Source organism: Anomaloglossus baeobatrachus, chromosome 4, assembly GCF_048569485.1.
Source record: "Anomaloglossus baeobatrachus isolate aAnoBae1 chromosome 4, aAnoBae1.hap1, whole genome shotgun sequence".
In the NCBI taxonomy this organism is placed as follows: Eukaryota; Metazoa; Chordata; class Amphibia; order Anura; family Aromobatidae; genus Anomaloglossus; species Anomaloglossus baeobatrachus.
This window is the reverse complement of record NC_134356.1, coordinates 321,206,757-321,278,845: the sequence shown is the minus strand read 5'-3', so window position 1 is coordinate 321,278,845 and position 72,089 is coordinate 321,206,757. Positions and strand designations below refer to the sequence as shown.

Below are 72,089 nucleotides of genomic sequence, written 5' to 3'. Positions count from 1 at the left end.
AGAGATTTGACGGGCTCTGAAAAGTCCAAAATAGGGAGATGTCTTGCAGAGGGATGCAGCAGTCTTGAAATTGCCAAACTTTTGAAGTGTGATCACCGAACAATCAAGCGTTTCATGGCAAATAGCCAACAGGGTCACAAGAAGCGTGTTGGGCAAAAAAGACGCAAATTAACTGCCCATGAACTGAGGAAAATCAATTGTGAAGCTGCCAAGATGCCATTTGCCACCAGTTTGGCCATATTTCAGAGCTGCAACGTTATTGGAGTATCAAAAAGCACAAGGTCTGCCATACTCAGGGACATGGCCAAGGTAAGGAAGGCTGAAAAACGACCACCTTTGAACAAGAAACATAAGATAAAACGTCAAGACTTGGCCAAGAAATATCTTAAGACTGTTTTTTCAAAGGTTTTATGGACTGATGAAAAGAGAGTGACTCTTGATGGGTCAGATGGATGGGTCAGAGGCTGATCAGTAAAGTGCAGAGAGCTCCACTCCGACTCAGACGTCAGCAAGGTGGAGGTGGGGTACTGGTATGGGCTGGTATCATCAAAGATGAAATTGTGGGACCTTTTCAGGTTGAGGATGGAGTGAAGCTCAACTCCCAGACCTAATGCCAGTTTCTGGAAGACAACTTCTTCAAACAGTGGTACAGGAAGAAGTCGGTATCGTTCAAGAAAAACATGATTTTCATGCAGGACAATGCTCCATCACATGCATCCAATTACTCCACAGCGTGGCTGGCCAGTAAAGGTCTAAAAGATGAAAAAATAATGACATGGCCCCCTTGTTCACCTGATCTGAACCCCATAGAGAACCTGTGGTTCCTCATAAAATGTAAGATCTACAGGGAGGGAAAACAGTATACCTCTCAGAACAGTGTCTGGGAGGCTGTGGTGGCTGCTGCACGCAATGTTGATCGTAAACAGATCAAGCAACTGACAGAATCTATGGATGGTAGGCTGATGAGTGTCATCATAAAGAAAGGTGGCTATATTGGTCACTAATTTTTTGGAGTTTTGTTTTTGCATGTTAGAAATGTTTATTTCTAAATTTTATGCAGTTATATTGCTTTACCTGGTGAAAATAAACAAGTGAGATGGAAATATATTTGTTTTTTATTAAGTTGCCTAATAATTCTGCACAGTAAGGAGTCATGCGCACGTTGCCGAATTTCATGCATTTACGCTGTGTATTGCACCGCAGCGTAAATGCATGCGTCCCCTGCACAATCTATTTAGATTGTGCATGAGACGTACGCATGTTGCTTTTATGAACGCAGTGATTTGCATGCTAAAATTTTGACCCAAATCCGTGCGTTCATAAAAGCAGCATGTCGTTAATTTGTGCATTCTGGATGCAGCTCCCACTCTGTCTATGGTGGAGGCTGCATCCATAGCGCATAAAATCGGCTTTTTTTCTGCAGAAACACTGCATCCATTATGCAGTGTTTCTGCAGCGATTTGACGCGCACATGTGCTGTCAAATCCCTGCAAAAATTTCTGCAGGGACACGACGCAACATGCGCACACAGCCAAATAGTTATCTGCATAAACAGATATCCTCCTAAGGTAGCCAAATCTAAAAAAAACCCACTCCAACTTCCAAAAATATTAAGCTTTGATATTTGAGTCTTTTGGGTTGATTGAGAACATAGTTGTCGATCAATAATAAAAAAATAAATCCTCTAAAATACAAGGAGGGTGCAGCTGTGATGGGGGAGAAAATGGTCAGACGGATAGAGGAGCTTTTAAACTAGGATCTGGGGGGGAGGGAGGGTAGTGGAGCAAAAACGGGGATAGATAGAGCAGATAGAGACAGTGAGACGGTAGGGACAATGAAGGATTAGGGGGGATGGGACATGCAAGGAACATAGGGAGGCTAGGAGTAATAAAGGTGTTAATAGTATTAAATGTCCACTGGCAAATGCAAGAAGTTTTGCAAACAAAATGAATGAATATGAGACTCTTATGTCAACCATGGATTATGATGTGGTGGGCATTACGGAAACCTGGCTGGATGAAAGCCATGACTGGGTGACAAACATACAGGGTTATACTACATTTAGGAAGGACAGGAAAGACAAAAAAGATGGTGGGGTGTGTATATTTATCAAATCTAACCTAACACCTGTGTTGAATGCTGACATTGGGGGGAACTGCAACAATGTAGAGCCAGTATGGGTAAATGTACATGGGGAAGGGAATAATGGAAAAATGCTAATTGGAGTTTGCTATAAGCCTCCTAACATACCTGAACAAATAGAGGGCGAAATGCTGGAACAAATTGAAAAGGCAGCTAATAATAATAATAATAATAATCAGTTTCTTATTATGGGGAATTTAAACTATCCAGACATTCAGTGGGACATAGAATCTTCTGGTTGTGCTAAAAGCTGTAAGTTCTTACCTACTATTCAAGACAATTTCCAATCTCAGATGGTAGATGAACTGACCAGGGGAGATAATTTGCTAGATCTGATCCTGTCAAATAGACCAGATACAATTTCAGATCTATAGGTCCGGGAGCACTTGGGCACCAGCGATCATAGTATGGTAAGCTTCAACGTAATATTCAATAGAACATTTCAAAGGGGAAATGCTAAAACCTGGAATTTTAGGAAAGCTGGTTTCAACAAATTAAGGGAAGAGCTTAAATGTGTAGATTGGGACAAAGTCATGGTAACTGGGGATACTGAACATAAATGGCGAAAGTTTAAGGATATACTGCTAGAGTCCTGTAAAAAACTTATACCCTCTGGTAATAAAATGTCCAGGAATAAAAAGAAATCACTATAGATAAAAAAGACTACAAAGTATAATAAAACAAAAACAAAGGGTGTTTAAAATCTTAAAGGCTGAGAATACAGAAATAGCATTTCAGAAGTATGAAGATATCAATAGGAAATGTAAAAATGAAATCAAGCAAGCAAAATTAGCTACTGAAACAAGAATCGCCAATGACATTAAAATAAATCCCATAATCTTTTATAAATACATTAATGCCAAAAAGGATAGTATCGGCCCCTTAAAAAATAATAACAAGTTAGTTATAGAGGATGAACAAAAGACTGAGATATTAAACAGGCATTTCTCATATGTGTTCACCAAGGAACTGACTGTACCAGGGATCATTCAAGAAATTAAAAATAAAAGTTCACCACACGATATAATTAATTTAACAAAAGATGAAGTACACCTGTGTCTGAGTAAATTAAACATTGACCCATCCCTGGGCCATATGGCATTCATCCACGAATATTGAGGGAATTGAGCTCCGTAATCAACAGACCGCTGTATCTCATCTTTATAGACTCGCTTGTAACAGGGTTGGTGCCTAAGGATTGGAGGATTGCTGATGTGGTACCGATATTTAAGAAAGGTAAGAGGGTAAATACAGGAAACTACCGTCCAGTAAGCCTGACATCAGTAGTATGCAAAGTTTTTGAGGGCATTTTAAGGGATGACATGCAAAAATATAACATAATCAGTTATAAAAATATAACTGACAAACAGCATGGATTCATGAAAGATAAGTCGTGTCTAACCAACCTGTTGGGGTTCTATGAGGGGGTAAGTGCAAACCTGGATATTGGTAATGCAGCTGATGTAATTTATTTGGACTTTGCAAAGGCATTTGATACTGTACCACATAATAGCTTTATACTAAAGCTTCAGAAGCAAGGACTAGGGGAAACTATATGCAACTGGGTAAGGAATTGGCTAAAAGTTAGGAAACAAAAGGGGGCTTTACATGCTACGATATCGTTAATGTTTTATCGTCGGGGTCACGTCGTTCGTGACGCAAATCCGGCATCATTAACGGTATCGCAGCGTGTAACACTTACCAGCGACCTTAAACGTCCTCCAAAGTGGTGAAAATCGTTCACCATGGAGAGGTCGTCCTAAAACCAAAAATTGTTAATGGTTGTTTAAAGATGTTGTTCCTCGTTCCTGCGGCAGCACACATCGCTGTGTGTGACACCGCAGTAGTGAGGAACCTCACCTTACCTGCGTCCCGCCCGCAATGAGGAATAAAGGAGGTGGACGGGATGTTCATCCAGCTCATCTCCGCCCCTCCGCTTTGATTGGCCGGCCGCTTAGTGATGTCGCAGTGATGCCGAACGCACCTCCCCCTTGAGGGAGGGATTGTTCGGCAGTCACAGCAACGACGACGACCAGGTAAGTGTGTGTGACGCTGCCGTAGCGATAATGTTCGATGCGGCAGCGATCACACGATATCGCATGCACGACGGGGGCGGGTGCTTTTGCGTACGATATCGCTAGCAATTGCTAGAAATATCGTAGCGTGTAAAGCGAGTGAAAAGGGGGTGGTTTGTTTTGGGAGATAGTTTGTAACGCCACCCACGGGTTGTGGTGATAAAGGGCACCACTGCTGCTGGTGACGGGGATCCCGGGAGCGATGGTAGGGAGCAGCTAGGATGTTGTCCCCTCCTTGGGTAGGGGTTGGTGATCCCAGGGCCCGGTGGTGGTACGGGGAGGCTGGATGGCTGGGGTGCAGGGTTGCAGGGGCAGCGCGGCGCAGTGCCAGATGGCACTGTGGTACTCACTCAGGCACAAATTCAGAGTCTCTGGTAAACCAAACGGCTGGATGGACGGGTCCCGCAGCCGGCTGCAGTGTCTTTGCTCTCCCCGGACAGGTTGGTGGTGGCTGTCTTTCCCTACACCTGTGTAGAATGTGTTGACTCCGATGGTTTCCCAACGGTAGTTCGCTCCCCGGCGTATATGTACCGAAGGAGCCAGTTTTGCCCGCAGGCGCTGGCCCTTGGATCTCTAGCCTATGGCGGTGGCTTTTTATCCTCACTGTGTGCACTGTTGACTTCTGTCGGGTCTTGGGTGTTAGGAAACCCCTGGGGTTCCGGTCACTCTCGGATTTGACCGTTGTCGGCGGCTCCCAGCCTAGTCGGGGTCCGATGGCCCTGCCTTTGTGCTTAGCTTCATTCCGCTCCCCGGTTTGGTACCGGCAGGCCACTGCCCGTCCCCGGTCCTACGGTTCCGCAGAGGTCCACTAACTCCTGCAGACGGCCACCACCGTCTGCCGACCTTGCTGACAGTGCCTAGGCTCCTACCCAGACACTAGCAGTTTCTCCACTCCAAACTGAACTCCTCACTCCAGTTCGACTCAACTCCAAACTCAACCAGAACTAACTGCTTTTTTTCCCGCCTCCAGGCCTGTGAACTCCGGTGGGTGGGGCCAACCGCCTGGCTCCGCCCCACCTGGTGTGGACATCAGACCCTGGAGGGAGGCAACAAGGATTTTGTTTGACTGGTGTAGACTATCCAGGGGAGGGGGTGTGTGTGATGTTATGTCTGTGACTACCTGGCTAGTCCAGGGCGTCACACACACATTTCCTGGGTGATATCTATACAGTGCACATTCCCGGGTTGTATATATGCAGTATACATTCCCCGGGGGGTTATATTTATACAGTATACATTTCACGGGTTATATCTATACAGTATACATTTCCCAGGGTAACATTTATATATACAGTACACATTTCTTGGGTGATATCTATACAGTACACATTCCCGGGTGGTTGTATATATACAGTATACATTCCCCGGGGGTTATATCTATACAGTCGGGGCGGACTGGCCCACCAGGAGGTCGGGAGAACCCCCGGTGGGCCCCTGCTATTGATGGCCACGCCCCCTAGGCCCCGCCCCCCTACCACCCTGGGCCCCTATGGATATGTGTGAGAGGGCCCCCCCGGCCGGTAATTTCACTAATCATATCGGCACATTGCCGATATGATTAGTGACAATCCCATTCCCTCTGCAGCGGCAAGCAGGGAGAGCGATCTCCCTGCTCTGCCTGCTGTCACTGTCAGTGCCGCGCGGCTCTAACTCATCTGCGCAGCGACACTGCAGGAGGAGGCAGTCTCAGAGTGATGACTGCTTCCTTCCTGTGCAGGTGCTGGCAGCATCGCGCTGCGGAGGACGGACCCGGCGTCGCCCCAGGCAAGGCTACAGGAGCAGCAGCGCGTGAGTATAGAAGGCTGGGGCCCGGGGGAAGGGGGACCCCTGGGGAGCGAGCAGGGGCCCCGGGGGTATGTGCGGGGGGGGGGCTCTTCTTACCAGTCCCTGCCTGTATCTGCAGCCACCGGCGCGTTCCTCATCAGTGTGTGCATGCCGGGCACACTAGCAGGAGCAGGAGGCAGCGCGCTGTGCTGTGCCGGCCCTGCTGTGTGCTGTGTGCCCGACATGCACACAGTGCAGAGGAGTGCGCCGGTGCCGGTGACCGCAGCTTCTTCCTATTCAAATGTATTTGCGTCTTTCAGACGTAAATACATTTGAACAGCGTGCCGGGATTGGGCCCCGCCCCCGACGTGCAACAACATGATGAGATCAGCACATTGCTGACGTCATCACAGTGCTGCAGGTGCCTTACTGGATTCATCAGGCAGCGGTAAGCGCTCCATGGAGGAGCCGAAGAGACAGGTGTAATTAATGGAGATGTGTGGGGAGGGGCTGAGGACACATAACGGGGAACATTTGTGAAGGAGACACAGCTTTGTGACAGGCAGAGGGGGGAGTGCTGTATTCCGAGGGAGGGGGGAGGCAGGAGTGTGTAGTGATGGGGTAGTGTAATTTGTGTCTGCAGGGGGTGATGTGGGGTGCAATGTATTATGTCTGGGGAGGGGGTAATGGAGGGTGCATTGTATTGTATGTGGGGGAGGGGTAATGGAGGGTGCACTGTATTGTGTGTGTGTGTGTGTGTGTGGGGGGGAGTGATGGGGGGTACATTGTAGTGTGCGTGTGTGTGTGTGTGTGTGTGTAGGGGGTGATGGAGGGGTGCATTGTGTGTGTGTGTGTGTGTGTAGGGGGTGATGGGGTGCATTGTGTGTGTGTGTGTGTAGGGGGTGATGGGGTGCATTGTGTGTGTGTGTGAGTAGGGGGTGATGGGGGGGTGCATTGTATTTGTGTGTGTGTGTGTGTGTAGTGGGTGATGGGGGGATGTATTGTGTGTGTGTAGGGGGTGATGCATTGTAGTGTGTGTGTGTAGTGGGTGATGGGGGATGTATTGTGTGTGTGTGTGTGTGTGTGTGTGTGTAGGGGGTGCTGCATTGTATTGTGTGTGTATGTAGGGGGTGATGGGTGGGTGCATTGTGTGTGTGTGTGTGTGTGTGTAGGGTGTGATGGGGGATGCATTGTATTGTGTGTGTGTGTGTGTGTGTGTGTGTGTGGGGGGGGTGATGGAGGGGTGCATTGTGTGTGTAGGGGGTGATGGGGGGTGCATTGTGTGTGTGTGTGTGTGTGTGTAGGGGGTGATGCGGGGTGCATTGTGTGTGTGTAGGGGCTGATGGACGGTGCATTGTGTGTGTGTTTGTAGGGAGTAATGGGGGTGCATTTGTGTGTGTGTCTGTGTAGGGAGTAGTGGGGGTGCATTGTATTGTGGGTGTGTGTGTAGGGGTGATGGGGGGTGCATTGTATTTGTGTGTGTAGCGGGTGATGGGGGGGGATGTACTGTGTGTGTGGGGGTAATGGAGTGTGTATGTGTGTGTGTGTGTGTGTGTGTGTGAGGGTAATGGGGGTGCATTGTAGTGTGTGTGTGTACTAGGTGATGGGGGGTGCATTGTATTGTGTGTGTGTGTAGGGGGTGATGGGGGGTGCATTGTATTGTGTGTGTGTGTGTATGTGTGTGTAGGGGGTGATGGGGGGTGCACTGTATTTGTGTGTGTGTGTGTAGGGGGTGATGGGGGGGTGCATTGTATGTGTGTGTGTATGTGTGTGTGTGTGTAGGGGGTGATGGGGGGTGCATTGTGTGTGTGTGTGTGTGTGTGTGTGTGTGTGTGTGTGTAGGGTGTGATGGGGATGCATTGTATTATGTGTGTGTGGGGGGGGGGGTGATGGGGGGTGCATTGTGTGTGTGTGTGTAGGGGGTGATGCGGGGTGCATTCTGTATGTGTAGGGGCTGATGTACAGTGCATTGTGTGTGTGTTTGTAGGGAGTAATGGGGGTGCATTTGTGTGTGTGTGTGTAGGGAGTAGTGGGGGTGCATTGTATTGTGGGTGTGTGTGTAGCAGTGATGAGGGGTACATTGTATTTGTGTGTGTGTGTAGCGGGTGATGGGGGGATGTACTGTGTGTGGGGGGGTAATGGAGAGTGTATTGTGTGTGTGTGTGTGTGTGGGGGTAATGGGGGTGCATTGTAGTGTGTCTGTGTAGGAGGTGATGGGGGGTGCATTGTATTGTGTGTGTAGGGGGTGATGGGGGGTGCATTGTGTGTGTGTGTGTGTGTGTGTGTGTGTAGGGTGTGATGGGGATGCATTGTATTATGTGTGTGTGTGTGTGTGTGGGGGGGGGTGATGGAGGGGTGCATTGTATGTGTGTGTGTGTGTGTGTGTGTAGGGGGTGATGGGTGGGTGCATTGTGTGTGTGTGTGTGTGTGTGTGTAGGGTGTGATGGGGGATGCATTGTATTGTGTGTGTGTGTGTGGGGGGGGGGTGATGGAGGGGTGCATTGTGTGTATGTGTGTAGGGGGTGCATTGTGTGTTTGTGAGTAGGGGGTGATGGGGTGTGCATTGTATTGTGTGTGTGTGTAGGGGGTGATGGGGGATGCATTGTATTTGTGTGTGTGTGTGTGTGTGTATGTAGTGGGTGATGGGGGATGTATTGTATTGTGTGTGTGTGTGTGTGTGTGTGTGTGTGTGTAGGGGGTGATGCATTGTAGTGTGTGTGTGTGTGTGTAGCGGGTGATGGGGGGGATGTACTGTGTGTGGGGGGGGGTAATGGAGCGTGTATTGTGTGTGTGTGTGTGTGTGTGTGTAGGGGGTGATGGAGGGGTGCATTGTGTGTGTGTGTGTAGGGGATGATGGGGGGTGCATTGTGTGTGTGTGTGTGTGTGTGTGTGTGTAGGGTGTGATGGGGGATGCATCGTATTGTGTGTGTGTGTAAGGGGTGATGGGGGGGTGCATTGTGTGTATGTGTGTGTGTGTGTGTGTAGGGGGTGATGCGGGGTGCATTGTGTGTGTGTAGGGGCTGATGGACGGTGCATTGTGTGTGTGTGTGTGTGCAGGGAGTAGTGGGGGTGCATTGTATTGTGGGTGTGTGTGTGGGGGTGATGGGGGGTGCATTGAATTTGTGTGTGTGTGTGTGTGTGTGTGTAGCGGGTGATGGGGGGATGTACTGTGTGTGGGGGGGGTAATGGAGCGTGTAGTGTGTGTGTGGAGAGGGGCGCGGAGTCATTAATCGAGCTATCATTACATTTACTTTTTAAATTTAAATTTTAGTATCATTCACCTTTTCCGTTTTAATATTTTACAACCTGAACGACCATGGCTTGCCCCCCCCTAGTTTTGATCCTGGGTACGCCCATGCACAGGCCTGAGTGGGCCCCGGCACCCAGCCTTTCAATCGTAAACTTCAGTGATCGTACAAGTTCTGAACTTCTGAACGATCACTGAAGTTTTCGCAGTTGCAGGACCTTTAGTGACATCACGTGTCATGTGACTCACCAAAGGTCCTAGCGGTGCACTGCAGGAGTCCCCAGGCCTGCACCGACCACGCAGGTATTCAGATGTATGCGCGTCTTTCAGGCGCGCAATACATTTGTACAGTGCGGCCGGTGACAGGAGAGAGAGCAGCTCTGCTCAGCCCCGCAACATACCGTCATTGCCAGGGCTGCAGAGGAGCGCGCCTCAGTCCTACACCGACATCATCATCACCGGGGCCGCAGCTGCAGGGATGAAGAGGAGGACGCGCAGGCACAGGTAAGCGCTCTAGAGGAGCCGAAGATGAACTTTTATATGAGGGGCTGCGGGAGGGGGAGGGGCTGCGGGAGGGGGAGGAGCAGTGTTATTTTACAAGTGGCATTAAGACGCGGTGGGGGACTTTATGGAGCATATTATGGGTCAGTGGGGGACATAATAGGGCAGTGGGGGACATAATAGGGCAGTGGGGGACATTATAGGGCAGTGGGGGACATTATAGGGCAGTGGGGGACATAATAGGGCAGTGGGGGACATTATAGGGCAGTGGGGGACATTATAGGGTAATGGGGGCCATTATGAAGCAAATTGGGGCATTATAGGGCAGTGGGGGACGTTATGAGGCATCAAAGATTTTGGAAGGCAGCATAGTATAATGAGGAGGGGGGGAATTTATACAGGGATGTAGTTGGGGGAGATATTATACAAAGGGCAAATTTTGGGGGGACATTTTGGAAAGGGGCACTTTGTGGGGCTATTTTGGAGAGCAGGATTGTGGGGTGATATTTTGTGCAGGAAGCAATTAACAACCCCTTCTCATTCCACTAGTTTCCCCAGACATTATTAAATAAAAGGGGCCAGGATGAGGGACATAATTACTATATGGAGCCAGAATGAGGGACATACATTATTAGTTTATGGTGGCACTTGGGGCATAATTACTGTAGGGGCATTATGGGGGATTATTACTGATTAGGATGGGGGATTATTACTGATGGGGGATTATTACTGATTACATACAAATTATGGGACATTATTACTGATGAAATATAAGTTAATTTTGAGGATACTGTCTCCAATGGGGGAACAAGAGTCTGACGTGGTGTAGAAATTGGGGAAATAGTGAGGAATGTGCCCTGGGAGTGATCGGCTATAGGTGACTGTTATTTTCTGCAGAGTCGCGTCATGCAGGAAGAAGTGATGATGGTCAGCGCCGGATGAAGAGAAAAAGCGAAGATGAATAAAATCAGCTAGAGACGTCACTGGTAAGTCAGTCACGGTATTTCTCCCTTGTATGTGGTTGTATTCGGTCACTATGTGGTCTGATTATGGTGTGGCGGTATTACTTTCTTGTATGTAGTTATAGTCGGTAATTATGTGGTGTAGTTATAGTGTTGCGGTATTTCTCCATTGTATGTGGTAATATTCGGTTACTGTGTGGTCTAATTATGATGTGGTGGTATTACTCTCTGGTATGTGGTTGCTTTTTATCACTATGTGTTGGTAGTATGTTATCTGGTCATAGTGTCATGGTAGTTCTCCCTTGTATGTGGTATTATTCGGTCACTTTGTGGTCTGGTCACGGTGTGGTGGTATTTCTCCCTTGTATGTGGCTGTATTTGGTCACTGGTGGTAATGTTGTCTGATCACTGTGTGGTGGCGGTATTTATCCCTTGTATGTGGTTGTATTTGGTCACTATGTGGTGGTAATATGTTGTCTGGTCACGGTGTGGCGGTATTTCCCCCTTGTATATGGTATTATTGATGTTGGTACAGTGGATTGTGTTGTGTATGGAGGTCACTTTTTCTCTCTATAAAGGGGGAGATTATTTCCTGTAGAAATTAAATACTTAAACATTTAACCCCTCCCCTCCCTGTCCTGTGACTATTAAACTGCAGTAAATATACACTTACAGATATTCTCCAGTGAAAACAAGTAATCACCTTTACTAAGGCCACGTGCACACACTGAGTATTCAGTGCGTTTTTTACCTCAGTATTTGAAGCCAAAACCAGGAGCAGTAAAATCAGAGAAAAAGTGTGTGAACGTGGCCTAAAGATAAGTGATAACTTATTAATCTGTGTGGACCGATTGCTGGGACCTGCACCGATCGTGCAACTTTTATCCCCCATTACACTGGAGCCCATGTCCGACTCGACCCCTGATTCATTAATTCCCTCAGTGGCTGCGAGCGCTGCGCTTGTTATCTAGCTGCTCCAGAGAGGATGAATGGAGCTGCGGTCACACATCCCACCCCACAGAGGATGAATGGAGCTGCGGTCACACATCCCATCCCACAGAGGATGAATGGAGCTGCGGTCACACATCCCACCCCACAGAGGATGAATGGAGCTGCGGTCACACATTCCACCCCACAGAGGATGAATGGAGCTGCGGTCACACATCCCACCCCACAGAGGATGAATGGAGCTGCAGTCACACATCTCACCCCACAGAGGATGAATGGAGCTGCGGTCACACATCCCACCCCACAGAGGATGAATGGAGCTGCGGTCACACATCTCACCCCACAGAGGATGAATGGAGCTGCGGTCACACATCTCACCCCACAGAGGATGAATGGAGCTGCAGTCACACATCTCACCCCACAGAGGATGAATGGAGCTGCGGTCACACATCCCACCCCACAGAGGATGAATGGAGCTACGGTCACACATCCCACCCCACAGAGGATGAATGGAGCTGCGGTCACACATCTCACCCCACAGAGGATGAATGGAGCTGCGGTCACACATCTCACCCCACAGAGGATGAATGGAGCTGCGGTCACACATCTCACCCCACAGAGGATGAATGGAGCTGCGGTCACACATCTCACCCCACAGAGGATGAATGGAGCTGTGGTCACACATCCCACCCCACAGAGGATGAATGGAGCTGCGGTCACACATCTCACCCCACAGAGGATGAATGGAGCTGCGGTCACACATCTCACCCCACAGAGGATGAATGGAGCTGCGGTCACACATCTCACCCCACAGAGGATGAATGGAGCTGCGGTCACACATCTCACCCCACAGAGGATGAATGGAGCTGCGGTCACACATCCCACCCCACAGAGGATGAATGGAGCTGCGCTCACACATCCCACCACACAGAGGATGAATGGATGTGGTCACACACCCCACCCCACAGAGGATGAATGGATGTGGTCACACACCCCACCTGCTGCAAAAAGTTCCCCAATCTTCCGATCGGTGCGGTTTCCACCGATCAATAAGTTATCACCAACCTACCCTGTGGATCGGTGATAACTTGTTTTCACCAAAGACCCCATTACTGCAAACGAAATAATGGGGCTAACGCTAATGGGTGTTTATATTTAGCTGTAGGGTGGGCCCCTGGAGTCAATTCTCCTGGTGGGCCCCAGACAGCCCAGTCCGCCCCTGTATACAGTATACATTTCTCAGGTTCTATCTATACAGTATAAATTTCCCAGGGTTACATTTATATATACAGTACACATTTCCTGGGTGATATCTATACAGTGCACATTCCCGGGTGGTTGTATATATACAGTATACATTCCCCGGGGGTTATATCTATACAGTATACATTTCTCAGGTTCTATCTATACAGTATAAATTTCCCAGGGTTACATTTAGGCTGCTTTCACACCTCCGGTTTTTGCTATGCGGCACAATCCGGCACTTTGCAGGAAAATCGCAACCGTTTTTTTTTGCTGCCGGTTGCGATTTTCCTGCATAGACTTTAATTAGTGCCGCATTGTGCCGCATGGCCTTGCGTTCCGTCCGGTTTTTGCCGCATGCGGCAGATTTAGCCGATGCGGCGGCCTGATGGAACATTGCCTGGCACGTTTTTTCGTGCGGCAAAAAAAAAACGCATCGCGCCGCATTCGGCCGATGCGGCGCATTTTTCAATGCATGCCTATGGCGGCCGGATGCGGCGCGATGCGGCAATAACCGCATCCGGCCGCCGCATGCGGTTTTTGCCACTGCGCATGCTCAGTAGCGTGCAGCAAGCGGCAAAAACCGGACGGGCCGCAAGGGAAAAACTAAGGCTACTTTCACACATCAGTTTTCTGTATTCAGGCACAGTCCTTTTTTTTCCTGATCCAACGGATCCTGAAAAAAAAGTGAAAACCGTATCCACCGGATCCGTTTTTTTAACGGATCCGTTATGCCGGATCCGTTAAAAAACGGATCCGGTGGATACGGTTTGCATCCGTTTTTGCATCCTTTTCGTCCGGTTTTTGGCTGGATCCGTTTTGTTAATTACATTGGTGCATGCGCAGTTAACAAAAACGGATCCGGCGGTCGCATCCGTTTTTTACCGCATTACGCCGGATCCGGCGTCCATAGGCTTCTATTGTAAAACACGCCGTATCGCGCCGGATCCGGCGCGATGCGTTTTTTTTGCCGGACAAAAAAACGTTGCAAGCTACGTTGCCTCCGGCCGCCGCATTTATTTATTTTGCCGCATCCGGAAAAAAACGGATGCACCGCAAAGCCATCCGGTACAATCCGGTAACAATGCAAGTCTATGGGGAAAAAACGGATGCGGTACTGGATCCGTTTTACCCGTTTTTTTCCGGATTGAACCTGATGGCAAAAAACTGATGTGTGAAAGTAGCCTTATGCAAAGGATGCGGTGTTTTCAGCGCATCCGTTGCATAGCTTGCACAGCCGGATTGAGCCGCAGAGCTCAAGCCGGATGTGTGAAAGCAGCCTTATATATACAGTACACATTTCCTGGGTGATATCTATACAGTGCACATTCCCGGGTGGTTGTATATATACAGTATACATTCCCCGGGGTTACACCGAGGTTTCTGTAGCACAGTACCTGCGGCATTCCTGACATTCACCAGTAGAGGTCGCGAAGCTCAGCAGCGCTGAAGGATGTTTGTCCCTTCCTGCTTCCCCCCGTTAGTGACACGGCTTCAACATGGCGGCGCCTGCGGAAACAAGGAAACTTTAATGGATTTACCGAGCGCGCAGTAACTGCAGCCGAGCTCCGTGTGGCAGCGGCAGGGCGCCGGTGAGTCAGTCTGCACCCGGTACATGGCTGCCGGTAACATAGTGTGCGGCTTGTGAGCTGTCATGTCACTGACGGCCGGCGCTGCTGGGACCTGTAGTGACTTCCCACAATGCCCCATATATAGCATGTGTGATCCGTCAGCCCTGCAGGGCAGCAGAGCAGGGGCACAGGCTGACACCACAGCCCATACACAGCCAGCACTGTACATAGGGCCATTACAGCCCTGACCTTGGAGGGGTCTACTGCGCTGAGATAAACGGTGACTGCAGCCCAGTGACTGCGATACTGTGCACACTGTCAGGATTCCACTCCCCATGGAGGGCAGTCACATGACCATATGTATGTGATTCTCGTACTGGTTTAATCATGTGCCGACACGACAAATCCAGCACGTATTCAGGTCACACACATGAGGTGACGTGATTGTGCCCCCCACATGGAGAAACACAGGGATCATGACAGTGTGCGTATTCCACACTCTCACCGTTCATTGGGCTGTCACTTAGACGTCATTTCAGCCCAGAAAACCCCTTTAAAGGGAGTCTGTAGGATCACCCCTCCCAAGCCATTGTGGAAGGTTGAATAAAATGATACTTTGGTCAGAGGTGAATTCGGGCTTTCCGGCACCACCCCCACCGCTCTTAACTGGTTAGAGTAAGGTCATGTGACTGCTTACTCACATGCGATTTGCACACTTAGTCACGTCCTGCTCTTCCTAAAACGGAGGAGAAAGAAAAGCTAGATGTCACATGACCATGAGTGTAAAAATCGCATATGAGTGGAGTGGTCATGTGATGACTGCAGGTATCAGCAAGCAGAGCTTTATCCTGACAGTGAATGTATTACACGCTGTTAGGATTGGGCTACAGGGCTTAATGTTATTTCTATAGGGCTCGTTCAGGTTTATGATGAAAGTGTACATTTTAGTGGACTGCCTCTGAATTCTCATTGTATACCTTTTAAGCTATGTGTTCACACTGAATATTTGCAGAAGTTCCTACACCAATTCTTTTGCAGGCGTTTTCTATGCATTCGGGGGTGGAAAAATGCTGGAAAAGTGCTGAAAGAATTGACATGCTGCTGTTTTATGTCGGCACCAAATCTGCAAGGAAAAAAACATATACATAACTTCTCATTGACGTTGCTGACATAAGGGCCTGCATGCAGTTTTGTAACAAAACTGCTCTAAAAAAAATGCATCAAAAAACATGATAAAAACGCATGTTTCTTGCCGGCAGTAAGAGTGGATGGTCATGTGAGTGTAAGTATGCAGTTTGTATACTGCGAGCTATATCCTGGCTAGACGTGTCCAGCCTCGTTCAGTTCTCTTACATTGAGCAGGGTCACGCATGTCTACTCAGTACATGACCTGATGTATGTGAATCTCTTGCGGTTTCATGACTTCCCGTCCTCTCCGCCAGCATCAGAGAATCCTTACAAGTTGTAGTGCGTGCGGTGTGAGAATTCAGAAGTCAGCAGTCACATAGATTGACTGTATCTTCATCACAAACTTGAACAATCCCATTAATTCTCCTAACATAAAACATAGTAAACCTTAACGTGTCAGATGGCACCACACTTTATTTACCTACCAACTTATCATGTAATCTTACAAGTTATGGATATTTACATGTGTACAGGATCAGAACCAATAACAGCTGAGGAATACATTACTAGAACCTTCAACAGTACAGGAATACATCAATAGAATCATCATCAATTCAAGATTACATAACCAAAACTATCATCAGTACATAAATACATCAGCAGAAGTACAGAAATGCATCAGTAGAGCCCTTATCACTACAGAAACACAGCATCACAACCCTCATCAGTACAGCAATACATCAGCACAACCAACACAGGTACAGGAATGTATCACCAGGACCATCATTCATCCATAAATTCACCACCAGAGCCACCATTAGTACATGGTATATCAATTGTAAGGTCAGGTCAGATCCATATACATGTGTATCGCATGAATCTACAACTTCCAGTATGTCCTTAACAATGTTAATACTAGGAGTTGTTGTTACCAGCCACCATCGGACTGATGACAAGTAGTATCACAAACATTTACATCCAGGTACCTTACAGATTACATCTTCTCTGATTGAAGGTATAGTTTTTCTTTTCATTATCTTGTCCAGACACCATGATGACTTAACATTCACAGCTTGTATCTGCAGACTTCCATCTTCTCCGGTCTTCTGACGCACATCCCCATACAGGGCCCTACAAATAACATGGTCCTTATAATGCTTATGAATAAAAATATCTGCCTTATGCTGTGCTACTAATAATAATAATTTTATTTCTTTAGCACCACCATATTCCGTAGCAGTTTGCAATTAAAGGGAACCTGTCAGGTGCAATATGCATAGAACCACGAGCAGTTCTGGGTGCATATTGCAAATCCCTGCCTAACCGTCCCTGTATACACTAGCATAGATAAAGAGATCTTTAGAAAAAGTATTTCTAAAGATTCTTTAGAATATGCTAATGAGGCCAGGGACTAGTCGTGAAGGCGTTACTTTCCCGGACTAGCCGACCTCTTAGCATGTTAGGACGCCCACAGGGGTGTACTAACATGCTATTCAATGCAGCGTCCCTAGCGGTGATGCACGTACCTGTGTCCGCGGTGAACGCTGAGATGAATGCCCCGTACCTCTGGTCATGCATACTACACCTATCTGAAGCTGGGACGCGTACACCCGGCTTCATACTGCGCATGACCAGAAGTGCCCGGTGTGAGACTGTGACCGGGGTTATCTATGACGGCTGGTATGTCTCGCCCCGGTTGTGCTCACTCCATGATAGAAAGTAACTCCACTCCAGGGTTAATGCTGTTTCCCTACAGGCTTAAGGAAGGGTTAAAAGGAAACAGGAACGAGGGCAGGTGTGCCGGGTGTGAGGGAGTGAACAGAACTCCCTGAGTTCTCTGCTGGAGAGGCACATGTATATTGTTGTGGACTTTTGTTTGGACATTAAACCGTGTGCTGTGAACCTTAATGCCTGGATCCCGTGTCTTCTGCTGCGCAGCCGACCACGCTACCTCACATATGGTGGAGAATGCGGGCATGCCAGCCCGGTGAGGTGTAGCATCCATCCCTGATGACCCGGTAGCACATGTCCTGGATTCGAGCGGCTATACTACAGCCAAAACCCGGTGACGCCATGGAGGACATACTAAAGCAGCTGGCTCAGGCTAATGCACAGCAACAACAGGCTAATGCACAGCAACAACAGGCTAATGCACAGCTACAAGAGGCTAATGCACAGCAGCAACAGACCAATGCACACCTGCTCCGGGCGTTGGAACATCAGCAGCAATCCTTGCAAATGCAGGAAAAAAGGCACAAAGAACAGATGGTTCTTCTGGCCAAGTCGATCCGTGCCGGACCGGCAGCAACAACCCCGGGACCGGGTGACGACGGCAGCGTCCGGAAAGCGGTGAGACAAGCGTTGCAAAAGATGACCCCGGGGGATGATGTGGAAGCGTTCCTGGCGGTGTTTGAGCGGGTGGCCGAGCGGGAAAAGCTGCCGACCCCCCCAGTGGGCTGAGGTATTGTCGCCCTATCTGACGGGGGAACCCCAAAAAGCGTACCTGGACCTCTGTACCGAGGACGCCATTGACTATGTGACCCTGAAAGCCGAAATACTGGCTCGGTTGGGGGTGAATACCTATGTACGGGCTCAGCGGGTAAATCAGTGGTTCTATGAGGAAGCCAAACCCGTACGCTCCCAGGCCTATGACTTGTTGCATCTTGTAAAAAAGTGGTTGCAGCCTGACACTCTAAGCCCGGCGCAAATGGTGGAAAGGGTAGTAGTGGATCGTTTTGTGCGCACTTTACCCGTCACCATTCAACAGTGGGTAGGACAGGGTGACCCGAGTACCCTGGACCAATTAGTGTCCCTGGTAGAGCGGCATGTGGCTACGCAGGACTTGATACGGGACACTGAGACTTTGCGTACCGCCCGTCGGTCCGGCCCCTCCAAGCCTAGGGCCAAGGACCCACCGCTGACAACGGTGCAGGAGTCCCCTACCGTCCCGTCTGAGGCCGCGGCCGCCATTCCTGAGGTCCGGAAGGTTCTGTACCCTAAACGACAACCCGTCAAGGGGGTTTCCGTCCCCATTAGATGTTGGCGGTGCCAGCGGGTGGGACATATGGAAGCCCAGTGTCCACTCACCACGGAGACCATGGATTGTGGGGTTACCCGGCGGGGTTCAATGTATGCTCAGGTGGTGTGTACCGCTGACCTGGTCTCCCCAGAGACGGAGCCCCACTTGTGCCAAATACAGGTGAATGGATGTCCGGTTACAGGATTGTTGGATTCCGGAAGCTTAGTGACCCTTGTGCGATCCACCTTGAGGGCTAAAGTAAAGGCCACAGGATGTACCGTGGGGGTGGTTTGCATACATGGGGACCGCCGAGACTATCCCACGGGGATTGTCACCATCACAGCACCTTGCGGTCAGGTGCAACATGAGGTGGGACTTCTTAACACTCTTCCTTATGACGTGATCCTAGGAAGGGATCTGCCCTATTTTTGGACTTTATGGAGGGGACCCCCTAAGTCCCCTCAGATATTGGACAGTCCAGGACCTGAGCCCTACAATCCTGAATCCGGGACGCCTGCCGTAGGGGTCACCATGATAGGGACAGAGTGTGAACCCGATAGGTCACCCCTAGAGGTATTGGCAGGAGAGGCTGAGATGGTCGAGCCCATCCCGGAGTTGGAGGCGTCCCCGGATACGTTTGGGACAGCCCAACTCCAGGACCCTACGTTAATACATGCCCGGAGTCGGGTGACAGTAGTTGACGGGGTGGCACAGCTGCCCGGTGTCCAGGTAAGGTACCCCCATTTCGCTCTTAAGCAAGATTTACTCTACCGGGTAGATGAAATACGGGGCGTGGGGGTAGAACAGTTGGTGGTGCCCCAGCCGTATCGCCGCCGGGTCCTCGACTTGGCTCATAAACACCTGATGAGTGGCCACCTAGGGGTCAAGAAAACGCAGGAGCGAATATTGCAAAGGTTCTATTGGCCCTGGGTCTTTGGGGAGGTAAAACGGTTCTGCGAAACCTGCCCGGAGTGTCAGCTTACCGCACCCCTGACCCATTTTCGCAGTCCGTTGGTACCGTTACCCATTATAGAAGTCCCTTTTGAACAGATAGGGATGGATCTGGTGGGGCCCCTCGTAAAGTCCGCTCGAGGGCACCAACACATCCTAGTGATCGTTGACTATGCCACCCGGTATCCCGAGGCGATACCTCTCAGACATACTGCAGCAAAGCTTATAGCTCGGGAGTTGTTTGCTGTGTTCTGCCGGGTGGGGTTGCCCAAGGAAATCCTTACGGATCAGGGGACCCCATTCATGTCTAAAGTGACCAAAGAGCTATGCCGGCTACTCCAGATCAAGCAGTTGCGTACGTCTGTGTATCACCCTCAAACGGATGGTTTAGTCGAGCGTTTCAATAAAACCCTGAAAACCATGCTAAAAAGGGTGATTTCAAAAGACGGGAAAGACTGGGATATGATGCTTCCCTATTTGATGTTTGCCATCCGTGAGGTGCCACAGGCATCCACGGGGTTTTCGCCTTTTGAGTTGTTATACGGGCGACATCCCCGGGGATTGTTGGACCTGGCAAAGGAAACATGGGAGCAAGAGCCCACCCCCCATAAAAGTGTGATTGAACACATTTTGGGTATGCAGAACCGCATAAGCGCGGTCATGCCAATTGTGAAGGAGCATTTACAGGAGGCTCAGGCCGAGCAAAGCGGCCGCTACAATAGACAAGCCACCGTGCGGACCTTTAAACCCGGGGATCGGGTGTTGGTATTAATCCCCACAGCGGAGAGTAAATTCCTGGCTCAGTGGCAAGGCCCCTACGAGATAAAGGAAAGAGTCGGGGTGGTCAACTATAAAGTATTGCAGCCCGGTAGGCGGAAACCTGAACAAATATACCATGTCAACCTATTAAAACCTTGGCAGGAACGGGAAAGCCTGATGGCTGTTTTTTCCCCATCTCCCTCCTCTTCGGGTCGTTCACATCCGGCTCCAGCGACCTCCGGAGAGGACGAACCGGAAGTAAGGATTGGAGAAGCCCTCACCAAGACTCGGAGGCGAGAGGCCAGACGGTTGGTTCAGCAGAACCCCGATGTCCTCTCCGAGCTGCCCGGTAGGACCAGTCTGATACGACATGATATTGTCACCGAGCCCCACCTGAAGGTACGCCTGAAGTCATACCGGGTACCGGAGGCTCGACGACAAGCCATATCGGAGGAAGTAAAGACAATGTTACGCCTGGGGGGCATCGAAAAATCCCGGAGTGAATGGGCTAGTCCGATTGTCCTAATACCAAAACCCGATGGCTCCTTAAGGTTCTGCAATGACTTTAGGAGATTGAACGAAATATCCAAGTTCGATCTCTACCCCATGCCCCGGGTGGATGAGCTGATTGATAGGCTGGGACAGGCGCGATATTTTACCACGCTCGACCTGACCAAGGGGTACTGGCAGGTGCCACTGACTGAGTCCGCCAAGGAGTAAACCGCTTTTGTTACGCCGGAGGGTCTCTTCCACTATGTTGTCTTGCCTTTCGGGTTACATGGCGCTCCGGCCACGTTCCAGAGGTTGATGGACTTAGTGCTGGAACCCCACCAGGCGTATGCATCAGCGTACCTTGATGACATCATTATTTACAGCTCCGATTGGCAGACCCACTTGGAACAGGTACAAGCGGTGGTGGACGCACTTCGAACAGCCGGATTGACAGCCAATCCCAAGAAATGTGCGTTGGGACTCACGGAAGCCCGCTACTTGGGCTACGTGATAGGCCAAGGAGTGATTAAGCCCCAAATTAACAAGGTTGAGGCGATCCAGAAGTGGCCTAGACCCCTGACCACGAAGCAGGTTAGGGCATTCCTGGGTATCGTGGGGTACTACAGGAGGTTTGTAAAGGATTTTGCGGGACTATCAGCCCCCTTGACGGACCTTCTCAAAGGCAAGAAGTCCGTCATGGTGCGCTGGACTCCGCAGGCCGAGGACTCCTTCCGGGCCCTGAAGGGGGTCCTGTGCGGACAGCCCGTTCTTGTACACCCTGATTTCCGGAAGGAGTTCATAGTACAGACTGACGCCTCTGAGGTCGGCCTGGGGGCAGTGCTGTCTCAGGTGGTTCAGGGGGAGGAACACCCCGTCACCTTCTTAAGTAGGAAGCTCACCCCTCCCGAGCGGAATTATAGCGTAGTGGAGAAGGAGTGCCTGGCGATCAAGTGGGCCTTGGAGTCCCTACGATATTACCTGCTGGGACGGCAGTTTCGCTTGGTGACGGATCACTCTCCGCTGGTCTGGATGAGGTCCGCCAAGGAACGGAATGCCCGGGTTACCCGGTGGTTCCTTTCTCTGCAGAACTTCCGGTTCACGGTTGAACACCGGGCCGGTGGGTTGCAGGGCAACGCCGATGCCTTGTCCCACGGCCCGTGTTTGATGGCAGGAGTTCAACCCCGCTCGCTTGAACTGAGGGGGGGGGGGGGTATGTGAGACTGTGACCGGGGTTATCTATGACGGCCGGTATGTCTCGCCCCGGTTGTGCTCACTCCATGATAGAAAGTAACTCCACTCCAGGGTTAATGCTGTTTCCCTACAGGCTTAAGGAAGGGTTAAAAGGAAACAGGAACGAGGGCAGGTGTGCCAGGTGTGAGGGAGTGAACAGAACTCCCTGAGTTCTCTGCTGGAGAGGCACATGTATATTGTTGTGGACTTTTGTTTGGACATTAAACCGTGTGCTGTGAACCTTAATGCCTGGATCCCGTGTCTTCTGCTGCGCAGCCGACCACGCTACCTCACACCGGCATTCAGCTTCAGTGTTCACCACAGACACAGGTACACGCACCACTGCTGGGGACGGGACTCTGCATTGAATAGCATGTTAGCACACCTCTGTGGCCGTACTAATATGTAAGAGGGCGGCTAGTCGGGGGGGAAATTACACCCTTGTGACCAGTTGCTAGCCTCATTAGCATATTATAAAGAATCTTTAGAAATACGTTTTCTATAGATCTCTTTATCTATGCTAGTGAATACAGGGACGGTTAGGCAGGGATTAGCAATATGTACCCAGAACTGCTCGTGGTTCTATGCATATTGCACCTGACAAGTTCCCTTTAAGCAGGTACATGTACAAACAATAACAACACAGCAAATTAACAAATAGTTCAACAGTTACAGGAGGAGTCAGGGTCCTGCTCCCAAGCTTACATCTATGGGGTATAAGGGTGACACAATAAGTATACGGTGCTTGTTATATATGGTACAGCCATCATGATATAAGGGCTTTCATATAAAGCTGTATGATCCGGGCAGCAACCAGTTTCTGTCTAAGTGGGCAGCACGGTGGCTCAGTGGTTAGCACTGCAGCCTTGCAGCGCTGGGTTCCTGGGTTCAAATCCCACCAAGAACACCATCTGCAAGGAGTTTGTATGTTCTCCCTGTGTTTGTGTGGGTTTCCTCCCGGGTTCTCCGGTTTCCTCCCACACTCCAAAGACATACTGATAGGGAACCTAGATTGTGAGGCCCAATGGGGACAGTGTTGCCAATGTATGTAATGTATGTAAAGCGCTGTGGAATTAACAGCGCTATATAAATTAATATTATTATGAGTGCAGATATTTTATGCTCCTGAATAAATAATTGCCCCTAACTATATTCCCTGCACAACATATGATCCACATACTGTCCCTCTTATTGTACATACCCTCCACACTGTCCTCTCCTTTGTACTGGGCATCTTCTTAACATTGTCCTCTCACAATGTGTTCACCCCCTATACTGCCCAGTCTTTATACTGCTCCCCCTCATCACCCCTCCTACCCAGTTTTTATTCTGTGCCCCCTCACCTCGCTCCTCATATTTTTTCCTATGTCCCCTTCCTGGCTCCTCATACGGTGTCCACACCCTCTCGCTTGCTCTCCATATTGTGTCCTCAAATTTCTACCCCTGTTGCTCTTCACACTTTATCCTCATCCATTCCTTACCATTGCTCCCCATACTATGTTGTCAAATTGATCACTCCCCATACTGTCCTTAAATTTCTCTCCCTCCTCGCTCCCTTTACTGTGTCTTCAAATTACCAATCCTCTCCCGCTTATCATTCTCTTTCTTCATATACCTCCTCCCCCTCGCTCCCCATACTGTGTCCGCACCCATCTCCCTCGCTCCCTATACTCTGGTCGCACCCACCCACCACTCGTTTACCATGCTTTGTCCTCAAATTTCTCCCCCTCCAAATTACTATAAATCTGCTGTGTCTTCAGCTTCACTTGAGCACTTACCACACTAAACTTCTTTCCGCCTATGTGGTGCCAGAGAGTCACACAGCAGCCTGATCAGATGTCCTGATCATACTGCCCAAGTCACCTTTACCAGGGAATGCCAGTTGTCAGGGCTTCAATTATACTCGTGCTTCAAATACATTAGGACAATTGATTGCTGCAAGCCGGCACACTGCATTATCTCTTGACTGCCAGCTCAGAGAACAGCCGAATCCCACTACCAAGGCGGCAAATGCAGCCGCCGGGGAGATACCTTGGACCACCACATCAGGTAGCTTGATGGCGCCCCCTCCCTAGATACACCCATGCCTTGAACCATTGGGTAATTTCAGAGAAATCCATGTTTTTTTAATATGTTAATCTATGTGCTGGACAACGATCTCCACGAGAATCTGACTCTAAAGTTTATTTTAATTAAAAATAGCTGTTGCTAGTGTGAGATGCAGATCAGGAGAGCAGACTGTTAGTCATTATATGTCTCACACTGGTAATGCTCCATTTCATTTATAATAGGCTCTAGAGGCAGACTCTCAGGGAGATCAGAGTCCAGCTGATAGATTTTAACACCTCATTTACATATTTAAAACATACGTGGATTTGTCTGGGGCAAGACATTGGATCTCAGATATAAAGGTATCTTTTTATTTAGCTTCCTATGACCTTCATGCCCATGTAAGAAGGCTTAGGAAGGTTGGTCCTACTGTAAGATTCCCTTTAAGGAAAACCTATCAACTGTAAAAAGGCTATTTAGCTACAGATATGAGGTTTCTGTAGGTAAATAGCATGAAAATGCTGCTTGGCCTTCATACTGGAAGCACAGCTACAGGGAGAATATGAACTGACATCCTCCCTGGAGCTGCCAGTTTTCAGCCATAGCAGCATGCATGGAATGGTTACAGTAATTATACTGTGAGCGGTAGCTGTAAGGCTAGGTTCACATTTCCGTTGTTTTGCATCAGTCACGTGCGTTGCTTGATGCTTGTGACTGATGTGTTGTACAACGGATGACAAGAATTAAAATTCATTCTCCGGCTCTGTTGTAAAACGTGAAAGAGAGAACGATCAGTTGATCGTTCACAATAGCCATCAGCCGGCTTTTGAGAGTGAACAGATGATCTCCCGGCGGCCGGCTAATTAGAACGATCAGCTGATCACCCGGCCGTCGGCTTTTGAGAGCGAACAGATGATCTCCCGGTGGCCGGCTAATTAGAACGATCAGCTGATCACCCGGCCGTCGGCTTTTGAGAGCGAACAGATGATCTCCCGGTGGCCGGCTAATTAGAACGATCAGCTGATCACCCGGCCGCCGGCTTTTGAGAGTGAATAGATGATCTCCCGGCGGCCGGCTAATGAGAGTGATCAGCTGATCGCTCTCATTAGCCGGCCACCGGGTGATCAGCTGATCGCTCAAAGAAGGCGGCTGCCGGGCGATCAGCTGATCGTTCGGCCGCGGAGAGAGAGCATGCGCAGCAAAATCCTAAGGACTCCGCTGCTCAAATAACGTTACACTCTGCGTCCCTGCCGTTTGACGGTCAGTCGTTCCACGACTGATCAGTCGGGCGGAGGATGCAATGCAAGGGCATCAGTCACAATGCGCCGCTCATACAAGTCTATGGGAACAACGGAATCCGCTAAACGGATTGCGTTGTTTATCAGAGCGTCGGACTGATGCAAAACAACAGAAATGTGAACCTAGCCTAAGCAAGAACCACACTTTGACAGTGCACTCTGCTCACACGCTGCAGAGCAGGCAGCAGGCTATTAATCAAAGTTATCGGGCAGTGATTACAGCTGCTGTTCACAGAATAGTGAGTGGTGACTGGAACCGCTCCTTGCACGCCCCTATGACTGAAAGGCTCCCTGGAGGAAGTAAGCTCAGATCAGTCAGCGTGTTTATACAGATCTGTGTTTATAGTGGTCTGTGTATAGCATCCCTTGTTTATAGTGGTCTGTGTATAGCATCCCTTGTTTATAGTGGTCTGTGTATAGCATCCCTTGTTTATAGTGGTCTGTGTATAGCATCCCTTGTTTATAGTGGTCCTTGTTTATGGAAATCCGTTTTTATAGCGGTACGTGTTTATACAGATCTATGTTTATTGTGGTACATGCTTATAGCGGTCTGTGTTTATGCTTATTGTTATCCGGGTTTATAGTGGTCTGTGTATAGTGGTTTGTGTTTATAGTGGTCCTTGTTTGTTATCCGTGTTTATAGTGGTCCGTGTTTATACAGATATGTTTATTGCGGTGCATGTTTATTGTGGTCCATGTTTATGTAGATCTATGTTTATGGTGATCCGTGTTTATAGCAATCTGTGTTGACAGTAATTAGTACTTCTAGTGATCATTCTTTATATTTGTCCACATTTATAGAGATCCATGTTTATTGTAATCTGCGTTTATAGTGGTCCGTGTTTATTGTGCTCTGCATTATTAGCAGTCTGTATAGCTGCCCATGTTTATAGCGCAACACGTTTATGGTAATCTGTGTTCATTGCGATTAGCATTTATAGTAGTCTGCGATTATAGTGATCAGTGTTTATAGTGATCCATGTTTATTGTGATAAGTGTTTATAGTGCCTAGTGTTTAGTATCCGTGTTTATTGTGTTCCTCTTTTATTGTGATGTGGATTTATTTTGGTCCATGTTTGTAGTCATCAGTGTCTATAGTGATCAGTGTAAATTGTGGTCCTGGTTTGTGTTCATGTTTCGTTGGAAGCACGGTGGCTCAGTGGTTAGCACTGCAGTCTTGCAGCACTGGGGTCCTGGGGACAAATCCCACCAAGGACACCATCTGCAAGGAGTTTATATGTTCTCCCCGTGTCTAAATTAGTTTCTTCTGAGTTCTCCGGTTTCCTCCCACACTCCAAAGACCTACTGATAGGGAATTTAGATTGTGGGTCCAGATGGGATCAGTGATGATAATGTATGTAAAGCGCTGCAGAATATGAGGGCGCTGTATCATCATCATCATCATCATATATGATTAAGGACTGTTTTTTTGTTTTTATTACTATTGAGTCTGAAACGCGTTAAGTGCTATGTACTACATCTTCCATTATGGTCTTCATACGATATTTTTAACCATGTACCAATAAAGAAATCTTATTTTTATCTTATTTTTGGAATCGGTGCTGGGTCCATTTTTCCTGTTTCTCCACTGCTGTAGTCCCATAATGCCTAAGATAAACTAATTCCTTATAGTCACCTGGGGAATCTCCCGCTGCTCCAGAAGCCATCGGTCGTTGTGCACTGGTGCAGTGGTGATGGTCTGACCACACGTCAGTGGTCACCAGTCCCCAGCGTGTGCTGGGAATGTCATCACTGGAGGACATTTCTCAAGGACAAGCAGAACCACTGGAGAGATGGTGGGTATGGGAAACTTTTATTTTTGCATCTCCTGCTTACAAAAAAATAATTCTTGGACAACCACTACAATAGTGTGCTATATAAACACAAATGCCGCATCTATATGTGGCCATATTTCAAAACTCTAATGTGTATGAGTCCAAAAAATACACAAGTGGACACTTTAAATTCACCAAGGATTTTGTTATATAGAAAACACTTTACAGTGATTTTTTTTTTCATTTTTCTGATGTCTCATCAACCTTTATTTAATGAATAGCATAAAACAATTAACCTCTTCCCGCCCCATGATAAAAATGTACGTCATCTTTAGGGTTGGTTGGATGTAATCTTCATTATAATGAGCATGATATTAAAAAATAAACAGCAGGTCCTCAAATCCAAGGAGTGAAAAGCCCTATTCACATACATTATTCTGTGGATTGGTGCAGATTCTGCCCAAGTTCTTATATCAGCTCCACCTGATGTGTTTTTGTAATACACAGAAGCCAATCAAAAGAGGCAAAGCGTCCGGGAAAGGGAGGTGTCAGCAGCCTGAACCAATAAGTGGTGGAGGGTGTGTCTGACTACAGTAGATAAACTGTAGTCAGAGATCACAGCTCTGCACTTATGGATGTGAGATCTAAGGACATTACTCATGTACCCTTTTTTATAAAGAGAGCATGTCAAGTCTAAACATTTACCTGCAGATATAGGGTTAATCTTCAGGTAAATAGCACGTAAAGGGAACCTTTCAGGTTCCTTTTGCCCTCTAACCCAGCAGCATACACATGTGTATGTGAAAATTCCTTGTCTAACCAGCCCTGTATAATGCTATTTACTAAAAAAGAAAAGTATTTATAAAGCGTGCTGTTCCTATGCTAATTAGATCCTTGACTAGTCAAAGGGGCGTTGTTTCCCCAGACTAATCGTTCCTCTTTTCATGTTATCACGATTTTCACAATCTGTTATCTCATTGCAGCTCCTGGAAATCTTGCCCATGTGCAAGGCTCATTACAGCAACATCAGTATGCCAAAGAAGTCGGGTGTATGCTTCCCGGCTTCAGAGAGGTGCACTGCGCATGATGGGAAGTGCAGAAGCTGTTGTTCCGGTCATGCTCGTTGCACCTCTCTGATGCCAGAAAGCATACTCCTGACTTTTGAGGCGCACTGACGCTGCCAGAGTGAGTAGGACGCATGTGCAAGATTTCCAGGAGCTGCAGTGACATGGAAAGTGAGCCAACAATAGCATTATACAGGGCTGGTAAGGCAGGGAATTTTTGCATACACGTTTCAATCCTGCTGGGCTGGAGGGCATAAGGGACCTGGCAGGTTCTCTTTAAATCCTCTGCAGCCAGCTTACCTTATCAGTGGCCATAGGGAGAAATCAAAGTTACGGGCGGCACGGTGGCTCAGTGGTTAGCACTGCAGTCTTGCAGCGCTGGGGTCCTGGGTTGAAATCCCACCAAGGACACTATCTGCAAGGAGTTTGTATGTTCTCCCCGTGTTTGCGTGGGTTTCCTCCGGGTTCTCCGGTTTCCTCCCACACTCCAAAGACATACTGATAGGGACTCTAGATTGTGAGCCCCAATGGGGACAGTGTTGCCAATGTATGTAAAGCGCTGTGGAATTAATAGCGCTATATAAATGAATAACATTATTATTATTATTATATTCTCCCTACAGCTGCTCACTTCTAGTTGTCAGGGCAGTGGATAAAGTTGTAACAATCACCATCTCTCTACAGTGAACGTGCTGTTATCACTCCCCTACACATTGATTGACAGCTCCCTACATTGATTGATCACTCCCCTACACATTGACTGCAGCGTATGTATGTAGCATCTATGTGTGGCTGTCAATAACAGTATAGTGAGCAGTGACTGGAAGCGAGCAACTAAAGGGAGAGTAAAACTTAATTTCCTCCCTGTAGTCACTGTTTTAATAAGTCGCTTACACAGGATTTAAGCACTATTAAACCGTATTTCTGCAGGTGAAGAGCATTTCTGGGCATGGCTAGAGATGAGTGAACCCAAGTTTTGTACCGAACACCGACTTTACTAAAAAAAAATCAAAACATAGTTCAGGTTCGGAGATCGGGTGCTTCACGTACGCAAACTACTCGCTCGGTGCTCAGCCCAGGGCGAGCTGTTTGCAGTGTTTGATCAGATCGCACTGGGAGGGGAACAACAGTGTGATCGGAAGTAGTGTACACCAAAAAATAAATATTGAAAAGCCCTGGGAGTGATCTGTTTATGGCTGTCTGCATGTTGGTGGAGACCCGAACTGTCCAATTAGTGACTTCCAGTGGGGTCCAGGTCAAGTCCGGGTCCCAAACTGAAATTTATCTAAAGTCCTGCTGCACCCGCCAACCTGAACTTCCACAGTTCGCTCATCTCTTGACATGACAGGTTCCCTTTAAGTTGATGACTGGACATTTAAATATATTCAAAGTTGCATAGCTTCTTCCGTTATGAAGAGAAAGAAGTGTCCAAAATGTGTCTACTTATTATATACTGACTGAGCACGTCATCACTGTGTACCATTATGTCGAGGTTGTAAGATTTACGGGTTTATTTAGGTTAGCGCTAACTCTGTTGTTTTTTGTTGTAGGCTGCTTGGTGAAATGATATACAGAATCAAATACAAAAATCCAGAAATTGGATGTTATCTATGAAAACTGAGCCATTCAGGATTCCTGAAGACACCAGCCGGCTGTTTACATGTGTAGGTCACTCCGTTACTGTGTCAGTCACTGTTTGCATGCAGCAATGACCCGGCTGGAAGAGGCAAACCGAGAGGTCAACATGCATTCTTCAGTCCGCTATCTAGGCTACTTAGCCAGGATCAGCCTGCTGGTGGCCATATGTATGGGCCTTTATGTCAGGTGGGAACAGACGGCAGATGCATTGATATTGGTCATCTTTATACTGGGACTGTTCATCCTTGGGATCGCAAGTATCCTCTACTACTATTTTTCCATGGAAGCCGCCAGTCTCAGTCTTTCTAATCTTTGGTTTGGATTTCTGCTTGGTCTTCTTTGTTTTATTGACAACTCAAAGTTCATGTATGATGGAAAAGAAGAAGCTACGAAGTACCTGCTCATTTCCTCCATCAGCATAAGAACACTGTGTGTTCTAGTAGAGCGAATCTGTGGATACTTCCGCCATCGACCTACACTGCTGACTTCGGCTGAATTTTTGGAGTTAGTTGGTTTTTCAATAGCCAGTACCATCATGCTGGTTCAGAAGTCCATCAGTATCATCCTACTGGTCACTGCTTTTGCATTGATAATAATTGACTTGCGAATGAAATCCTTTCTGGCTCTCCCAAATCTGCTGACTTTTGCAATCCTGGCGCCCTTGTTGTTTTTTCCATCGTTGGAGATTCCCATCAATCCCTACGCCTTGTCCTGTTTTTTCTGCTGCATCATTAGCGAGCCACTGCTTGATGTCTATTTCAGTGGTCTTTCTGTCACTGAACGATGGAAGCCATATCTCTACCGGGGCAGAATCTGCAGAAGGTTTTCAGTCATTTCTGTTGGATTGATTGAAGTGGTATTTTTTGTGCTCGCTGCCTTTAAACTAAGTGACTTAAATCTTTGGTATTTTGTGATTCCAGGTTTCTCCATCTTTGGTATTTTCTGGCTAATTTGTCATATTATATTTCTAATTACTCTTTGGGGTTTTCACACCAAACTAAATGATTGCCATAAAGTATATTACACACACAGATCAGGTAACAGCCTTGACAGAGTTATGGCATCCAAAGGAATGCGTCACTTTTGCCTCATTTCCGAACGTTTGGTGTTCTTCAGCCTCCTGGCAACTGCGATTTTAGGTGCTGTTTCTTGGCAGGTGAGTTTGATATCCCTATATAAAATCCTATAAGCTTTTTATGTAATATGCATGTAATGCATGTAATAGATGTCTTGGTGGTGGCGGAGAATTCTCAGTATCAATGCAGTCAATCCTTGACCCTAAACAAACCATATGTTGGAGGATCCAGCGGTATTTCTTGCTGGTAAATGGTCCTTTTTACTTGCATAATAATAATTTGTGTCAATGAGATGTCCATGATTAATCAGTCAATGGGGTTTGCACTTATTGGTTCCACGCTTACACTAGATTTACACATAGCATTTAGCAGCCATCTATAGAACTTGCTTCTAGTCAGTTCAAGTCATGTGTTCATGTATTAAGTATACTTATTAGAGAGGGTGGGAATTTCTTCACCTAGTTCAGCAGCCACATCCGCAATCTTTGTCAATTGCATAGGAGTCCTGAGATCCACCTCTCGGCATCCATGGCTCTTCTTTCGATTAGCTGCCCTGGAGTGACAATAATGTTGTTGTGTGATGCACATGTGATGTGGCCTCAGGCTGGCTAATGTAATGCAGAGCCCCGGATGCCAAGCTAAGAGGCACGTCTCAGGGCTCCCATCCAGTGGCCACAGATGACTAATCTGGCCAATGGACCAGATCCTGCAAACATATTACCTCCTATTTCATAAAACATTTGCCGTGTCATACCTAAGGGCAGAAACGTTAAGCCAAGTTCTATGCCCCATCCGCTCTACTTGGCTCTCAAGAGATTGAGAGGAACAGTCAATACAACTCTCTTAAGCTGGGTTTACACACTGCAACATCGCAAAGGACATCGCTGTAACGTCACCGGTTTTGTGACGTAACAGCGACCTCCCTAAGTCGCTGGTGAGCAGTCAAACAGGCAAACCTGGCCAACAACGCAACAGCGATCCGGACCTGCAGAGCGACCTAGCTGGTTGTTGGGGACGTTGATAAGCAGCCTTTTGAAAGGGAAGTCGCTAACAAAGTCGCTGCAAAGTCTTCACACACTGAAACTTCATGCTGCACAGCGGGAAACAAAGGACCTAGGAATGGTCCTGAACGATTTGTAACGATTACAACTTCACAGCAGGGGCCGGGTCGCTGATAGGTTTCACACACTGCAACATCGCAAACAACATCGCTATTGCGTCACAAAACCGGTGACGTTACAGCGATGTCGTTTGAGATGTTGCAGTGTGTAAACCCAGCTTCACAGAACAGCTTATCAGATCAGAAACTAAGCGGAGCAGTTCTGCCCCTTTCTATCAGCCATCAGTGTTGGTCTCACAATTAAGACCACAGTGTTTAACTCCTTCACCCCCGGGCAATTTTCCGTTTTTGCGGCGTTTTTCTTGCCATATAAGAGGTTATTTTTTGCTGACCGAGTTGTACTTTTAAATGAAACCATAAGTTTTACCATATACCGTATTTTTCGGACCATAAGACGCACTTTTTTTCCCCCAAATGTTGGGGGAAACTTGGGGGTGCGTCTTATGGTCTGACTATAGGTCTGCGGCCGGGAATGAGGGTGCTGCGGGTCATCGGGGGCACGAGCAGGCAGCAGCAGCGCCTGCTCGTGACCACGTGGGCCCGCTCATTACATATGCACGCCCATCCTCCCGCCCATCTCTCAGCGCTGAAGCCGGCACTGACAGGTGGGCGGGAGGATGAGCGGGGACGCGCGCATAGCAAAGAGCCGGCATGATCACCCCTGGCAATTACAGCCTGGAGTGATCATGTGCGGCTGTATTCACTGCCCCCCGCGCGTCATTACCAGCGCGGGGAGCAGTGAATCAGTACACTCACCCGTCCCCGTGTGTGGAGCCGCCCCCCTGCTGCACGCGATGACTTCCTGTCTGTGCCGGTCAGCTGATCTGTGCCGGTCAGCTGATCTGTGCCGAGCTGGTCAGCTGATCGGCACAGACAGGAAGACATCGCGATGTTGCAGGGGAACGGCTCCACACACACCGATCAGCGTGCCAGAGAGGAAGATGATCGGTGCTGCAGGGAGTGAGGAAAAGGTGAGTATAAACGTTTATTTTTTTCTCTGTGCTATAGGATACAGGCCATATACCAGGATGGTATATGAGCACGATGGGAGTATATGAGCAGGCAGGATGGGAGTATATGAGCAGGCAGGATGGGAGGGCATGTGAACAGGCTGGATGGGGGGGTATGTGAACAGGCTGGATGGGGGGGCATGTGAACAGGCTGGATGGGGGGGCATGTGAACAGGCTGGATGGGGGGGCATGTGAACAGGCTGGATGGGGGGGCATGTGAACAGGCTGGATGGGGGGGCATGTGAACAGGCTGGATGGGGGGGCATGTGAACAGGCTGGATGGGGGGGCATGTGAACAGGCTGGATGGGGGGGCATGTGAACAGGCTGGATGGGGGGGCATGTGAACAGGCTGGATGGGGGGCATGTGAACAGGCTGGATGGGGGGGCATGTGAACAGGCTGGATGGGGGGGCATGTGAACAGGCTGGATGGGGGGGCATGTGAACAGGCTGGATGGGGGGGCATGTGAACAGGCTGGATGGGGGGGCATGTGAACAGGCTGGATGGGGGGGCATGTGAACAGGCTGGATGGGGGGGGCATGTGAACAGGCTGGATGGGGGGGGCATGTGAACAGGCTGGATGGGGGGGGCATGTGAACAGGCTGGATGGGGGGGGCATGTGAACAGGCTGGATGGGGGGGGGGGCATGTGAACAGGCTGGATGGGGGGGGGGGGGCATGTGAACAGGCTGGATGGGGGGGGGGGGTATGTGAACAGGATGGATGGGGGTTTATAGCAGGATCATATACAAGGCAGGAGGATCATTACCAGGATGGGGTACCTTAGTAGAGAATTTGGGGACATTACCCCCATAACAGTGTCAGCAGCAGATCCTCGCCCTATAACAGTGTGTCAGGACCACATTTTTTGCTTAAAGTTTTATTTTCCCATTTTCCTCCTCTAAAACCAGGGTGCGTCTTATAGTCCGGTGCATCTTATAGTCCGAAAAATACGGTAGTGTACTGGAAAACGGCAAAAAAATTCCAAGTGCAAAAATAGTCAGATTGCATGATTGTTTTTGGGATAGTTTATTCACAGTGTACACTATATGGTAAAACTGTTATTTTGGTGTGATGCCTCAGGTTGGTACTAGTTCGTAGACACCAAAAATGTATAGGTTTACTTTTATCTAAGGGGTTAAAAAAAATTCAGATGTTTGTCCAAAAAAGGCGCAATTTTTGCGCCATTTTCAGTGATCCGTAGCGTTCTCATTTTTCGGGATCTATTGCTCAGTGATGGCTTATTTTTTGCGTCTTGGAACTGACGTTTTTAACGGTACCATTTTTGTGCAGAAGAGCCGTTTTGATCGCCTGTTATCGCATTTTGCACAAAATTCACAGCGATCAAAAAACATAATTTTGGCATTTGGAATTTTTTTGGCGTTACACCGTTTACTGATTGGATTAATTGATTTTATATTTTGATAGATCTGGCGTTTCTGAATGCGGCAATACCAAATGTGTGTGTGTGTGTATATGTGTGTGTGTATATATGTATATATATATATATATATATATATATATATATATATATATATATATAATATATACATACATATAATGTGTGTGTGTATATATATATATATATATATATATATATATATATATATATATATTAGTACAGACCAAATGTTTGGACACACCTTCTCATTCAAAGAGTTTTTTTTTATTTTCATGACTCTGAAAATTGTAGATTCACATTAAAGGCATCAAAACTATGAATTAACATGTGTGGGATGAAATAATTAACAAAAAAGGGTGAAACAACTGAAAATATGTCTTATATTCTAGGTTCTTCAAATTAGCCACCTTTTGCTTTGATTACTGTTTTGCACACTCTTGGCATTCTCTTGATGAGCTTCAAGAGGTAGTCACCGGAAATGGTCTTCCAAAAGTCTTGAAGGAGTTCCCAGAGATGCTTAGCACTTGTTGGCCCTTTTGCCTTCACTCTGCGGTCCAGCTCACCCCACCACTTGTCCTGTTGAAAAATAAATGATGGTCCAACTAACCCCAAACCGGATGGAATAGCACACCGCTGCAAGATGCTGTGGTAGCCATGCTGGTTCAGTATGCCTTCAATTTTTAATAAATCCCCAACAGTGTCACCAGCAAAGCACCCCCACACCATCACACCTCCTCCTCCATGCTTCACGGTGGGAACTAGGCATGTAGAGTCCATCCGTTCACCTTTTCTGCGTCGCACAAAGACACGGTGGTTGGATCCAAAGAGCTCAAATTTGGACTCGTCAGACCAAAGCACAGATTTCCACTGGTCTAATGTCCATTCCTTGTGTTCTGTAGCCCAAACAAGTCTCTTTTGCTTGTTGCCTGTCCTGAGCAGTGGTTTCCTAGCAGCTATTTTACCATGAAGGCCTGCTGCACAAAGTCTCCTCTTAACAGTTGTTCTAGAGATGTGTCTTTTGCTAGAACTCTGTGTGGCATTGACCTGGTCTCTAATCTGAGGTGCTGTTAACTTGCGATTTCTGAGGCTGGTGACTCGGATAAACGTATCCTCCGCAGCAGAGGTGACTCTTGTCTTCCTTTCCTGGGGTGGTCCTCATGTGAGCCAGTTTTTTTGTAGCATTTGATGGTTTTTGCCACTGCACTTTAAGACACTTTCAAAGTTTTCCCAATTTTTCAGACTGACTGACCTTCATTTCTTAAAGTAATGATGGCCACTCGTTTTTCTTTACTTAGCTGCTTTTTTTCTTGCCAAAATACAAATTCTAACAGTCTATTCAGTAGGACTATCAGCTGTGTATCCACCAGACTTCTGCACAGCACAACTGATGGTCCCAACCCCATTTATAAGGCAAGAAATCACACTTATTAAACCTGACAGGGCACACCTGTGAAGTAAAACCCATTTCCGGTGACTACCTCCTTGAAGCTCATCAAGAGAATGCCAAGAGTATGCAAAGCAGTAATGAAAGCAAAAGGTGGCTATTTTGAAGAACCTAGAATATAAGACATATTTTCAGTTGTTTCACACTTTTTTGTTACGTATCTCATTCCACATGTGTTAATTCATAGTTTTTATGCCTTCAATATGAATCTACAATTTTCAGAGTCATGAAAATATAGAAAACTCTTTGAATGAGGTGTGTCCAAACTTTTGGTCTGCACTGTATATATATATTTTTAACCCTTTTAGTTTTCAATGGGGCGAATGGGGGTGATTTGAACTTTTAGGGTTTTTTTTTACTTTTTTTTATTGTATTTTACTGGTCCACCTAGGGAACTATAACAATCAGCAGTCTGATCGCTCTTCCAATTCTCCAGATCACAGCTACACAGCTGAGATCTGCAGAAAATGAGCTCACTTATTACAAACGGCAGTCTGCCGGGTGTAAGAGGAAGTGACTCATGATAGCTACAGGAGTCATCACAGGACCCTGTGCTACCATGGCAACCATTGGATCCACGTGATCACATCACGTGACTTCCGATGGAGTGGGTAACTGAATGCTTACTGCAGCCTGCTATTACATCGCGCTGTGACATTTTCACAGCGCGTTGTAAGGGGTTAACAGGCACGAGTGGGTAGCAATCCACTCGTGCTTGATAGCTGCACATGTCAGCTGTTCAAATCAGCTGACATGTGCAGCAATAGCTGCCGGCGGCAGCAGGCAGGCATTAACCTGACACGATCCATGACGTACCCAGTACGTCATGTGTTGTGAAGAGGTTAAAACATCTGACATAAGAAAAGTTTGTCGAAACGATAGGTACTTTTTAATCCCCTGCAGTATGGCAAGAGGTACAAAATCCAAATCTGTCCACACAAAGAAATATTTCACACGAGAGCTTTTTCTCTGTCCGCTGATGCAGCGGTCAGCATGCAGAAGATCGATTTAGGACTTTTAGTAAATGTCTCTCCTTAGAGTATTCTAAGCAAAGTTGTTTGCATCTTAATGCTGTGCAGAGCGCTGTTGATGATTTATGTTTTTCTTTAGTGTTTTCTTGTTTACATTGTCCCTTTTTCCTTATGTTGTAGCCTTCCAATGGGATCTTCATGAGCATGTTTCTGATTGTACTACCCCTTGAGTCTATGGCACATGGATTATTCCATGAACTTGGCAGCTGTTTGGGAGGAACATGTGTCGGTTATGCCGTTGTAATTCCCACTAATTTTTGCAGGTATGTTGTGTGAGTTTCACCTGTCCGTTTACTTTTCCAAAGTTGAAGGTAACACTTGCAAACATATGGAAAACATATATACAGTTAAAATCAAAGGTTTCCATACACTATTTAAAAGACACATATACATGTTTTTCTCACTAACTGACATGAAATCAGAATAAACCTTTCCCATTTTAGGTCAGTTAGGATTACCAAAATTATTTATATTTGCCAAATGCCAGAATAATGAGAGAGAGAATGTTTTAAGACATTTCTATTACTTTCTGCAAAGTCAAAAGTTGCTACATATGGGGGTCTGTATCTCCATAGTATTCACATATAGCTCAGGTAGGATTGAAATGCAGATTCTGCTATCAGGAGGCTTACTGTCCAAACCATCCCATAATGAGGGATTTACTATATGGGGTATATTATAGCTAAAAAAGCCATTTGATGCGGGGGTAATATTTTGTGTGTTCCCAATTGGGACATGTCACTATACTATACTATTGATAAAATAATGTATGGTTTTCTTTCCCTGCAAATTGGGTGGTTCAAACTGTGTTTTATCCCCATATGAAAAAATCAACCTCTCTTTGGCACATATTGTGGTGATATATTACTATTTAAGAGCAAATCATAGTCTGTAATGGGTTATGGTTTTGGTAATATGCTTTTGCACTAATTAAATCTCCTGAACCTGTACCGGTAGTACTGGTGCGCCTGCACCAACCCCTCCCCCTGTTAGGAGGGACGTACTTGTTATCTTTCATTGCCCTACTTGTTTCTGAGCGAATATTGTCATGATTTGTTTTATGATTGATTGTTTAATAAAAGTTGTTTTATTGATATTATGGCATCCGAGTAATTTCCTTTAAGGGGTTACTAGTGGTTCTAAAGTCAAAAGTTTGCATACACTAAGAGTACTATGCCTTTAAACAATATGGGACAGCCCATATGATGATGTCATGTCTTTGGAAGCTTCTGATAGGTTTGTTGGCAAGATTTGAGTTAATTAGAGACCCACCTCTAGATATATTTTAATGCACACTTTAAACACACTGCTTCTTTGTGTAGCATCATGGGAAAGTCAAAATAAGTCATCCAAGATCTCAGTAAGAGAATTGTGGACTTTCACAAGTCAGGTTCATCCTTGGGTGCAATTTCCAGATACCTGAAGGTTCCTTGTACATCTGTACACACAATTATATGCAGGTACAAACAAGATGGTAATATTCAGCCATCATACTGCTCAGGAAGGAGATGGATTCTGTGTACAGAGATGAATGTGCTTTGGTGTCACATGTGCATATCAACAAAAGCAAAAGACTTTGTGAAGATGCTGGCGGAAGCTGGTAAGATTGTGTCATTACCCACAGTGAAACGAGTACTGTATCAACATAAGATGAAGGGCCACTCTGCCAGCTAGAAGCCATTAGTCCAAAAGTAACATAAAAAAGATAAATTAATGTTTGTAAATGCACATAGGAAGAAAGACCTTAATTTTTGGAGACATGTCCTGTGGTCGGACTAAGCTAAAATTGAACTGTTTGGCCATAATGACCATCGTTACATTTGGAGGAAAAAGGGAAAAGCTTTGAAGGGTAAGAACACCATCCCACCTATGAAACATGGGGGTGGCAGCATCATGTTGGGTTGTTTTGCTGCAGGAGGGACTGGTGCACTTCACAAAATAGATGGCATCATGAGGAAAGAAGATTATGTGTCCATACTGAAGAACATCTCAAGACATCTTCCATGAATTTAACGCTTGTGTGGAAATGGGTCTTCCAAATGGACAATGACCCGAAGCATAATGTGAAACTGGTTACAAAGTGGCTTAAGGATAGAAAAGTCAATGTTTTGGAGAGGTCATCACAAAGGCCTCATCTCAATCTTTTTGAAAATGTATGGGAAAAGCTGAAGGGGCAGGTGCGAGTAAGGTGACCTATTAACATGGCTCAGTTACACCAGTTCTGTCAGGAGGAATGAGCCCAAATTCCTGCCAACTATTGTGAGAAGCTTGTGGAACGATATCCAAAAGGTTTCACCCAAGTCATACAGTTTAAGGGCAATGGTACCAAATACTAATATAATGTATGTAAACTTTTGACTTTGTAGAAAGTAATAAAAATACCTTAAAACATTCTCTCTCCCATTATTCTGGCATTTGGCAAATATAAATAATTTTGGTTCGTATTTGACCTAAAACGGGAAAGGTTTATTCTGATTTTATGTAAGATAGTGAGAAAAACATGCAGATGTGTCTTTTTAGACTGTGTATGTAAACCTCTGGTTTCATCTGCACTAAAGTTATCCAATCTTCCCTTAGTACTAACCACTGAGCCACCTTGTAGGCATGTTGGGCACATATTGTTTTTACATTATTACCTTTATAATTTGATTTTTTTTTCTTCTAATTGAAGTTGTTCTTTTGTTCTCTTGTTAAATCAGCCCAAATGGACAGCCTATGCTACTCCCACCAGAACATGTGCAGGAGCTAAACATGAGGTCAACTGGAATGCTGAATGCTATACAGAGGTTCTTTGCTTCCCACATGATAGAGACCTATGGATGTGACTACTCTACAAGTGGGCTTACAGTAGACACCATACATTCAAAATTGAAGTCTTTTCTGGAGTTAAGAACGGCGGATGGGCCCAGGCATGATACCTACATAATATACTATAGTGGACACTCCCATGGCACTGGAGAATGGGCTTTAGCAGGTAGGTTTCAAGTAGACTGATTTTTTAATTTTTTTTTTAATGTATATTTATGAGCATTTAACCCTTTTGCAGACAGGACAATTTTTCACACACATGACAAATCTAAGTGATAAAATTACATTTATACTCCATTTGCCTAAAATTTGAACATGTAAAAGTGGCCTCATTGCAAAACTAGAAACATTGTGCTCATATTACGGTGTAGGATTTATCAATCAGTAATAATAAGCATCTGTCACGGAGGCAGCAAATGTCACAGGCTCAGACAGTGCTTTTATGCACAATGGCTTTTTTTCTTGTTACTTTAGTAATAATGAGAAAGGCCTCCATCTTTGACATTTGTCCATGAAGGTAATAGGGGTGATAACATGCAGAAAAGGTCCAATGTCATTTCTCCTGGTTCTCTGATCCAGGTATGATTTGAAAGCTAAAATATAATAGTTTCTAAGATATACCCTCAAAATTGTAGCCTGTCAGCAAGCATTAAGGTCCTTTTACATATCTCGTTGGCATTGAAAGAGTTTACAAGGTTTTCGGGGATCCACAAAATTAGGCTAAAATGAGTGAATGATATTACAAAAAGCATAATTACTTGGTTATTAAATGCATGGCCACACCAACACCCTGGTATTCCGCACCAATCTCTGGTTAATTCCCGGCAGTGATCGCTGGCCTCAGCGATGTATAACACAAGGCTGCTGAGGATGGTGGACCTGTAACTAGTTTGAGCATGTTATTATGGACACATCATTGTGGCTGTAAAGCTGAGTAAAACGTAGCTTTCATTTTTTTAACTTTTCTTCTCGTTGTGGAGATTTTAGCTTGTAAAGTTTAAGTTATAATTTATGATAAGCCTAAATGAATGTGAGCAGAGGTTCGTCTCTGGGGGCGTGTACTTCTTCACCTGCATGATGTTGACCAATAAATAGGAAGCAGCACACAGTGGAAAAAAGAACACTCCCCCACAAAAGCTTACAACAGACTTTTTTTAGTGTGTAAGGGGCAAGTCCTGTAATCCAATATCGTAAAACATAGATGAGGAGAGAAAAAGAAAATGCTGTACTACAACATGGAACAGAATTCCCAATCAAAAGGTGTGTATAGTTTTTTCACTGACCACTGCATAGGGTAGAACAGGACAAATCAGATGTAAGCAAGCTTACCGTCTCTCTTTATCAGTCCAATATAATGTCCATGTATGTTTTTACTGATCTTCATTTCGATGAAAAGCACTAAAGTGTTACAAGTCCATCTCAAAATCCAATCAATAAGGGCCATCTGAACAAATAGAGAAACACATGCAAGTCCAACAAGTTGAAAGTTAGAAATGGAAAACGGCTACCTAGTGGCCAACACTGATCAATTGCCCAAGACTATAGGGCTGTGTTTCAGTGTTTGCCACAAGGTGGCTGGATTTGCACTGTTTTTCTCTATTTGTTCAGTTGCTCGTTATTGATTAGATTTTGAGATTTCTCTCTATGTACTTCTATACGGTGGCGACTGAACAAAACTATACACTCCTTTTGTTTTCTAGTTCTGTCCCATGTTGTAGAACAGCATTTCCTTTTTATCTTCCTATTAGTGGCTTATATAATAACAGTCTGCCCTCCCTACAGACCTCACTGCAGAGCAGAATGTGACTACAAAGTGTCGGAAGCAGAGATCCGTTTGGTTACTAAAGGGGGCTTTACACGCTGCGACATCGCTAATGCGAACTCGTTGGGGTCACGGAATTGGTGACGCACATCCGGCCGCATTAGCGATGCCGTTGCGTGTGACACCGATGAGCGATTTTGCATCGTTGCAAAAACGTGCAAAATCGCTCATCGGTGACATGGGGGTCCATCCTCGAATATCGTTACTGCAGCAGTAACGAGGTTGTTCCTCGTTCCTGCGGCAGAACACATCGCTCCGTGTGACACCACAGGAACGAGGAAGCTCTCCTTACCTGCCTCCCGGCCACAATGCGGAAGGAAGGAGGTGGGCGGGATGTTACGCCCCGCTCATCTCCGCCCCTCCGCTTCTATTGGGCAGCCGCTCAGTGATGTCGCTGTGACGCCGCATGGACCGCCCCCTTAGAAAGGAGGCGGTTCGCCGGTCACAGCGACGTCGCCGGGCAGGTAAGTAGTGTGACGGGTCTGGGCGATGTTGTGCGGCACGGGCAGCGATTTGTCCGTGTCACGCAACAGATGCGGGCGGGTACCCACACTAGCTATATCGGGACCGATATCGCAGTGTGTAAAGCCCGCTTAACACTTCTTCAGCTTTCATCTCACGGCAGTCAGTGTAGGTGGAGAGGATGTACAACAGACCTGACAGCACTGTGAGGGAAGAGCTGCTAGAATTGTTTCTAACAAGACAAAACTCAGCTTTGTTGTACTGCCCATTGCAACCTCTGTAATGAGGAGAACAAATCATCCTGTGTGAGATATGTAATGACAGACAGACAGTCTTTTCTCCTCACTGCAGAGCTGTGTTGTTTAGAAATGCCAGAGCAGACATGAGGGCGATTTACTAACACTTTCTCCTCTTTCATTTCAAGATGTCACTGTGGGGGGAAGGAGCACCACAGCATAGTTGATGGTATTATGAGGGGTGGGAGGAAAAGCTGAGCAAACAACACTATGAGAGGAGAGCTGCAGATATGTTTATAATGAGGTAAAGCTCACATCTGCTGTACTACCTCTCCTCCACACTAACGTCTGTGAGATGAAAACTGAACAAGTGTTGGTAATTACACTTCTCTCTGCATGGCCCAAGTGAAAAATCTCTTGTAATGCCTCACTGGGATTATTATAATAGCCTAATTTTTACAAGCTCTCCACACCAGAAATAACAAACTTAAAAAAAACAACTACGTTATACTCAGCTCTGCAGTTACTATTCTATGGTGTTGCAGGTTTAAGATGATACACCTGTTGAAACATCCTCTTTTAGTAACCACTTAGGTAAAAAGGCATGTCTGCAACAATATAAGCAAAGCTCCTGGGAAGTATCAGAGCGACAGCAAGGGAGTGGCCGAGCATTTATTAAGTAATGTTGTTTTTTTTTATATTTTGATGAACACTTACATCGGGGTTTCCATGTAAATCCCAAAAACCGCAATTCAGACAAAACCCCCGATGGAACCACTCACTATAATGAGGCAGTCTGGTCTCTGTTCCATCGGTGTCCCATCGTTTGCATCTTTTTAGGGCTCTAGTGTGGACAACCACAGCTCTGTGCTCACCTAAAAAAAATAGATATCATCGAAACAGACATCGAACGGAGTCCAACATGTTTTTATCTGCTTTATTATAGTGAGTGGTTCCAATTGGGGTTTTGTGTGAATCACATTTTTGGGGGACTACACTGAAATCCTGACGTAAGTGCTTAGCGTAGAACACAAGAAATACTGAGCACACCTCCAGATGAATTTCTTGGTGGGTCTAGTTTAAAAATGGGGTCACTTGTGGGAGGTTTCTGCTGTTTAGGCACTTTAGGAGCCTGGCAATGATACATGGTGCCCGCATTCTATTTTAGCCAAATTTATGTTTCGAAATTCAAATAGTTCTTCTTCTGATTCGAGCTTAGCAGTTTGTCCAAACAGAGGTTTCTGACCACTCATGGGGTAACTGCGCGTTCAGGAGAAACTGGGTAACAAATTGTGGGGTCCATTTTTCTGTTCTATTACTTGTAAAAGTGAAGAAATAAGGGCTAAATCAACATTTTAGAGGCAAAATTATTATTTTTTCATTCAATTTTTCTTTAATTCCTGTGTAGTACTTGAAGTGTTAACAAAAAAAAATCCTGACCGTAGTTTTGAAGTATCTGAGGGCTGCCGTTTTTAAAATAGTATCACTTTTGGGGAGTTTCCAATATATAGGACCTCAAAGTCCTTTCATATCTAAAAAGTCCCTAAAAAAAACCAGTTTTGTAAATTTCTTAAATTTAAAATTGCTGCCTAACGTTTAATCCATTTACTATCCTAACAAAATAAAATTACGTATGTGAAATGTTATTTATTCATTATTTTGTACAGCAGGACTAACTGGTTTTAGGATATAAATATTAAAAGTTTGAAAATTGCAAAATTTTCACCAAAATTCCAATATTTTCACAATGTGCAATACAGGGTAATATTGTGGTACCGTGTTAGCCAGAAAAATCAATTGAAATACTATGTCCCAAGAATGACAAAAGTATTTTAGGAGTGATACCTTTTATAGGCTAACGAGAAAAATTATATTAGCAAGCTTTCAGAGCACAGAGAGAGCACTCTGTGCTTTGAAAGCTTGCTAATATAAATTTTCTGGTTAGCCTATAAAGGTATCACTCCTAAAATACTTTTGTCATTCTTGGGACATAGTATTTCAATTAATATTTTCACAAAAAATATCGCGCTAAATTTACGACTAAAAAAAAGTACAATGTGACAATAAAAATTCTCACAATCACTGGGATTTGTGAAGCGTTCCTGAGTTATTACCACTTAAAGTGACTGGTCAGATTTAAAAAATTTGGCCTTGTTGTTAAGGTCAAAATTGGCTCTGGCACGAAGGGGTTAAAGTTCATCTTGACTTGTTCCAGGGTATTGTATCAAGATTTTCTCAATCTGCCTTTTATCGTTTTGTTTTTGTTTTTTTTAAATAACCAGCAAACACATTGCTGTAATATTTTAGTGACCACAACACCTGATTCCCTTACTTCTATTGAATCATAGGGTTTTAAGCCTAAAATGGAATAACTGTAATTACTAGCAACTGTTTAAACAGGAATTACATCTGGTGCTGATAGCAAATAGGCTGCTGACTTATAACGTAAAGTTTAAAGGGCATCTGTCACCTCCCCTACTCCTAAATAGAGATAAGCAAACCTTTGGAGGTTCGGTTTACTGGCAGCAAATGAACCGAACCTCCACGAACTTGGCCCGATGAGGTTTGGAATCACTGACTGGTAGTTTGAGTCTCCGCCCACATACAGCCAGCAGATAACTTCTGGGGGAGGGTGGGTGGGTTTTTTTCACTTTTTTTTTGGTTACACACTATGTCTAATCACACTGTTGTTACACAGTGAGCCCCTTTCAAACATTGCAAGACGCTCAAATAGGGCTTATCACCAAGCATACCTGAGCACAGCGTTGCTCGCGTGAGTTATATTCGCACATAAAGCATTCGAACTCCGAACCCTAGCTCTGTTTTTTTAAGTTGGTGTTTGGTTCGAAAACCAAACCTTGGATCACTCATCTCTATTCCTAAACTGCACCCATGACTTTATAGTAGCCTTTTCCTACACTCTTTCTTGTTCCATATTGTTATTTATATATCTGGAAAATACAGATATAGGGTTACGCCATGATATTTAGGCAGGATTAGTCAAATGGATGTCGATTCCCCCAGAGTAGTCCAGGTCCCTGCAAATTTTGTGCATGCTTGCACTGTTCTGTCTCCCTGGACATGTACAGGGTGCCGATGAAGCTGTAGGCTGGGTTCATTACACATGACCATGAAGGCATGTGGGAGATTTGTGGGATATGATGGTGAGCTCGCACCTGTGCTGGATAACAATAACACTCATTGGGAGCATGCTTACAAGGTCCAAGACCGAACTAGTCTGGGTCAATCAACAAAATATCTGTATGTCACATGAAAGAGTTTGTTGTAATGCAGCAATGGGTATATAAAGTTGTGGTGGTGGTTTTGGAAGAGCTGACAGGTTACCATTAAAATCCTATGGCAATATTGCCCAATAAAAGTAGTCTATACGTTCTCAAACAGTCTTCTACCAAATAAACACAGTATTAACCTGGCCTGAAACTGCAATGAAACCTGACAATGTTAAATGAATGAATAGAACAGTAATATTCACATTGAATATTTGGAAGATTTCTTGGCTGGCTTTAGACGGAATCTTTCAGGTCCAGACTCCCTATGTATGTAAAATCAAAGCAGACTCTGGGCAGGACTCAGCACTGACCAGTCACACTATCTTTCACTGATGCCCACTGTTCAGTTGATTGTCATCCATGTCAGCACAACCACTGGTCAAGTTGGACATCAATCAACTGTACAGTGGGCATGAGTGCTCAGAGCTGGAAGGAAGCAGGGTGCAGAGTGATTATAACATTCTCCTTTCACTGATGACTGCGACAGACACATATTCTTGATCCCAATTATACACCGCTAATATGCTCTGCTTGTTCTTCCATTTAGAATCTGGATCCCAAAGGTACCCTTTAAGGTAAATCTTAAAAGTGTCACAGCCTGTGCAGTAATTCCTGTATTTTGTAATACATTTACAGGTGGGGAGACTTTACGCTTTGAGACGCTTTTGGAATGGTGGAGAGAGAAGAACAGCACCTACTGCTCCCGCCTTATCATTGTATTGGATACAGAAAGCTCACAACCTTGGGCGAAGGAGGTTCGAAAAGTCAATGATCAATTTATTGCCGTTCAAGGAGCAGAAATGGCAAAAGTTGTAGACCTTGAAGAGGCTGATCCCCCACAACTGGGTGATTTTACTAAAGAATGGGTGGAGTACAACTGTAACCCTGACCACAACATTAGCTGGTCGGAGAAGGGACGGACTGTTAAAGCATTATATGGGGTGTCCAAGCACTGGAGTGACTACACTCTGCATTTACCGACTGGCAATGATGTGACTAAGCACTGGATGATTTACTTTCCTCGTGTCACTTACCCGCTTGTCCACCTGGCTAACTGGTGCGGAGCACTCAATATTTTCTGGGTGTGTAAATCTTGCTTTAAGTGTTTAAAGAGATTAAAAATGAATTGGTTTCTACCAGCAGTGCTTGACACAGGCCAAGGCTTCAAACTGGTCAGGTCCTAACTACCCTCCAGAATACAATAATGTATTATTGTTATAAATATATTTACATATATGTAAATACATCTATTTAGATATACAAGTCCATATGGAGAGATATTTTTTCACCTTTGCTGTTTCAGCAGTGCACTGCTTTGTTAAATCTGTCTATACAGATCCATGTATCTACTCAATGCAGATTTTTTACAAACTGAACCTTTGTTTCTGAGATATGTGTGTATTGTATATCCGTGTGAGTGCGTTTTCAGACATGTACACAGTGTACATTGTGGCTGCATGGGCTCAGGTTTTATTTTATCAAATGCTCGGAATGATACTGAAAGGTGTTGACCTGTATCTGTTGTGTTGTACCGCAGATTGAAGACAATTTCTATTGAATGTGGATCCATTTAGATTGTATGTTCAACCTTGATCTGTATATAGAAAAATATCTATTCCACATAACAAAGCATTCAGTCTCCATTCTACCAGGTTCTTTACTCGTAGTCTGCAGTTATTCCTAAGACTTGGGGTCCTTGAGTTAGATCTTGGGGAAAATTTATTAAGATAAAAGAACCAGATTTATTGCACAATTTGAGCCCCAAAAAATGTATCTCATGCCTCTAATTTATGTGTTTACATACTTTTTGCACCTTGTCCCACAAAGCACTTTTGCTTTGTAAAAAGTGACTGTGTAGAACAATGGCAGTCTATGTACCAAATGATCTATTACACTTTATCCTGTGCTCATATTAGTATGCAGTCTGCCTGTCTAAACGGGTTATCGAACAACCACAGACCGGCCCACATGTAGTTTAATGCCACCGGTCGGCTGATGTAAACCCAGCGATCTAGCCCAGTGACTTGTAGAATACACCCAAATCTAGTATCCTACTGCAGATATGTTACGGTTTTCCATCTGCCCCCTCTTTGTAAAATATAACATTTATTCAGATTGTTTAAAACTCTTCCTGTAGTCATTTTTGTGACGCACAAAAGGAAGAAACAGTTACAGCCAATGAATGACTGAAAAGTTTTTTTTATTAAATGGAAAAATAGCATTTTGTCTTATATTTATTGTATCGGTTTAGTAAATGGAAATGAATGGTATTGAACGGTCTTACATACATGTATACATGGTACTGCTAACTTTCATTTTTTTACGTGAAAAGTATTTTCATGATGAATTTTGCCATTGAATACATACTTGCACTATGTTGTCATCGGATACAGGCATAATCTATTTTAATTAATTTAATTATTGGGGTTGTCATGTACACAGCATATATCGTATCTCCTATCCATAAGAGAAGTGATATTTGTGTGATCTGTAATGTATAAGACTACCACCTGACACGATTTCAAAACTCCCAAAGTCCCTTGTGTGAAAAAAGTAGTACTGAGCATGTGCGACCATAGCTCCATTCACAGTCTAGTTGTACCACATGCTCACAATAACTTTTTTTTATACAGTGAAATTTTGGCCCCCATTCTTTTTGGTTTGGTGTGGGTTTTGGTATCTTGACCCTTGGAGATCTTGCATCCACTATGTCACCAACCATAAAGTAGCGGTTAAGAGAGACAAAGAGCAGCTCTTCAGTGCATTCACACGGTCAGCTCAAAAGCAGCCCAGGACCATTCTACATTAATACATGACCTGCCTAGTAACACATGATACATGATTAGTATTATTTATGCAGTATAGCACTAGGTATATTCCTATAATTATATTTTCTAACCTCAGCCCAGAGAAGGGAGTGTTTATTCTGCTGTTTATTCCGTATTGGAGATTGTGGACTTTTTGCAAATTCAATTTTCTGCTAAACCTATTGAGGCTCACGTATAAGAAGCTTGTGATTGAATATTGGAATGTGCCATAGCTAAGCCTTAAAAGTGGTTTGATACCTCTTTTTAACAATGCCCCCCAAAAAAGCTTTAAAATTAATGGCCATCTTGTAACTGATACTTTATCTCTGAAGGGGGCTTAGGGGCTGGCTGCCTGCTGTCTATGGATTGAGCTCAATAATAACACAGTATGCAGTAGGTTTTTCAAGTTCCCTTTCATGGATGCAGGTAGTTAGAATCCTATTTTTCACTCTGCTTAAGCAATGAAACTGAATGACTTGGGTTTCCTTTCACATGCTAAAACTGGTGAAAGGGCCTCTTTTCAGCATGTTTTCCCATTTTAAACTAAAGCCATTACCTTTAACTTCTCTTGTACTGCAGTCCAGCAAACTGCATATAAGACCCCACTCATCCCTACATATCTAAAAAAATACCTTTTATAGTTCTCCTGTACTGTATGCTAATTGTTGATGGTCATTGTTGGTCTTGCCCAGGGCCTCCTCAATCCCGCAATTATGTACTCCTACCTTGATTTATGGGAATGACGTCTTACATTTTCCACTCAGCACTGCAGATCTTGCAGCTGCGCAGGCCATATTAGGGGCAGAGTAAAGTCCTGTAATGCTCAAGTGCCAGGGGTAGCAGAATAAAGTGCCCCTGTGAGATTTATACCTCTGTGTGGATGACATAGGACGCATCATCCCTATTAATCAAACCAAGTGAATGGGAGTGTGGGAAAAGAGAAGGCACCGAGCAAAGATGAGAAATACCCATTAGACTGGGCCATTCCAATTAGCATACGGCTCAGGAGAATAATAAAATTGTATTGTTTGGATATCTAGGGTGAGTTGGGGGCTTATATACAGATTGCTGGATGGCAATTGAGAGAGATAAAGGTAGTGTCTTTAGTTTATATTGGGAAACCTGCCACATCATGGAACATGGTTTTTATTTTTTTAATGTCTCTTCTGCATTGCAGAGATATAAGCTTGTAAACGTGAGATTCCAAAGGGGGCATAATCAGAGATTCATCTCTGGGTCTGTTTACCTTTTCCACAGCATGATGCTGGCCAATCATAAGCAGGAGGTGTCATAGAGGGGGAAAAAAGAAAGAGATAAGATCAGACTCTGTTTTGTGTGATGTGGCCAGTTTAATAGTAAACTGGTGACAAGTCATAACTTAAGTATCACCCCAGTGTTTTCTTTTCACGTCACTATCCATTTGATATTAGTAGTGTATGTACAATGCATAATTAAAATTCTTATGCTGTTTTTTGCAATGCTACAGTACTCTTCTGTTTAATGTGACCTCAGCTGTGACTAGCCAGCTCATTACAGTTTTCTGAGTGACTAGAATTTAGTTTCTCAATGTAAGTATATGAGACCCCGAAAGAGGCTCTCATAAACTTACATTAACAGAGGGTCCACATTGTAAGCCAGCCACTCGGAGCTACAGTCACATGATGCAGCAGAGAACCAGAGCAGCGCTGGAAGCTGCAGAAGATAGCAACCAGGAAGTACTTTAATGCATGTACAGTGGAACCTTGGTTTACGAGAACACTCCGTTCAGAGTGTGCTTGTAAACCAAGTTACTCATCTAGCAAAGCAAGATTTCCCATAGGAAATCATTGGAATGCAGACAATTCGTCCCACAACTTGTTCAATGTCCCATCCTAGTCCCCTATTCTGCCATTCCACACACGCACAAACACACACAAACACAGATTATGCTCACCTTACCTTCCGTCCCTCGCCGGCCTCTTGGTTCTTGTAGTCCTTAAGTACAGGATGTATATCTGGAAACCATCGCGACCAAGACCGGCCTTCCGCTGCCAGAGCGCTGACGTCAAAGGCATGAGCCGCTTGCCTCTGATTGGCCAGCGCACTGCTTTTGAGTAGCGGCTGACAGCGGAAATTCCTCCATCATCGCGATGGTTACCCGATACACCCCCTGTAGCGGCGAACTACAAGAACCAGGATGCCGGCGAGGGAACAGAAGGTAAGGTGAGCATAATATGTGTGTTTGTGCATGTTGTGATTGTGCGGACTGCAAGAGCGGGTCAGAGCGCAGTGAAAGTACGGAACCGGAAGTGTGTGCGGTGAGTATTTGCTCGTACAGGAAAGCTTGCTCGTAAACTGAGTTACAAATTTACAGCAAGCTTTACTCATATAGCGAAATACACGCACACCAAGTTACTCGTAAACCAAGGTTCCACTGTACTGTGTATACATTACATAGCTAATGGATAGTGAAATTTTAAGGAATGGGACATTAACAGTAAATTAATAATTTTAGAGTTCTGGACCTGGTTAAAGTAAAAACCACTGGCACAGATTTACTATTCAAACAGAACCAAAAGACTTACACATTTTTAATGGTTTTATTAAATGTTTATTAACTTTGCCATTGTCCAACTAGGGGGGAGTCATTTAAAAGGAAATGGTAGGGACATAATATGAAACACCTCCTTTTTTGTACCAAAATTTCTGACTTAGGCTATGTGCGCACGTTGTGCAATTTCATTGTGTTTACGCTGCGTATTGCACTGCAACGTAAATGCATGCCTCCTGCGTCCCCAGCACAATCTATGAAGATTGTGCATAATCCATCCGCCTGTTGCGTTTGAGAGCACAGCGATTTGCATACTGAAATTTTGATCCAAATTGCTGCGCTCAAAAAAGTAACATGTCACTTATTTGGTGCGCTATGGATGCTGCTCCCACTCGGTCTATGGAAGAGGCAGCATCCCGAGCGCATGAAATCTGCATCTATTCGGCTGAAACACTGCATCCATTACTCAGTGTTTCTGCAGCGATTTGAAGCGCACATGCACTGCCAAATCGCTGCAGATTTTTCAGCATGGACACTACGCAACGTGCGCACATAGCCTTAGTGGGTGAAGTCAACCAGAAAATGAAAATATGACTAAAGTACAAACAATAAACTAAATATATAATCTAGCCAATGCGATAACTTTGACCCATATATTCCAACTCTTATTTGATTAAATTTAAGGCCATAGTGATATATCTGCCACAAGTGTGTTCATTGCTGGATCATTCACTTTAAGGCTAGGCGCAGACTACTGTATTTTTGGCTTGAGTGCTATCCCACCAAACATCGCATCGCACTTGGACAAATGTTATTCTTTAGGGCCCTGCACAGACCCGTTGAAAAAATCACTGCGTGCATGAGTTGCCTACGTAAATCGGATCAAGCTCAGTCATGCAAGTCGATGCTTCCATGGAAAAAAAATTGAAACTGCACTCTCTTAAGAGTGGGATTAGCATGATTGATCTGATTTCCTTGGGTGAGAAAAAAAATAGTCGTCTGCAGCAAGCCTAGAAGGAATGTCACCTCCAAAAATTCAATTTACTTGCAGAAATTGTGGCTATCTGCAGGTAAATATTTTTTTTAAATCCTGTCTGGCATGCAAACTGGAGCTGCAGCTACAGGGAGAAAAGAAAGTCATATCCTCCATGCAGCCACTCACTTACAGTGATGGGGTGATTCAAAGTGCGCTTACAGTCACCGCTCGCTATAGTGTGATGAATCTGCGGCACGTATGTGGTTTTGGAGGTGACCACTTACCTTTAACACTAGAACTACTGGACTCGTGACACCTATATAGAAATACATGGTGCAAAGTAGTCAAAATGACTACCTCTGTAATTCTAGTGTTAAAGGTACTCTACCGGCATGACTGTTCAAACCAAGTGCATCATGGCGGGTCTAAACTTTTATGTATAACCACTTATATATAGTGATTTTGCTACATTTTCAAGTACACAGAAGTGTGAGAAATGTAATATAGGTCATATTGCATAATTTTCCTCCTTAGTAGATATGTTGACTGGCTGAGGTGTTTTCTCAAACAAAAGAAATCTAAATGATTCTCCATTTGTACGCTTGTCCTGTTTGTGTTACACGTTACTAGTAAAAGCATTTCTGTGAGTGTTTTACGTTAAGAATTACTTTGAGTAATCCCTGTGCTGATGCCAGATGAGAGCTTGAAATGCACCAGAATGATCTCAGGAAACTCAGTATTGGAATATACAGATTTTCTTGGCTTACTTTTTGTATACCTTATTTACACCATATTTGTATCAAATCTATGCAATGAACTGAAATGTTTTAAAATGTAATTGTAAATGCAATTTCTTTTCTATTACTCCAGTGTAAGTAACACATTGGTGGCTGCTTTTTTGTTTGCAGATTTTTATATACATACATAACCTCATGTTGATATACATTTAATTTGGATTAAACTATTCAATTATTTGATTTAAAAAAAAAACAAAAAAAAGCCTTGTCTGCACATCTGTGAATAAATTGTTCTTTAAAAATAGTTTGTTTTACTTTTTAGATTTTATTTTTGAATTCGTACATTCTATTTCAAAAGTTGTTCCCTCCTATGGACTTACTGTAACAGTAGGAGCTGTGCCCAATGTGATCATCATAAGAGCTCGGATTAAAGGGAATCTGTCAGCAGATTTTCTTCTATGTAATCTGACAGCAGCATGAGGTGGGGACAGTGGCCCTAATTCCAGAGATGTTTTACTTAGTTTCCTGGGTGCAGCAGTTTTCTTTGATGCAGAGATCAGTTGTCAAGCTATGTACAGTATAACCCCACCCAAACCATAGCTTCCTATGTACATTGTATAGTGAGAGAGAGCTGCTATTCAGTGTTAGGGGTATGGCTAGACTGCCAGACACAAGGCCAGTTGTCCTGTAGACACAATCTCCTGAGGATAAAATACTGATTGTATTGAAATAGCAAACCATAGCCCAAACAGTAACACATCCCTCTAATCAGGTTCTCTGCTCCTACATTATGGTGCTCTAAAATTAAATATAAAAAAACTGGTGACAGAGTTCCTTTAAGTGATATAGCAACAGTCAGGGCCTGATAATATACCATGTACACCAAGCAGGAGTAATAGAAGGTCAGGGAGCAGTTTGTACTGCCAACCACTGTAAACTTCTATTATTACTCTTTGGTGTATATGGCATCTTATCTGTTAGGGGGTTTGCAAGACACCACAGGACTGTCTGTCACCTGTGACAGTACCCCCCTTCTATGCGTGATCTTCAGACACTGAGGTCGAGGCTTATGCGGATGGGCAGCATGAAATGAATGAACCAGCCTTGTGGTATTCACTTCCGATGCTGGGACCCACATCCTCTCCTCCGGTCCGTATCCCCTCCGGTGCACCAAATATTGAAGGGAATGACATAGAAAACGAGAATCAATAATCTTAGCTATTTGAAACTAAATTGACATCAATCATTATAGGAAGTGGCGGAAAGGGAGATGGTTCCAAAGGTACCACATACTTCTTGAACAGAGACCTATGGAACACATTGCGGATCCTAAGAGCCTGAGGTAACTCTAGATGAAACGCTACTGGATTCATATTGGCGATTACCTTTTAGGAACCATTAAGTCTAGGTCCCAGCTTCCAGGAAGGAACCTTCAACTTAATATTCCTGGTAGACAAGCACACAGTCATTCACACTTAGGTCTGGACCTGGCAAGTGGTTTTTGCCAGCCATACGTTAACATACAGAAGACAATGATAAGGCAAAACATTCCTCAGGAAGTCCCAAAGCCCTTCTACCACTAAAGGTACCAAATTGCGGATGAAAACCATATGCACCAAAGAAAGGTGATTTGCCAGTAGACTCCTGATAACGATTATTTATAGCAAATTTGGCCAACGGTAAGATGCCCTATCCTCCTGGTTCTCAGAAACAAAACACCTGATGTAAGGTTCCAAATTTGGCTTTGTGCACTCAGTCTGACCATTTGACTAGAGGTGGAAGACAGAAGAAAAAGACAACTACACCCCCAGTCCAGCACAAACCGTTTTCCAAAACTTGGAAACCAAGTGGGTTTCCCAATGTGAGACCACATTGTATGAAATCCCGTGAAGCTTCACAATCTCATTGAACACCTCAGCTATAGTCTTGGCATTCGGAAGTGCCGGTAACGCGATGAAATGTACCATCTTACTGAACCTATCCTTAACCACGAAGACCACACTTTTACCTGCAGATAAAGATAGATCAGTAATGAAATTCATGGATAAATGCGTCCAAGGTCTACTAGGGATAGCCAACAGCAGGAGAGAACCAGATGGCCGAGTCTGTGTAACCTTGAAACGTGCACATATACTAAAAGTAGATAGTCATCCACATTCTGATGCAACCCTGACCACCAACAATGACGAGAAAGGTGGTCCGAGGTTGCTTTATTACCTGGATGACCCGCAAGTACAGTATTGTGATGTTCTCCAATTATTTTACAACACAAATTAGGTGGCACAAACAACCTCCCCGAAGGGCAAGAGGTCAGTGCGTCCTCCTGAGCCTTCAACACTTCCTCCTGCAGGTCTGAGAACAAGGTCGAGATGACCACCCCCTCCTACAAAATGGGGGCAGGGTTCACATGATCACTACCACCAGGGCAGCTTCGGGATAAAGCATCTGCCTTGACATTTTTAACCCCTGGACGGTAAGTGACAGTAAAATTAAACCTAGTAAAAAAAACAAAGACCATCTAGCCTGCCTAGGATTGAGACATTTGACAGACTTGAGGTATGATAGGTTTTTATGGTCTGTGATTACAGTAATGGGATGGTCTGCCCACTCCAAACAATGATGGCATTTCTCAAAAGGCAACTTAATCTCCAAAAGTTCTCTATTGCCAATATCATAGTTTCTCTCGGCCGAAGACAATTTCTTGAAAAGAAAGCGCCTGGACGCCAATTACCAGGAGACGAAACCTGTGACAATACACCCCAACCCCCACCTAAGACGCATCAACCTCCACAATTAAGGGCTGTGAAACCTCAGGCTAGACGAGTATAGGTGCTGTGGAAAAATATCTCTTTGAATAGAGAAAAGCTTTCTGGGAGAAGTCCGACCATTTAAAGAAATCTGACCCTTTTTTTGTCATGTAAGAGAGTTTTCAGAATTAGAGAATAATTCGGAATACGTTTCTGGTAAAAGTTGGTAAACCCTATAAAGCGCTGCAATGCTTTCAGATTTTCTGGAGGATCGCAGTCAAGTACTGCACAGACCTTCTCTGGATCCATTTGAAATACAAAGACGAGAACAGGTACCCCAAATATTACACCTCGTAGACAGCGAAAACAAACTTCTCCAGTTTGGCATACAGTTTATTTTTTAAAATCTCTAATACCTGTTTTACATGTACCTGATGTGTCTCCATATCGGGTGAGTAGATCAAACTATCGTCCAAACCACCACAAACCTGCCCACCAAGTGGTGAAGGATATTCACAAATTGTTGGAAAACGGCAGAGGCATTAGTGAGCCCAAATGGCAAATGTTTCAGAATATCCTTCAGGTGTATTGAAAGCAGTTTTCCATTCATCCCCTTCTCTGATTCTAACCCGGTTGTAAGCACTCTTTCAGTCCAACTTGGAGAATTATTTAGCTCCCACAATCTGGTTGAATAAATCCGGTATCAGAGGAAGAGGATATGGGTTTTGGACGGTAATCTGATTCAATTTTCAAAAAGCCAAACAAGCCGTTTTTCCGATGGGAAGGCAAATCCTGATACCCCCTCTCTGAAAATACTTCTTCAAAACCCAGTAAAAATGCAGATAAGGTCTCCCTAGAGACTACAGAGAGGGAAGTGTTTAAGCTATCAAAACCATAATTTCCCCACTTCAAAATCTCTCTGGATTGCCAATCCTCTACAGGATTGTTTCACCAACCAGGGTAGACCTAATACAATAGAAGTGGGAAGGGCCCACCAGGAGATAGTAGGAAATCACTTCAAATATCATATATAATCTGTAATAGGCATTATTGAGCAAGCGGGACTGAGTCAATGGCATAAATGGAGATGGGATTAGCCAACATTTTGCAGGTAAGCCCATGGGTTTTTACAAACCGAGCATCCACCAAAAACCTCCAATTTTTGGGCGGACAGGAACCTTCATTTTCAGGTTCCTGTCCACCCATAAATTGGAGGGGTTTTTTTTTAACCCAAAGTGAGGCATTCGAGTAGGCCCAACAATAAAAGGTCGCCTTGGCATTGGCTGTTGGCCTGACATAAAAATGGTCATTTTTATCAGCTAAGTATCTCATTTTTTTACGTGTTTTCTATAGCAGTCTATATTTTTACAGTTGAAACAAGAAGTTTACATACTCTATCTAAAATGAAACATATGCATGTTTTTCTCACTATCTGACATGAATTCAGAATAAACCTTTCCCATTTTAGGTCAATTAAAGAAGCAAAATTATTTATATTTGCCAAATGCCAGAATAATGAGACAGAGAGAGAGAGAGAGAGAATGTTGTCAGCATTTTTATTAATTTCTGCAAAGTCAAAAGTTTATATACATTACATTAGTATTTGGTACCATTGTCTTTAAACTGTATGACTTGGGTCAAACGTTTTGGATAATCTGTCTTTTTTTTTTACTATGTTTCATGCTCAGTATTCACCTGTTCACATTAGGAAATGTGGAAGTGCCATCAGTCTTTTTCGTAGATTATAAAAACATATAGTTATATTAAATAAATTAAAACAGTGTTATAAAAGTTTGTGGCAACACAACAACTGAAGAAAAAGGCACACGTAACGTGGTAATGACAGAAAAAAATGACAAAATACTACTATACAGAGATTATATACAAGTAATACTGCTATAGGGTATCATACAGTTAGGTCCAGAAATATTTGGACAGTGACACAATTTTCGCGAGTTGGGCTCTGCATGCCACCACATTGGATTTGAAATGAAACCTCTACAACAGAATTCAAGTGCAGATTGTAACGTTTAATTTGAAGGTTTGAACAAAAATATCTGATAGAATTTGTAGGAATTGTACACATTTCTTTACAAACACTCCACATTTTAGGAGGTCAAAAGTAATTGGACAAATAAACCAAACCCAAGCAAAATATTTTTATTTTCAATATTTTGTTGCGAATCCTTTGGAGGCAATCACTGCCTTAAGTCTGGAACCCATGGATATCACCAAACGCTGGGTTTCCTCCTTCTTAATGCTTTGTCAGGCCTTTACAGCCGCAGCCTTCAGGTCTTGCTTGTTTGTGGGTCTTTCCGTCTTAAGTCTGGATTTGAGCAAGTGAAATGCATGCTCAATTGGGTTAAGATCTGGTGATTGACTTGGCCATTGCAGAATGTTCCACTTTTTTGCACTCATGAACTCCTGGGTAGCTTTAGCTGTATGCTTGGGGTCATTGTCCATCTGTACTATGAAGCGCCGTCCGATCAACTTTGCGGCATTTGGCTGAATCTGGGCTGAAAGTATATCCCGGTACACTTCAGAATTCATCCGGCTACTCTTGTCTGCTGTTATGTCATCAATAAACACAAGTGACCCAGTGCCATTGAAAGCCATGCATGCCCATGCCATCACATTGCCTCCACCATGTTTTACAGAGGATGTGGTGTGCCTTGGATCATGTGCCGTTCCCTTTCTTCTCCAAACTTTTTTCTTCCCATCATTCTGGTACAGGTTGATCTTTGTCTCATCTGTCCATAGAATACTTTTCCAGAACTGAGCTGGCTTCATGAGGTGTTTTTCAGCAAATTTAACTCTGGCCTGTCTATTTTTGGAATTGATGAATGGTTTGCATCTAGATGTGAACCCTTTGTATTTACTTTCATGGAGTCTTCTCTTTACTGTTGACTTAGAGACAGATACACCTACTTCACTGAGAGTGTTCTGGACTTCAGTTGATGTTGTGAACGGGTTCTTCTTCACCAAAGAAAGTATGCGGCGATCATCCACCACTGTTGTCATCCGTGGACGCCCAGGCCTTTTTGAGTTCCCAAGCTCACCAGTCAATTCCTTTTTTCTCAGAATGTACCCGACTGTTGATTTTGCTACTCCAAGCATGTCTGCTATCTCTCTGATGGATTTTTTCTTTTTTTTCAGCCCCAGGATGTTCTGCTTCACCTCAATTGAGAGTTCCTTAGACCGCATGTTGTCTGGTCACAGCAACAGCTTCCAAATGCAAAACCTCACACCTGTAATCAACCCCAGACCTTTTAACTATTTCATTGATTACAGGTTAACGAGGGAGACGCCTTCAGAGTTAATTGCAGCCCTTAGAGTCCCTTGTCCAATTACTTTTGGTCCCTTGAAAAAGAGGAGGCTATGCTTTACAGAGCTATGATTCCTAAACCCTTTCTCCGATTTGGATGTGAAAACTCTCATATTGCAGCTGGGAGTGTGCACTTTCAGCCCATATTATATATATAATTGTATTTCTGAACATGTTTTTGTAAACAGCTAAAATAACAAAACTTGTGTCACTGTCCAAATATTTCTGGCCCTGACTGTACATGCACCGAATAACTTTTCTTTTAAATACAATAGAAGAAAACAATAGAAAACTTAATTACTGACATACTGTGTGCATATTTTAATTATATATATATATATATATATATATATATATATATATATATATATGTATGTATATATTAACAGTAGTATAGATACAAATTAAGCTGGTATGTGCAGAGAGGGTGTATATGTACCATATATGTGATAGTATTAATGAAAATATAGCTAGAAGATATTTGTAGTAAAAAATATATATACAGTGCCTACAAGTAGTATTCAACCCCCTGCAGATTTAGCAGGTTTACACATTCGGAATTAACTTGGCATTGTGACATTTGGACTGTAGATCAGCCTGGAAGTGTGAAATGCACTGCAGCAAAAAAGAATGTTATTTCTTTTTTTATTTTTTTTTAAATTGTGAAAAGTTTATTCAGAGGGTCATTTATTATTCAACCCCTCAAACCACAAGAATTCTGTTTGGTTATCCTAAAGTATTAAGAAGTATTTCAGGCACAAAGAACAATGAGCTTCACATGTTTGGATTAATTATCTCTTTTTCCAGCCTTTTCTGACTAATTAAGACCCTCCCCAAACTTGTGAACAGCACTCAGACTTGGTCAACATGGGAAAGACAAAGGAGCATTCCAAGGCCATCAGAGACAAGATCGTGGAGGGTCACAAGGCTGGCAAGGGGTACAAAACCCTTTCCAAGGAGTTGGGCCTACCTGTCTCCACTGTTGGGAGCATCATCCGGAAGTGGAAGGCTTATGGAACTACAGTTAGCCTTCCACGGCCTGGACAGCCTTTGAAAGTTTCCACCCGTGCCAAGGCCAGGCTTGTCCGAAGAGTCAAGGCTAACCCAAGGACAACAAGAAAGGAGCTCCGGGAAGATCTCATGGCAGTGGGGACATTGGTTTCAGTCAATGCTATAAGTAACGTACTCCACCGCAATAGTCTCCGTTCCAGACGAGCGCGTAAGGTACCTTTACTTTCAAAGCGTCATGTCAAGGCTCGTCTACAGTTTGCTCATGATCACTTGGAGGACTCTGAGACAGACTGGTTCAAGGTTCTCTGGTCTGATGAGATCAAGATCGAGATCTTTGGTGCCAACCACACACGTGACATTTGGAGACTGGATGGAACTGCATACGACCACAAGAATACCATCCCTACAGTCAAGCATGGTGGTGGCAGCATCATGCTGTGGGGCTGTTTCTCAGCCAACGGGCCTGGCCATCTGGTCCGCATCCATGGGAAGATGGATAGCATGGCCTACCTGGAGATTTTGGCCAAGAACCTGCGCTCCTCCGTCAAGGATCTTAGGATGAGTCGTCATTTCATCTTCCAACAAGACAACGACCCAAAGCACACAGCCAAGAAAACCAAGGCCTGGTTCAAGAGGGAAAAAATCAAGGTGTTGCAGTGGCCTAGTCAGTCTCCTGACCTTAACCCAATTGAAAACTTATGGAAGGAGCTCAAGATTAAAGTCCACATGAGACACCCAAAGAACCTAGATAACTTGGAGAAGATCTGCATGGAGGAGTGGGCCAAGATAACTCCAGAGACCTGTGCCGGCCTGATCAGGTCTTATAAAAGACGATTATTAGCTGTAATTGCAAACAAGGGTTATTCCTCAAAATATTAAACCGAGGGGTTGAATAATAATTGACCCACACTTTTATGTTGAAAATTTATTAAAATTTAACTGAGCAACATAACTTGTTGGTTTGTAAGATTTATGCATCTGTTAATAAATCCTGCTCTTGTTTGAAGTTTGCAGGCTCTAACTTATTTGCATCTTATCAAACCTACTAAATCTGCAGGGGGGTTGAATACTACTTGTAGGCACTGTAGAATTAGTAAATTATACCAAGTGGTTCATGTTAGAGGAACTACCAGAGCAATTAATTCATCAGTGCTTTACAATTATTATTATTTTATTATTTATTATTTTCAGTAGTACGTATTCAATACTGTATACAGGCAAAAAATAAATGTCGATACTTACATGGAGACTGTCACCTACGTGTGCTGGGTCCAGACCCCAACGCACTTTTCAGTGAGCCTTCGTCGGGGGGCGGATATGTACTACTGACAAAGTGGATTTAAAAATAATCAAAAAGTCCCATATGAAGAAAAATGGCATAATTGAAAACATTAAATCTTCCCTCAAAAATAAAGCCTAAATGTCAGCGAGAAAATTGGAAAATTACAACTTTCAGAATATGATGATTCAAAAGCAAATTATTATTTTTGTTTTGGAAAAAAGTGTTTTTAGTGTACAGAGGTAGCAAAACATAAAAAAAAATCTGTCATTATTGTAATCATACTGACTCAAACAATAAAATTGTCTTATACAGTAACTTGCATGGTGAATTTCAGTTTATATTTGTTTATTCTCTCTATTCAAAAATTGGATTAGAAAACAATCAAAGGTGATATTTATCATAAAATTGTAACTCTAACAATTTTAACTCATCCTGCAAATATTACGCTGTCATATATCTCTGTAACTAGAAAAATAAAAATGTTAAAGTCCTCAAAATATGGTGGTGCGAAAAGAAAATATTTTTTGAACAATGCTTTTAACATGTAAAAGTAGTAAAAGTAAAAGTAGTAAAACATAAGACATTCTTCGAGTGAATATAATTACTGTTATCAGATTAATAACAGTAATTATATTCACTCGAAGAATACAGTAGCCTTATCTCTTATACTAAATAGTGAACAGCTTAAAATAAAATACAAGTAAACAATTCCTAAACTGCTATTCCAAAAATCAGAATAAGGGTCACTTCACATAAATCTTGTGCAATATGCTGATCGCTTATCTGTCTAAATCTCCGAAAAGAAGGTTTCAGGCAAACCCACTGACAACTATTCACTATAATGGGGCAGACGTCACATTTAAAGGGAACCAACCACCAGGATCTGCACATATGGTCTAAAGTAAAGGCAGTGCCATTCTGGTGCTAGGATGAATAAAATCATACCTTCATTTTTCAGATTGTCTGTTTCATTAAAGTAAAATGATTTATGAAACGTCCCCAGAAATTAATGCAGCAGTTGATTGGCATGTGTAGCAGGGCTGGGACTATGTGGGTCAGGTCTTCCTTTATTATCCCTACCCTGTGTGGTTTCATGGCCTCTATATAAATAGATTTCCCCGTTGCCGCCAATATAGTTATGGCTGGCGTGGTGCGCATTATACATTTGCAGTATTTCAGTTACTTCAATAAAATGTCGCCGGAGTCAACACCTGCACATAGCGCTATCTCCGGCACCATCTTAATGAAGATGCTGCCCTCTGACTTGTGACGTGTCAGATGCTTATTTCGAGAGCGGCGCATGCGGTTTAACACTGCGGTTACAAGACAAGAGGCGACCCAAACCCCCAACAGCAGCTCACCGCTCATTATGGTGATTTCCATAATGCCACCACTTTTCCTTCTTCGTGCTGCAATATCAATGTTGAGGAGTGTAGAGACATGCCTGCCAAATAAATGACTGGCCTCTAAGGTATATGGGCTCCTTTATTCTTCCTATTTTGCATTGCAATCCAGCTTGCCAAATGGAAACACATTTACAAACTGCACTCTATAAATAAGGCTGTAGGGCCTGATTCATAAAAGCTTTCATGCTAGAATTCTGGTGTGAAAAGTTTGAAAAGGTTCAAAATGTAGGCAGAACTCAGAGTTCCACCTAAATTTGAGGTGAGGACGGGACGCCACAGATCATCTAATTCATGACGAGCTATGGCGTTCCCTACTTCAGAAATCTCACTCCAGCGTAGTGCACACCACCTGAACAACGCTGGTCTTGATGGATCTAAATATTGTGTTTCAGAAACATAGCTTTGAGTTAAGGAATGACATCGTAAAGAGGTAAGTTTGCATTTCATGATCTTAATACTTTTTATGTACTGATTTACTGATTAGCTGCTATTCAGCTTACTTCACTGAATTGATAATGTTACATTTATTCATCAGACCAAAGTATTTGGTTCCAAAATGTCCGTCTTCAAGGCACTTACATGTGTAGAAGAGGAGCTGCTTTTTTTAAAGAAACCCATTTTAAAATATTCCTAAAACTGTACTTTTTTAAAAAAAGATATTTTTGAGATGGAAAAGAGTGGAAAATTTTTAATTGATTTTGACATACTAGAAAAATGGATCCAGCACATTGATGGAAAAGGTCCCTTTATTCTTGTGGGCAAAATATCTCTGAGTGTCTAAATGAGGCTTTATTCAACTTTTTGGCGGTTCTTCCACAATATTTTTTTAAATAGGAATTAGAATTATGTTTCTGCTGATCTCTAAGGCCTTGTTCACACAGAGTTTGGATGTAGTTCTTGCATCCATTTTTCTTGTCATTTGTTTTTACTTGTCTTTTTTGCATGCTCTTTAAATAGACGTTTGTCTTCAATCCATGGCCTTAAAAGAAAAAGCAGAAATAATTAGCGCAAAATCAGTTATACAGAATATACAAATGTTTACATGAATAACCAGCATACTAATTGTCACCTATTGCTAGATTTAATGGGATTATTTGAAACTATGTTATTTTTTCTATGGGCCTAAAAACTTACAGACAGGTACTAACTACGCGCCTGTTCTGCCCAGCAGAGATCAGAGTGGTCACAGACTGCAGTTGTCAGCTATTTTGAGGCTTCTGCTGACATCACTTTAACAGAGCAGCTGATTCCTCCACTCTACTACTCTTTTGAAGGGGCGTTACTTCCGATGTCATGCTGATTAACAGCCGGATTCCCACTAACTAACTGCAGAGAGCTGGCTGTCAATCAGTATAGCATCGGCAGTCATGCCCTGTGGACATTGCAGCCCAGAAGAGGAAGAGCTTCTCTAATGACATGAGGTCAAATGAAGCTGCAGAGTCTATGACTGTTCTTACCCGGCACTAGGCACTAGAAAAAGCAGGCAGCAAGCAACTACATGCCTGTAGTTCTTAGCTCCATCAGAAAAACAAATAGTCCCGGATAACTCCTTTAAATGTGGCTTAAAGACTTCTGTTGTTTTGAAAATGTTATCTCACATGCATAAAGCTGGTGTCACACATAACGACGACGACAACGACGTCGCTGCTACGTCACCATTTTCTGTGACGTTGCAGCGACGTCCCGTCGCTGTCGCTGTGTGTGACATCCAGCAACGACCTGGCCCCTGCTGTGAGGTCGCCGGTCGTTGCTGAATGTCCAGCTTCATTTTTTGGTCGTCACTCTCCCGCTGTGACACACACATCGCTGTGTGTGACAGCGAGAGAGCGACGAAATGAAGCGATCAGGAGCCGGCACTGGCAGCTGCAGTAAGCTGTAACCAGCGTAAACATCGGGTAACCAAGGGAAGACCTTTCCCTGGTTACCCGATGTTTACGCTGGTTACCAGCCTCCGCTCTTGCTGCCAGTGCCGGCTCCTGCACTGTGACATGTGGCTGCAGTACGCATCGGGTAATTAACCCGATGTGTGCTGCAGGAGAGCAAGGAGCCAGCGCTAAGCGCGGCTCCCTGCTCTCTGAACTGTGACATGTAGCTGCAGCACACATCGGGTTAATTAACCCGATGTGTGCTGCAGGAGAGCAAGGAGTCAGCGCTAAGCGTGGCTCCCTGCTCTCTGAACTGTGACATGTAGCTGCAGCACACATCGGGTTAATTAACCCGATGTGTGCTGCAGGAGAGCAAGGAGCCAGCGCTAAACGCGGCTCCCTGCTCTCTGAACATGTAGCACAGCGACCTTATGATCGCTGCTTCTGCTGTGTTTGACAGCTAAGCAGCGATCATAACAGCGACTTACAAGGTCGCTGTTACGTCACCGAAAATGGTGATGTAACAGCGACGTCGTTGTCGCTGTCGTTTAGTGTGACACCAGCTTAACTTGCCACAAGGTAATCCCAGAGACTCTAATAGATGTCAGTGAGAAATGTTCTGTTGAGTGGCACATAGAGACCTCAGAGGAGATCCCATTTTTATGTGTTCAATTTAAAGGACTATTATTGAATGTTCTCAGTGAGAGGAACAAAATTATAATCTTGTGATACCTTTTAATGGCTAACTAAAATAAAATAAAGTGATGGTTACAAAGCAAGCTTTCAAGACATCTCAGGTCTCTTCATCAGGCATGGTATGACAAAATATCTGAAGAAACACAAATATATGCACAAACAGAGCAGAGGGATGGCATAATAAAAGATATTTAAATAAACAAACACTGAGTTTAGAAAGGGAATCCTTAATTAGCTTGGATTAGTGGTGTGAGAGTTTTATTGTCCCAATATCCATGTAGGATCAGAGGTCTGGTGAATCTCTAGAATAGACTCCTCAGTCTTTAAAAAAACGCATGAAAAAACGCATGCTTTTTTACCGCGTTTTGGTGCGTTTTTGGCTGCGTTTTTCTGCGTTTTTTTATCAACATTGCCATTGCCATTAAAGATTGTTGAAAAAAAAAAAAGGTCTGATGTCATTTCCTTCTTCCATATGTTCTTCATTCTCCACTAGTGTATGCAGGAGAGCAGACAGCTGCAGAACTACAAGGCTCAGCATGCTCCATCCAGGACTGTATGCTGGAGGGAGAGTCAGGGGGAGCAGAACTACAAGGCTCAGCATACTCCATCCACTAGTGGATGCAGGAGAGCAGACAGCAGCTGCAGAACTACAAGGCTTAGCATCCTCCATCCAATAGTGTATGCAGGAGAGCAGACAGCAGCTGTCGAACTACAAGGCTCAGCATGCTCCTTCCAGGACTGTATGCAGGATTTCTTTGCCCCCCAAACAAAAAAAATGACGTGGGCTTTGCCATATTTTTGTATGCTAGCCATGTACAGCAGGCAGGTATGGGCTGCCCTCAACCCCCAGCTGTCTATTTGTACCCGACTGGGAACCAAAAATATAGGGAAGCCTTTTTTTTTTAATTATTTCATGAATTTCATGAAATAATTAAAAAAAAAATGACGTGGGCTTCGCCTAATTTTTGTGTCCAGGCAGGTACAACTAGGCCGCTGGGGATTGGAATCCGCAGTGCAGGGTGTCCAAGCTTGCTGGGCACCCCCGCTGCGAATGGCAGTCCACAGCCACCCCAGAAAATGGCGCTTTCATAGAAGCGCCATCTTCTGGCGCTGTATCCAACTCTTCCAGCTGCCCTGATGCCGGGTGGCTCACTGGGTAATAATGGGGTTAGGGCTAGCTGTGTATTATCAGCTGGCCCTAAGCCCGAAATTCATGGTGTCACACCAATATTAGACATGGCCACCATGAATTTCTAGTACAGATAAAAAAAAACACAACACAGAAAAATATTTTTATTAGAAATAAAACAACACAATTAGTGACTCCATCTTTATTGAAATAAAGAGCCCCCTCCGCAGTAATCCTGGGTCAAGGGTCCCGCGCCGTCCAATCCGGATCCAATATCATCTGATCGGTTTTCTGGAAGGCAAAGCGATCATACGATGTGTCAGGTTCTAGGATGTGAATCACATCACACATCAGCTGATTGTATAAAAGCTGTTTATACAATCAGCTGATGTATCAGTGCAATAAAAAAAAACAACTACTCACTTATGTGCTGATTACCGGCAGCTCCTGGAGCGAAGTCTGATCCCGTCCGATCGCTGCAGGAGCTGCTGGGAATCAGCTGATGAAGTCTCCTAACGGCATCAGCTGATAGGTGAAGCCGGCCGGGCGCTAAAAAGCCGGCGTCACCGCGAGACTTACGATCAGCTGATGCGCCAGGTGACTGCGTCAGGTGATCCATCGCCAGGTCCTGCAGCCATCGGACATACCCGGGGAGACTGCACACAGCCGGAGCGGCGGTACCGGAAGAGGAGCTGGGAGAGGAGCTGGGAGCGGACATGGCACCGGGAGTCTGCAGACATGTGAGTATGACATTTTTTTTTCCTACTGTTCACTTTTTGATTTCACAGCTGCCTCCACCTTCCGCCCAGACATGGCGCCGCACGGGAGCGGACATGCACAGGACTGGAGGTGGACGCAGCGGTGACGGTACCGGGAGTATTCACGCTTCTGTGTTTACTGACAGAAGGAATCCTCTTCCTGTACATGTCACTTTACTACCCACCCCTTGCGTTTATAGCTGCGTTTTTAGTAATCGCACTAAAACGCAGCTATATTTGCAATTTGCTGTTTTCATTGCATTTTTGAACATCTCATTGAACTCAATGGGTGGAAAACGCAGTGAAAAACGCAAAAATAATTGACATGCTGAGTTTTTTGGGCACCACAAAAACGCAGCTAAAAAAAACGCTGTGTGCAGACAGCAAAAATGAAAACTCATAGACTTTGCTGGGGAAGCAAAGTCATGCAGTTTTCTCAGCAAAAACGCACCCGAAAAATGCGCAAAAACGCACTGTGTGAACTTACCCTAATACTCAAAGGACTAAGCTTAAGGGATCCTATTTGGAACACCTACAATACTCATTATTCACAACACCTTTGTTACAGAACCTCGGAGAGACTACGGAATCACCTTTTTCATGTTTTCTACAGCATCAAGAAAAAGATCCAAATGGAAATACAAACCTTAAGGAGTACAGTAACTTCAAAGACACAGCAGAAGATGCAGAATTTTTATACACCCCTGCAGTCATGCTTAATAGCCAACAAGAAAAAGAAACTCCACAGACTTCGGCTGAAAGCAGGATTTTTCTCAAGCACCAGCCAAGTTCCTCCTAAACACAGCAGCATGGAGTGAAACTGCCAGAGGGACACAGGTACAGTCAGCTGTATTATTAATTTGTCATCCCACAAATCCACTAATCTAGAACTCAGTGTGCTTTCCAGAGGTCTTACATTTTGTCCTACAAAATCTCTAGACAAAACAGAGCTTTGTAGTGACATGGAACAATACTTTAGGAGACAGAGACTGATGGAATTCTTTGATGCTAAAGAAAACTTGAAGCTTCTAAACAGCCAAACACAAATCAAAACAGAGAACAAGAAAACGTCTGACTCGACACCACCTCCTGGCTGCAACACCATTTTGGACCAGTATATTGACTCATTTAGATATTCGATACAGTCAACAATTTTGGACAAAAAAGCAGAAGAAACATCTAATATCAGTGTGGAGGAGAGAAGGGCAATTCACAGCCTGAAGAAAAACAAGGAGATCACTATAAAGCCAGCAGATAAAGGGGGCGCCATAGTTCTCCTGAATACAACGGACTACATTAAAGAAGCAGACAACTGATGGATATACAGTACTACACCAGACTGGATGATTACCCAACCCCAAAATATACGAGGGAGTTGAAAAGAGTCATCAGATTTCTGGGTACAGACTTCACAAACCTTCTGGACCTAATACCTGAGAATCCAAGGATGGGAGTTTTCTATATGCTACCCCAGATTCATAAACCAGGTAACCCAGGGAGGCCAATCATCTCAGGGGTGGGAACGCTCACTGAAAAACTCTCTGGGTGGGTAGAAAATGTCCTTAATAGAAGTCCCAGGAATTTCGAGCTCCATAGAATTCCAATGGTAGAAATGTTAAATGACCCCTCTCTGGGACTTCTAGTGTTAAGCCACTAGTGGGAAACACAGCCAGCTATATACAGGACACCACTGACCTTTTGAAAAAGCTATCTACAATAGGTCCCCTACCCGAGAGTACCATCTTAGCTACCATGGATGTGGAATCCTTATACTCTAACATCCCACATGAAGATGGACTAACCGCCTGCCAAATGTTTCTTGTAGCTAATGGGATCCCTCCTGACTCTGTATTAAGACTCACCAAATTCATCCTCACACAACTTTTTCTCTTTTGGCAAGGAGCTATACTTACAACGCACAGGAACTGCTATGGGAAGCAAAATGGCACCACAGTATGCCAACCTTTTCATGGTTAAACTGGAAAATGACTTTTTAGCATCCTGCAACGTCAAACCATTGGCCTATTTCCGTTTCATCGATGATATCTTAATTATCTGGACCAAATCTGAACAAGAGCTTCTAAATTCCATGAAAAATTCAATGCATTTCATCCTACCATAAACTTGACATTGGAACACTCAAAAACAGAAATCAACTTCCTGGATGCAACCATAAAAATTCAAAATGGTTCAATCCAGACATCAGTGTATCGGAAACCTATGAGGAAACTAGAGTATGATCTCCAGCACTTCAAAGAAGGTTAAAAATATTTATTGAGGTTCTATTAAAAAAGATCCATCGATCATGAAAACAGTGAGGGGGGACACATTAAGAGAAATCCAACATGTTTCAGCTAGTAGAGCCTTATTCAAGGATTGCCTGGTTCAATCCAGACATCAGTGTATCGGAAACCTATTGACCGTCCCACATACCTCAGATGGGACAGCTTTCACCCCAAACACATTAAAAAGTCCATTGTCTACAGCCAGGCCCTCAGATATAATCGTATCTGTTCCAGCCCAGCAGACAGGGATGAACACTTAAACCATCTTGAGAAGACATTTCTAAACCAAGGCTACCACCCCACCTCCATAGATGATCAGATCATTAGAGCAACAAGGACCCCTAGAAGTGAACTGCTTCAATGCAAACAAAAAGAGGAAACTAGTCGAGTACCTCTGGGGGTGACCTACAACCCACAGCTTGAGGTACTGAGAAGAACGGCCAAGAAACGTCACCACATTTTTAACAAGGATAACCGGTTAAAAACAATATTCAAAGATCCTCCATTGCTGTGCTACAGGCAACCTCCTAATTTACGGAGCATCATGATCCGAAGTTCTATGTCCTCAGACACATCAAGAGGAACTTATCCTTGCAATGTAAAGAGCTGCAAAACCTGCACTCATGTAGAGACCAAAGACCGGATACAGATCCCTAACACACAGAAGGACTATAAAATTCCTGGGACATTCACATGTTCCTCTTCCAACGTGGTGTACTTAATCCTGTGCACTATATGTCCTATTGGGGGCCTCTATGTTGGAGAAACAGGACAGAGACTGAGAGCAAGGATGAGATCTCACCGCCACACAATTACAGACAAAAAAATCCATTTACCTGTGGCCAAACATTTCTGTGCTTCAGGAGACAACATAAAACATATGAAAGTTGTCATATTAAAAGGCAACTTCAGATCACAAAGCCATCGCAGGGTCTGGGAATACAAATTCATTAAAATGTTTAGCTCTGTGGACACAGGACTCAACCTGTCAGAAGGATTTATAGCCCATTACAAAATCTGAGGAGTCTATTCCAGAGATTCACCAGACCTCTGATCCTACATGGATATTGGGACAATAAAACTCTCACACCACTAACCAAGCTATTTAAGGATTCACTTTCTAAGCTCAGTGTTTTTTATTTAAATGTCTTTTATTATGCTCTGTTTGTGCATATATTTGTGTTTCTTCAGATATTTTGTCATACCATGCCTGATGAAAAGACCTGAGATGTCTCGAAAGCTTGCTTTGTAACATCACTTTATTTTATTTTAGTTAGCCATTAAAAGGTATTACAAGATTATAATTTTGTTTCTCTCACTGAGAACATTCAATAATTTTTCAACTGGCTAACACGGTACCAAAACCTTTTCACTTGTAATTCAAAGGACTGGCACATGACTTATTCCTTCCAAAGACAATACTAAGGACCAAGGGGCACTCATTATGTATGGAAGATAGGCAATTTCAGCAGCCAAATAGGAAAGGGTTATCTACAGTTACAGCAGTCAGGCTGTGGAATGCCATCACTATTCACCTGCAGAAAAACATTACTATTCCTCTTCCAGACATTAAAACCTTTACAAAGACGCTCATCTTGCACAGGTATTTGGGACGTAAAGCCAAAAAATTTACATTACGCTTTGAAACATCCCAAACCATGTAATAGAAAGTCATATATTGAAAGGCATGATTTGCAAAGAGGGGATTTCACTTTTTTCTGCAAAGAGGAATTGTCTGTTGTCTCTAATCAAGATGGCACTATGTCAGATAAGGCTCTTAACACAGCACTTATCTTCCAGTGCAGATGCTACATAAAAAATATACAGTCATCAACAGCAAATCAGATAATTGTAGGAGTCAATGATTAGACAGAGAAATGGCCATAAAGAGCTCCAATCGGCTCATTGGTTACAAAGGTCCAAAGAGTTCACACCCGCACTAGGCGGAGGATTTTGTATAACACGTTAATAATATTGTCATTTTTACATTACTTTACAATAGAACAATGAGACGATCAGTTTTCAGATTTATTTTATGATGGGAATAATTGTCAAAAAAAGGTTTAAAACCAACCCTACATCTATTCTTTTCATAGGCACGTACAGACCACTTATAAATGTTTAATACAGTTTCAATTTATAAATTTCTGAAAAGTTGTAACAGTATAAGCAATGTACAGGTAGATCAGACATTATTATTACTTAGGCTATTTCTAAAGCGTTAAATGTTATTTACAGGCAGGAAATGCAGCCAACTGGATTGTTTGATGTAGAACTTTATGATCCTCGTGTGACTTCTGGTCACTGTAAGACAATGAACCTAGACGCTGCACCTAAACACGTGCTCTGGTCATACATGTTAATAAGTAATAGATTGTGGGGACTACAGAAAGAAATGATGAAGATGATAGAAATATAATAAGACATATACATTGTAAAAGAGTTATATTTAAATAGTGGGGAGTGCACAAACAACAGGTTACAAATAAGGAGACCAAATCTGGATTAGGGCATAATGGTGGTAAATATATAACACATACAAATAATGGTGTCAACAATAAAGTTCTGATTATAAAAACGTATAATATACCATATAAAGCAAGGACCAGCTAAAGGCCCACAGACCTGACGTACGTTTCAAACAGAGCTTTTTCACAGGACTAATGGATTGTGTATAGGATCATACAGATAACTAATTAAAATGTAAACTTATTTTTGAAAATCAACTTCCTTTTTTTTACTTTAGAAAATGACAGTATTATCTTAAGGTCCATTTAGACAGCCAATATTTGGGAAACAAGCATTCGCAGGAAAGCTCTTTCCTGATTCCTAGCCTGTCTAAACAGGCCACCTTCAAAATCATTGTTATTGGCAGCTCATTGGCCTTTGTAGAGGGGTGATATGCTGCAGATAACATGATATTCTGTGCACAACAATCATATTAATAATCTTTTTGCACATATAATTGCGGTCAACCGG

The 72,089-nt window shown here is 44.3% G+C and overlaps 1 protein-coding gene across 1 annotated transcript; it reads left to right on the top strand.

Moving 5' to 3' along the window:
* The first annotated feature begins 14,362 nt into the window (after nt 1-14,362).
* On the top strand, nt 14,363-52,910 carry TMEM168 (transmembrane protein 168). Its single transcript, XM_075345011.1, has 5 exons — nt 14,363-14,473; nt 29,768-31,011; nt 37,059-37,201; nt 39,638-39,912; nt 46,193-52,910. The coding sequence occupies exons 2-5, from the start codon at nt 29,878-29,880 to the stop codon at nt 46,738-46,740; spliced, it is 2,100 nt and encodes a 699-aa protein (XP_075201126.1). The 5' UTR covers nt 14,363-14,473; nt 29,768-29,877; the 3' UTR covers nt 46,741-52,910.
* Nucleotides 52,911-72,089: the final 19,179 nt, after the last annotated feature.

Bases quoted from the DNA above. Each gene is read 5' to 3' on its own strand.
- TMEM168 (XM_075345011.1), top strand. From the start codon at position 29,878: ATGTGTAGGTCACTCCGTTACTGTGTCAGTCACTGTTTGCATGCAGCA. The intron at 37,202-39,637 runs GTATGTTGTGTG...TTGTTAAATCAG, and splicing joins ATTCCCACTAATTTTTGCAG to CCCAAATGGACAGCCTATGC. The intron at 39,913-46,192 runs GTAGGTTTCAAG...ATACATTTACAG, and splicing joins TGGAGAATGGGCTTTAGCAG to GTGGGGAGACTTTACGCTTT.